The sequence below is a fragment of the Conger conger genome, chromosome 11, assembly GCF_963514075.1.
Source record: "Conger conger chromosome 11, fConCon1.1, whole genome shotgun sequence".
Taxonomy (NCBI): Eukaryota; Metazoa; Chordata; class Actinopteri; order Anguilliformes; family Congridae; genus Conger; species Conger conger.
In genome coordinates this window covers 13,194,346-13,255,293 of record NC_083770.1, presented here as the reverse complement: position 1 = coordinate 13,255,293, position 60,948 = coordinate 13,194,346, and the positions used below count along the sequence as shown (strand labels likewise).

At 43.6% G+C, this 60,948-nt stretch overlaps 1 long non-coding RNA gene and 1 pseudogene across 1 annotated transcript; both read right to left on the bottom strand.

Moving 5' to 3' along the window:
• Positions 1–1,742: 1,742 nt before the first annotated feature.
• LOC133140567 (von Willebrand factor A domain-containing protein 7-like) lies at positions 1,743–41,126 on the bottom strand (annotated as a pseudogene).
• An 8,752-nt stretch (positions 41,127–49,878) lies between these two features.
• Positions 49,879–50,570, bottom strand: LOC133140157 (uncharacterized). Its single transcript, XR_009709992.1, has 3 exons — positions 50,454–50,570; positions 50,256–50,324; positions 49,879–49,946 (listed from the first exon to the last, which is right to left on the bottom strand). It is a non-coding gene; the product is annotated as an uncharacterized LOC133140157 (long non-coding RNA).
• Positions 50,571–60,948: the final 10,378 nt, after the last annotated feature.

The following is a 60,948-nucleotide window of genomic DNA, read 5'->3' as shown; positions in this document are numbered from 1 at the left end:
TTATTGAAGTGACAACTGAAAAGCATTTTCGTTCATGATATTACCTTTCCAATGGCGTATAGTTTGTTAGTTTGCATAAAACAAGAGAGCCTGCATAGCGAATACAGTGAAAATACCTTTATAATACCATCCATCCATTATCTTAACCCACCTTTCCTGAACAGGGTTGCAGGGGGGCTGGACCCTATCCCAGCATACATTGGGCGAAAGGCAGGAATACACCTGGAAAGGTCACCAGTCCATTGCAGGGCCCACACCATTCACTCATACTCATACCCATGGGCAATTTAGACTCTCCAATCAGTCTATCAGATATGTCTTTGGACTTTGGAAGGAAAGTGGAGTGCCCGGAGGAAACCCACGTGAACACGGGGAGAACATGCAACTCCACACAGAGAGGCTCCAGCCGACCGGGATTTGAACCCAGGACTTCCTTGCTGTGAGGCGGTAGTGCTACCCACAGCACCATCCGTGCCGCCTACCTTTATAATACCTAGTCCATAATAAGAGTTTTCAGTGACGTGACCCCATTTTAAATAGCGTGAGCATCTGAATACATTCTCAAAATATTTTATTATGATTCAGTAAATAGCATGTAAATAGCATGCCTGCTTTTGAATAATAAATAGCATGTTAAATTGTGGAATGTGTTTGACTTGTTAATGGGGGTTAGGTATTTGACCAAAAACTTCATGTTAGGTTTCATGTTTTTCATGTTCTGTATTCTGCCTATGTTGTTAGCATCTTTGTGTTTTTGTTACCTTCGTGCACACCGTAGTCTCCCTGTCACTTCATTCATTCGTTTCACCTGTTTCACTTCCTGATTGCTTCCCCACCTGATTCCCATTCCCTCACGTTACCTGTGTATAAAAACCCCTCTGTGTGTGCAGTTAGTTGCCAGATTGTTCTTTGTTTATTCCATACTCTCCAGCATTTTCGTATTGATACCTGTTTTGACCTGTTTCGTCCCCGACCATCGAGATTAGCTTATTCCTTCTGTCTTGTTCTGACCCGTAGTTTCTATACCTGTTTCTGTTTATCGACCTGTTGTGTCTGAGGAGAGTGCAAGGAGAGGCAGGTTGAGACAGAGAGATAGGAGGAGGGTGACAGGCGGGGGGAAGTGCAAACTTTTTTTCAGCATAAAAAGGGAGGGGTTCCACCAAACTCAGCAGCCTTAAAGCACATCATAAGTCTCATATAGGAGTGACCCCACATTTCTTACTTTGAAATGCAACTTGAAAAGACATCAGAGATTTCACACTGGATACAGACATTTCAGTTGTAAATAGCTGCTTCCTCTTTATAAGTTCAGGGCAGGGAACAGTTTTCTGTTTTTGAAAGAAAAAATACTTGGACGTCTACAAACTGAAGGTAGGATTAAACTTGATAATCTAATTAAGATGCTGGTCTTCTTGATGTATTACATAATGTATTCTTTTTTGTTCAATTATTTTTTTTAAACGGTTTAATTCTTGAAGGAACAAGTGCTATTTTTACATGCATTTTACAGTTTTATTACAGTTTTATTGAATCAGGGTCTGAATGACTGATTTTAAGTTGCCTCTTGAAGACAAAGAATACTTTGTCAGGGACACCTCATGCTGCAAAAATAAAAAATATTATTTTATTAAAGTATATTGATATAATGTACAATTTGGTTTCACCATGTACAAATAAGCATGCATTAAGCATTTGGCAGTGAAAGTGGATAGTGAAGTTGAATGCAAGCAGTAATTCTCAGATGTTTTGAACAGATTATTGACATGGGGGAGTACGGCTGAGTGGAGTCCAGTCAGATGGAGTACAGTGTTGGGGAGTGTGGTCTAGGGGATTGCAGTCTGAATGCGGTCTAGTGGAGTGTGGCCATGTCTGGTGTCTGGTGTATTCTTAAAGAAGGACAAATTGAAGGGCAATTTATGAAAAATAATTTCCAAGCAAAGAAGATATGAAGATAATTTGTAGCTGCAACATGCACAACTTGCCATCTAAGGAGTGCCCACAGGTTACTAGCCTCATTGTTAGAGCTCCTGAGTGTGTGGTTCAGGCCTGAAGGCCAGCCAGGAGGGCAGTGGAAATGAGGAGTAGCACCCTGAGGGCAGTAGCACTGCTGGTGGGTCTGGGGGCAGGGCTTGGTACGGCTCTGATGGAATGGAAGCATGTGCCCACATTGCCCACGGCATCCACCGCCACTAACTCTACATTTGGCGAGCAGCAGGAGGCATTATATGTTGCAAAGGTGATGTTGACGCCCCCCTCCCCCAGGGAGGTGGTGGTGTCAAGGGTGCCATCCCCCAAGCGGAATGACACTCTTTGGATGCCTGTCCCGTTCCCGTCCGTCAGGTTGACAGAAAGCTCCCACCACGATTCACTGCAGTTCATGGAGCAGTTGCTGCTCACGCTCTCTACCTGGCACACAGGTCGGCTGAAGTCTGTCACCTTCCGGAAACAGGAACAAAGTTACCAATGTCTGCAACCCCTACACTGCAGTTACCAATGTTTTGAACCTTTAAAAACGAGAATGAATGATTTGGAGAGCGTTCCATCCGTCTTGACCTCTGTCCTGTATTAAGCCTTTCCACAACCTTTGTGTATCAAAGTGATGAATATCACTTTGGCCCCCAAGAAGGCAATTGCTACTATTCCTATAGAAGTTTCAATATCTCAAAAACGACACTCATCGAGAACTTTATTATTTATTTTTACTTTATTACACCTACTTATTCATGAGATTATCTTGTCAGCCAATTGTGTGGCAGCAGTGCAATGCACACAATCATGTAGATATGGGTCAGGAGCTTCAGGAGCTTCCATAATGGGGAAACCCAGATTTATTTTATGCCAAATGTAAAGAAAATGAATGTGCTTTATTCACATATATGAGAGTATGTTTTATAAAGCATGCCCAAGGTGTCGAAAAGGATTACTCACCCTAACAAACCTGCATCACTTTTAAAATGGAACTTTATTTAAAAATTAACCGAAGCCCCCTTAGCCCCGTTAGTGAGTAAAATCTATAGGAAGTCCGACACAAATGCTCACTTGATGTTTTACGCACATCTGGATATTGAATCTGCTATGTGAGCACAGCGACATTCCTAAACTGTCCATCGTCAGAATATGACAGATTATACCTTGTTGGAAAGGGTATGAAACCCCCTAAAAGAAGCGTGCCATGTTTTACATTAGTTCAGGATAGAAATTACCTACCAATGCAAATAGTTCAAGATGGCATTTGCATACAGTTCCGGCAAAAACATAAGTCTTCTCGGAAACGGCTGAATGGATTACGAAATAAACTTCAGCCTTAGTCAGAAAAAAGCCAGGTGGTATATTTGGTTCCATAAATATGCCTGTATCGAATAATTTGCAAAACAATGTATTCATGCAACTTCTGAATTGTTTATGATTTTTTGACGTAGAGAAATGGTATCAAGGATTGTTAGAATATGCCTCTGATTGTCTGAGTGTGATGAGGTTGTGGTTGTAAATCCGTGAGCCTGGCATGGGGGAGCCTGCAGTTTTATAGGCGTGCATTGCAAACAAGAGGATGATACGAATTTAAACATTTGAGATGTCAACATCTCAATGACACAGGGCCAGAGCGGATGAGGTTAAGCCAGTAGACATGCTATTTCACCAAACTGTTTTGTCCTCTTCATGGTAGTAAATGCTATTTTAATAGCTGCAGTGGACATAGGAAGGACCAACACAGACTCATACAATTGGCAGCAGTGATAATGGCATGAATAAGTAGGTGTGATGTTCGGCGAGTGTATTTGGGTGGTAGGTATTTTGAGCATGTGAAAAACAGCTGAATCTCTTGACCACTTCTGCATGCTTTTATACATTTAGTTGCTGCCACCTGATTGGCCGATTAAATAGTTGCATTAACAAGCTGGTGTACAGGTCTTCCTAATAAAGTATATTAGCCCAGCACTAAGACACCTGTTTGTACTTAAACGACTGATAGAAGACCATGATTAGTTGAATCTTTTTTTAAATTATTATTATTAGTTTTTACTTTTGCTATATAGCTGCTCTCATTTTTAATGTGGGAATTTCCCACTGCTTTATTTATTTTTATATTATTGTTTTTCACTTTTTCTCCCAATTTGGTAACCAATTGCACCCTATCTAATCCAATTAGCATTAGCTGGGGATACACCGCTTACGACCCCGTCCCTTCGGCAGCACAGATGGAGAGCAACACGCCTTCTTCAACCTCTCGTCTCACAGCCCGTGACCGTAATTCCGAGGCGCACTCGGGTGCATGCACGCGGCGATCCCCACTAGTCCCTGTTGAGTCCCTCCCTCGGAGCAGCGAGCCAATTATGCCACCCGGGAATTCAACCCCGGGCCTCGGTGTGCAACTGTAACGTTCCCACTGCTTCTAACTAAATGCATCATGCCCCTGTACAACATTTAAAAATACTGCAGTATGTTCAGGTAGTAAGTGATCAACGTATATTTAACATAACGTGACTGTTGCTTGTGCACATTGCTCTCAATCATCGCCTGTGCTCAATTACAATTACTTTATGAAATTAGATTATCAAGGTGGTGCAAATTGGATCATTTTTACTCATTCATTTTGGTATTCAGCTTACTGTATGAAATATAATTGTTACCTTGTTGAGGACAGTGAGGCGGAGCACCGCATAGTTGGAGTCGCCGCCACTGGGGGACTCAGCCACAATGGTGAGTGTGACGTCTGTGCCTGAGGGTGTACTGCCAGGAGCCTCCAGCTGTACTGACCCCTGAGCACTTCCCCCGCTATCCAAAAGCAGGCTGTGGCACAGAGGAAACCATTATCTCACAGAACAGATAGCCCCTGCTGCTCCCTCACACAGCACAGAGAATGTTTTTCACGATTTTGTGATTGCATAATTCAACACAGAGTCTAATAGGCCTAAAACTACAGAAAAAAAGTTTGTCATGTTATGTCATGTTATTTGTCAAAACTTGGCACATAATTCTGCAAAATACAGCCAAAAATGTGCAAAAATCACAGAATTATGTTTTGAAAAATCTTGGGGGGACTGCTTACTGCTCCCTCACAAAGCACAGAGCAGAGAGACCAAACTACTGCTTCCCACATTACAGAGTAGGGCAACCTTATGGTCTTTTCAGTCTGTATTGATAGATCGACCATGCCCTGTATCAGTCAATGCTTTCCACTCAAAACTCACTCGTACCTGGATGGTGCAGAGGAAATGAATCCCCTGTTGTCTCGGGAGCGGATGGTGTAATTTCCCGCCGTCCCATTAGACCGCACAGTGAAAGGAACAGTGAATTGCACCCCAGGCTCCATGGTGCCATTAGTCAAGGCCTGACGTGACACCATAAACAAAACACCCACTGCGATATCACACAGACAAATTAAATCAGTCACTGTCACAGGAGCTGGATGTTAACTTGGATATTTAAGGCTGTGATCACACTGCACACGCTTTGTAGGCTCGGAAACACGTGGCACACTACCTGTCTTGAGCTTATGAAGCCTACTCTGCTGCAAGCATCTTTACTGTCAATCACTTGGCTGAAGTTCTAATGCTATTAAAAGCATTAGCAAAGTACTTTCACCAGAAGGTTTCAGACCTCTCAACTTCCAATGTGTGAGATTTTTCAAAAAAGAATATAAACGGATACCAAAACTCTTACGCGCACACACACACATGCACAATATTAAAAAAAAAACATTAACTGACCACTTTATTAGGTATTTATTTAACTTATTTTAACATTTTATTTTTTTAATTGGTCTCCTGCTGCTGCATGTCTCACCTTGCTCTTTTGCATACCACTGTGGTAGCATGTGGTTATTTGAGTTACTGTCATCTTCCTGTCAGCTTGAACCACTCGGGCCATTCTCCCCTGACCTCTCTCATTAGCAAGGCATTTTTGCCCACAGAAGTACCGCTCAGTTTTTAACACCATTCTCTGGCTAATCGCAGTAACAGAACTAGAGCCCCCCGCCAATTAGATTTGTTACTACCAGCAACAAATCAAATACAGTGCATCCGGAAAGTATTCACAGCGCTTCACTTTTCCCACATTTTGTTATGTTACAGCCTTATTCCAAAATGGAATAAATTCATTTTTTTCCTCAAAATTCTACACACAACACCCCATAATGATAACATGAAAGAATTTTTTATTTTTATTTTGGCAAATTTATTAAAAATAAAAAAACGAAGAAATCACATGTACGTAAGTATTCACAGCCTTTGCCATGAAGCTCCAAATTGAGCTCAGGTGCATCCTGTTTCCAGTGATCAACCTTGAGATGTTTCTACAGCTTAATTGGAGTCCACCTGTGGTAAATTCAGTTGATTGGACATGATTTGGAAAGGCACACACCTGTCTATATAAGGTCCCACAGTTGACAGTGCATGTCGGAGCACAAACCAAGCAGGAAGTCAAAGGAATTGTCTGTAGACCTCCGAGACAGGATTGTCTCGAGGCACAAATCTGGGGAAGGGTACAGGAAAATTTCTGCTGCTTTGAAGGTCCCAATGAGCACAGTGGCCTCCATCATCCGTAAATGGAAAAAGTTCGGAACCACCAGGACTCTTCCTAGAGCTGGCCGCCCATCTAAACTGAGCAATCAGGGGAGAAGGGCCTTAGTCAGGGAGGTGACCAAGAACCCGATGGTCACTCTGTCAGAGCTCCAGCGTTCCTCTGTGGAGAGAGGAGAACGTTCCAGAAGGACAACCATCTCTGCAGCAATCCACCAATCAGGCCTGTATGGTAGAGTGGCCGGACGGAAGCCACTCCTTTGTAAAAGGCACATGGCAGCCTGCCTGGAGTTTGCCAAAAGGCACCTAAAGGACTCTCAGACCATGAGAAACAAAATTCTCTGGTCTGATGAGACAAAGATTGAACTCTTTGGCGTGAATGCCAGGCGTCATGTTTGGAGGAAACCAGGCACCGCTCATCACCTGGCCAATACCATCCCTACAGTGAAGCAAGGTGGTGGCAGCATCATGCTGTGGGGATGTTTTTCAGCGGCAGGAACTGGGAGACTAGTCAGGATTGAGGGAAAGATGAATGTAGCAATGTAGACATCCTGGATGAAAACCTGCTCCAGAGTGCTCTTGACCTCAGACTGGGGCGATGGTTCATCTTTCAGCAGGACAACGACCCTAAGCACACAGCCAAGATATCAAAGGAGTGGCTTCAGGACAACTCTGTGAATGTCCTTGAGTGGCCCAGCCCGAGCCCAGACTTGAATCCGATTGAACATCTCTGGAGAGATCTGAAAATGGCTGTACACCGACGCTCCCCATCCAACCTGATGGAGCTTGAGAGGTGCTGCAAAGAGGAATGGGCGAAACTGCCCAAAGATAGGTGTGCCAAGCTTGTGGCATCATATTCAAAAAGACTTGAGGCTGTAATTGCTGCCAAAGGTGCATCAACAAAGTATTGAGCAAAGGCTGTGAATACTTATGTACATGTGATTTCTTAGTTTTTTTATTTTTAATAAATTTGCAAAAAAAAAAAAAAAAGATTATTTCGTGTTGTGTGTAGAATTCTGAGGAAAAAAATGCATTTATTCCATTTTGGAATAAGGCTGTAACATAACAAAATGTGGGAAAAGTGAAGCGCTGTGAATACTTTCCGGATGCACTGTATGTGATAAAATAAACACAGATATACACTCACCGAGCACTTTATTAGGTATTTATTAGACTTATTTTTTGGACTTCTACTGCTGTAGCCTATCCACTTAAGAGTTATGATGTGTTGTGTGTTCAGAGACACTCTTATGCATACCACTGTTGTAATATGTGGTTATTTGTGTTACTGTCACCTTCCTGTCAGTTTTGACCAGTTTGGCCATTCTCCTCTGACGTCTCTAATTAACAAGGAGTTTCGGTGTGCAGTTTTTTGCACCATTCTTTGCAAACTCTAGAGACTAGTGTGCGTGAAAATCCCAGGAGATCAGCAGTTTCTGAGATACTCAGACCACCCTGTCTGCCACAATCATTCCATGGTCAAAGTCAGCAAGATTTTTTTCACATTGTTTCCCCATTCTGATGGTTGATGTGAACATTAACTGAAGCTCCTGACTCGTATCTACACTGCTGGCACACAATTGGCTGACTAGATAATCTCATGAATAAGTAGCTGTAATGTTCGGTGAGTGTATTTGGACCCAATCCATGAGTCTCATGCCAAATGTGTGAGACTTTATTCTTATGAAGTTTGGTTTGTTACTCTTTTTGTTTTACAAAAATAATGGTTAAGTAGGATAATAGATAAACTGTTAAGGCCCGGACACACCAAACCGACGGTCGGCCGTCGGACGTCGGTGGCGCCCTGTCGGCCGAGTCTTTCCGGTGTTTCCCGCACGCCGACACTCCGCCGGCGTGTTTTGGAGCCGTCGATGAGAGAGAGCTCTCTGATTGGCTGTCCAGCTAGCGAATCGGTGCACGAGAAGAGAAACGGAAGCGACGAAAGCAAGCCATTCCAAAGTTACTATCACTACCAGACATAATTTTCGATTAGTATTACTAAATAGCGAGAGAACGGAAGGAAATTGCTGCAAACTGTTTGTTGTGAGCGAGACAATGGCTGCTTCTAGGTCCAACGCAATGCAAACGCATTCCCCGGTCTTCCGGTTTCCATTTTTTGAAAGACAAATACAGACTACCGCCACCTGCTGGTGTGGAGAGTTATTACCTCTCACGCAGGCACAGAACGTACGTGCAACTCGGCCGTTGGCGGACCGTCGTTGCGGTGTGTTCGGCACAGCCAACATTAACGACGTGTATCGACGCAAGGCGATCTTTGTCGGCGCTCCGCGGCTGACCGTCAGTTTGGTGTGTCCGGGCCTTTAAAGTCCAGTGTCTGTTTACTTACTGTGAGAGTCAGGCTGGAAGCCTTCAGCTGGGTGTTCGACTGCCTCTGGAAGCTGTTTTGGGGGGACCGGTGCATCCCATCCACCCCCTTCAACAGAATAACAAAACTTTAATCCGGGACCTTCTCCACAGACACCAGATAATCCCCTTCCCCCAATGGCTTCAAGGTGCTGTTTTCCACCCTCAAACCAGATACCTCCACCAGGGACACCTCTGTCACTGTGAGGGAATCCCCACCCACCACAGACAGCAACAAGGTGCCATTCCCACCTAAGTGACAATGAGAAACAAACAGCAGTTTGGTGTGGATCTTTTAATAGCAGTTCATACAGTATACTGTTGCTTACACGGGTGCAGCACCAGAGGCAATCTTATTTTAAATTCAAATGGGATGTGATCTAATAAGGAAGTAAAATTTGAGTGGTGCAAGTCACTTTGGAGGAAATCTTAATGAGCCAAAAGTCAGCTCAGAAATACTGAAATGATGAAGGTGAGCCAGGTGCTGATGATGAATCTGATGGTGACTATTGGTTAAACAGAATTGTTGCTTACCTGCTCGGAGACGACCCTCTTTCAAGGTGAAATCACTTCCCGACCCCTCAAGGTCCTCTACAATGTTGTAGACAAAATCTATGCTGCTTCGCCCTGGAAACAGGACACAAGTCCAGAATGTGTTTAATCTTACATAGCATTTCACCTCATGTGCTCTAACCTGCACTGAGCTCACCTAATACACTCACCTGCAAGTGCACTTACCTGAAACACACATTTGCAGTATACCAACCAGCAGTGGCTAAGCTCTGCTTTATCAGTTTACCCACATTGATTCTCTGAGGAGATTTATTGCACATAGCCAGACTACAGATGCCTTCTATTAGTACGGCCCAGAAGCTCTTCTGTCAGAACTGTCATACACTTTTCATACATTTCATACACATTCAAATAATGGTTTCATACATATGCAAAACACACACCTCGTACTTCCGCAAAAATCTCACATGTCCATACTGTACATCCCTCCACACCAGTGGTCTCCAACCCTGGTCCTGGAGAGCTACTGGGTCTGCTGGTTTTCGTTCTTACCCTGCAATTAACTATAATCAACTGCTCTAATTTAATTCATTAACTCACCTCACCTGGTTACCTGGGTCTCAACAGGTGCTGATTTTAAGGTGAAAACAAAAACCAGCAGACCCAGTAGCTCTCCAGGACCAGGGTTGGAGACCCCTGCTCCACACACACACACACACACACACACACACACACACACAGTGGGCTGACCTGTGACCTTCAGAGTGTATGGTTCTGCTGAGGTGACTCTGATTTCCCATAATCCGGTTTGGGTGTCCAAGCGAATCGTGTGCAGATTCCCTACTACCTTTATTGTACCCAGGGGCCCGTCTGAAGAATAACTGCTCTGAGACACACCTGAGGGAGGGAGGAACACCAACTGATCACCAGCTGAGAACATTTACCTGGCGGCCTAGAGATACTATATATCACATATCTTCCTGAGACCCAGCAGGTATGTATATTGATATAAAACAAATGTCTTGGCTGTTGCCTGTGTGTGCTACAGCTACTTTGTAACTTGTCTTTGTAAACATGTAAAAATATATGAAACCTTATTTAGGACTATATAATATATAGTACATATTATATATAATATAATAAACTTGAACTTTAATTTATTGTCCGTTGTTTATTCTGTTGAAAGATGAATGATTGTTCTGGTGGAGAAACATAAAGTGATGTGCCAAAAGAACCACTGGGATCAAAAAGGTGTCTACAATAAAGGTGTGTAAGGAGTATATCAGTGTGCAGCCTTCCTTCTTTTCATCCAAACTAACATCTAAATATTAGTAATTAGCCTACTTTTCATATATGTTCATATAGGCTACATAAACTACATATGCGCCACATAGGACTGGAATAAAAACAGCGTAAAATGTGGAACAGGTAAAACAAAAATGGTTTGGCATAAAACTGGAGGCAAAGTTATACAATTATAGGAGACACGTTACTGTTCAGGATTATCAAGGAGCTAAATATTTTCACTATCCTGTGGAATTCCGGAAGAAGCTGAGGACGGAAAGCACTTGACCATGTTCTGGGTGTAAGCCAGACTTTAATCTTCTATTAAAGCAATACATTTAACAGTAATGTAAAAACAGTCTAATGCTGCCTTCACGTCATATCGTAACAACCGAATTACCACCTTCCGATTGGGAAAAGCAGTTCACCTAAAACGCGAGGCAAAAAACAAATCTCATGAACAAATGAAGCGCCCACATACCATGCCACTTCTATATATGGTTGCCACACGTTCTGGTTTTCCTGGGATTGTTCTCTTTTTTGAGCGACTGCCTCAGAAAATGAGTATTCTTTCCCGGGACACGAATTGTCCCGGTTTTTTGTACTTCTAAATGTTCCAAATAAAACCGGATTTTTCTACTGCTATTCTGCTTCCTATTCTGGACGGACGAGGAGGACGAGAGCACAAAATCAGACAAGCAACCAGCAGCAAAAAAAATAAATAAATAAATAAACAATATACAACATACAACTCAGACTTGAAAAAAAGAGAGCACTTTTCTGAATGGATAAAGCCATCCTAAGGAGACCTGTTCAGGGTCAGGGTCAGACAAGGAACCCCATGGGGCTGGTGACTGCACATAGGTGCCTTAATACCCTCAGAAGGGGAAGAGCCTATGTGTTTCTCCTTTTTGAGAATAAACACACCCTTAAGTGATTAAAACTGCAATGGTCTTGCGTCTCACTATAAATTAGATGCACATCTCCCTGATTCCCCCTCTGGTTGCCACAGAGAGCATCTATGTCAGGACAAATAGAGGTAAGAGAGGCAATAGGGAGTCCTGTTAACATATTTGCAAATATGGTTTCACGCCCCGCGTCGCGTGTCAAATGTCCCAGTGGCAACCCTACTTCTATATCATTATATTTGAACGTCAACTCGCCGTTCTTGTTCGTCGTTTCTTCTGTGAGCCTTACCAATGAGCTCGGAATTTGAATTTTCCAAGGAGGCCACACCATGCCCCAAATTTTCTAATAGGCTAAAGTAATGTAAAGAGAGGCCAGACATATAAACGACGGTCTAAGCAGGCTACGCCCTATTTAAACTTTTAACGTGCTTTATGGAATTTATATTAAACATGAATTAATCAGGATTACCGGCATGAAACATCACCCATTATGTTGAATCCTGTTGCATTTTTATATGATATGAGTAATTACAACATTCAATTGGCTTATTAAACTAATTTAGCCACTCAAAATCAGAATAAAATATTCTTCCATTTCCGTGCACAATACGAACAGCTGAGACCATTTGTGAAGTTCTTTCTCCGTTTTTTTAGTTGGAGAAAACTTACATAAGTCCCTCATTATTTGTGGAAATGCATTTCCATTGGATTTACGGTGAATTTTATTCGGTTCACGTTTGATAAATGGGGCCCAGTGTGTGCACAGGGATGTATACATTATTATCTGACTGCACGGATATTTTTTCAATTGCGGGTCAAAAGCATAGTTTGGTGGCTGGGGTTAGTACTTCCGCTGATTCTAGGACATGTTTGGTCAGGGTTGCTGAGGTGAAGCTGATGGGGTGGGGATGTTTATTGTCCTTTTGCCACAGCCAGGGAGTGAGGTGGTCACCGATTACGGAGATCCAGGGGAGTTCCGGGTGAGACAGAAATAACACACGGACACTCAGGATGAAACGCTGAGTCGAGTTGCTGACTGATGATTAAGATTGATGGCCACTCGACCAGCAGAGGGCAGTGTCATATAGGGTAAGTTGGGATCCACATACAGGTGAAAACAGCACACAACTTTTAGTACTAAAAGCCAGCGAAAAATGGTTTTTCAGGCGGCTCAGAACAATTCAATGGCAGGTCATTTGGTGCAGGATAAGACACTTTATAATTATCCAATTTTATCCGATTGTATGGAGTGCGCGAATGTCAAAAAGTAACCTTTAATTGAGATGGACCTCGTCAGGCCATTATATTACATTCCATAATAGGCACTCTTATCCTGAGCGATGTACAACAAAGTGGAGCACAAAAGGTTATCACTTTGTGTTAGTCCTGTGGATACAATACCACCCCCTGCCTGAGTAATAGACCACTGCACTCCACCACACCAGGGGAACTGTGCCCTTACCTGAGGGGCTGGTGAAACTGAAGGTGAGAGAGCTGCCAGTGAGGTATGTGGTAATGGTCCTCAAGGATGCATCTACTGTAAAGCTGAAATAATCTGTTCCTCCTGGATTCCTCACCACCTGGAGAACTGTCACCTGGAGAAGCAGGGAATCAGAGAAGAAAGGAAAATAGACAAAGATACCAAGGAAGTGGAGGAAGCATGATAGCAATGTTACATTGATGGACAAGTGCACCAAGACAGAGGTGGAGGGTGTAAGCGTATCAGGGCAGAGGTGAAGGGGATGAGTGTACCAGGGCAGAGGTGAAGGGGATGAGTGTACCAGGGCAGAGGTGAAGGGGATGAGTGTACCAGGGCAGAGGTGAAGGGGATGAGTGTACCAGGGCAGAGGTGGAGGGGATGAGTGTACCAGGGCAGAGGTGAAGGGGATGAATGTGCCAGGGCAGATGGGGGGGGTGGGGGTGGGGGGGTGGTAAGTGATAAGTATACCAGGCCTGTGGTAGAGGAGTCCACAATGATGTCAGTGGCTTGGGGCAGCATGTCCTTGGTGACCACTATGGCCTGCCCCCCAGATGCCTCGGCCACTTCCTGGTACAGGCGACTGTAGCCATTAGTGTCCCTTCGACGCCGAGCTAAGCGAGGATTCGTCAACAAGAAGGTCACCTACAAGAGGATGGAGTGAGGGGGAGAGAGAGATAAGAGAGAGACCTAAATTTTGCACAGATGAAAAGGGGGGAGCTCAACACAAAGACATACTGGTTACAGTGTAACTATGTTTCTCTGAATGAAGAGACTATCTCTCCACCTTATTATATATTCCACATGTACAGGAAGATCCAGCAATAAGACATGGCTACTTTTTATGACAAATCAGCTTTGCCGGCCATTGCCCTGGTCAGTGCTCTACAAAGCATCTAAGTTGGTGTGGTATCACAGAAAATGTGATTGACCGTGTCTCCGAGAAGCCTTGACTCAAACCCCTTTCTCACAGGAATCCCGGGATATACACAGGATATTAAACCCCAAATCGACCCACATTTGACCCATTCACACCCCAAAATGGTCCCAAGAATGTCCCGAGTCCTTGCCATTCACACCAGACCCTGGTCTTTCCCAGGTCTGCAAGTGGGCTGTCCCATCTCTAAATCATTAAAAGTGGACATTATGTTCCAGTGAATTGGTCTGTAGGCTATTTTTATTTTGCAATAAAAATAAATATATAAAATAATCATGGACAGTTTTGTTTATTGCCCATTCAATGTGGCAGACGGTGAGCATGATCTATTATTCTTCTGAAGCTATCTTAAAATTTATAGGATTTCCTTCCTTTATGCAGTCGCCTAATGTAAGCAAAATGCAAATAATTACGGGAATACAATCATGTTCAAGCGTCTGCGATTGAGAAGTACTGAGGCAGAGGGACAAGAGACTTTTGGTTGTATTTGGTGTTGTTTACTAAAGAGGAATGAAACTGACATTAAGCTAAATCCTGATGTAGTTGCTGCTTGTTTCATTTTGCATGGTAAATATTTGTGAAATACAGAAAGAGTTTTTCTTGTCTCAGTGGAACATTGATAACATCTCAACCAGACAATAACATGCAACATCCATTGTCGACATCCAGTTCCTTTGAGGGACAGAAACATAACCAGTGTTGCCAGATGAGAAATATAAAATTAGTGTTAAAATGACGGTTTTTAGAGAAAAATACATAGTCAAGCAAAGATATAGTATGTAATATGCACTTGCCTAAATCTAGCATCTTTCCAAGCTTTCATTTTATAATGTTTTGACAACATACAGGCTACTTTCTCCAAGAATGAATATTTGCAGCACACTGAGAGAAAAACAAATATTTTGCACACCAATCTACAACAAAAAGCAGTTCTGCTGTTCAATGTGCTCAATTAAATGAGACGACTCTCTGATGTCAATAGAAAATGAATACACCCCCCTTCAATATTTTTATGTCTTGTTGTGTCACGGAATGTAAATTTAATGGATTAAAATGGGACTTGTTTTTCCCTGACCTAAAGAACACAACATACCATATGAATGCAGTGAAATTATTTTAATTTGAAAAAAAAAAAAGAGTGCATTTAATGGACAAAACTGAAATTTCCTAATTTTTTAAGTATACACCCCCCTGAGTCAATATTTGGTGGAACCGCCTTTGGCAGCAATTACAGCTACCAGTCTTTTTGGGTAGCTCTGCACAAGGTTGGCGCACCTGGACTTGGAGATCTACCCCCACTCCTCTTTGCAGAACTGTTCAAGCTGGGAGAGGTTTGTTCGTTTGCGCTGATGGACAAGTCACCTTCAAGTCATTCCACAAGTTTTCAATTGGATTTAGGTCAGGGCTTTGGCTTGGCCATTCCAGCACATCCACCTTGTTCTTTACAAGCCACTCAGTGGTAGCTTTGGCCTTGTGCTTTGGGTGATTGTCGTGCTGGAATATGAATTTTGGACCCATTCTCAGTCTCCTTGCAGACTTTTTCAGGTTCTTCTCCAGAATATCCCTGTATTTCGCCCCATCCATCCTCCCTTCAATGTTGACAAGTTCCCCAGTCCCTTTAGATGAGAAACATCCCCATAACATTATGCTGCCACCACCATGCTTCACTGTCGGGATGGCGTTTTTTTTGGTGATGAGCGGTGTTGGGTTTTCGCCAAACATAGCGTTTGGCATTCATGCCAAAAAGTTATATTTTGGTTTCATCAGACCACAAAACGTTCTGCCAGTTTTTTGCAGGTTCCCCAAGGTGTTCTTTTGCAAATTTCAAGCGGACCTCCTGGTGGACCTTTTTGAGAAATTGCTTTTTTCTTGCCACCCTTCCATACAGGCCAGATGTGTGCAATATCTTTGATATAGTTGTATGATTTACAAGTTTCCCTCTGTTGGCCATAAAATCCTGGAGCTCTTTCAATGTTGCCATTGGATTCTTGGTAGCCTCTCTGAGTTGTCTTCTCTCCCGGTCATCCAGTTTAGACGGAAGCCCTGATTTTGGCAGACTGTGAGTGGTGCCATGCACTTTCCATTTCTTAATTATGGTTTTAAAAGTGCTCCAAGGTATCTTCAAAGCCTTAGAAATCTTCTTATATCCCTCATGTGTACCTTTCCACAACTTTGTCACAGACTTCTTTTGCGAGATCTTTGGAGCCCATGATTCTGCCTTTCAGTGAGACTGCTCTTGCATACTAAGGGATCATGGTAAACAGCTGTTTTGATTCATGTCATCAAGTTAATTGCTGTGATTTCACACAGGTGTGGGGCAATTAGCTATTGTTTGGTCTTGAAGGCAATTTGCCATTTCCTGAGATAGTTTATGGGATGATTCAGTAAAGGGGGTGGATACTTATCAAACCAATTTATTGCAATTGTTCATTTTTAATTGATGTTAAAACAATTTTTTAATTGGTTGGTTAATTGGTTTATCACTTTGAAAAGGTTAAGTACTGTATGTAGATTTGTAGAAAAAACACATAGATTAATTACACTTTAATTACAGGCTATAAGTCAAATAAATCTGAAAAAATCTTAATTGTGTCACTTATTGTGTAATTATAATTCATTAATTCATTATCCTAACCTGCTTATCCTGAACAGGGTTGCAGGGGGCTGGAGCATACAATGGGCAAAAGGCAGGAATACACCCTGGACAGGTCACCAGTCCATTGCAGGGCACACACACCATTTACTCACACACTCATACCCATGGGCAATTTAGACTCTCCAATCAGCCTAACCTGCATGTCTTTGGACTGTGGGAGGAAACCAGAGTACCCGGAGGAAACCCACACAAACACGGGGAGAACATGCAAACTCCACACAGAGAGGCCCCAGCCAACGGGGATTCGAACCCAGGACCTCCTTACTGTGAGGCGGCAGTGCTACCCACTGCACCATCCGTGCCGCCCTGTAATTATAATTCTACTTTCAATATATGTCACTAAATATGGAATACATATACACTGCAGTCCATAATTATTTGAACAGTGGTATAATTTATATTCTCTTGGCACTCTTCTCCAGCACATTGAATGTGAAAAGAAACAATGGATATGAGGTTAAGGCACATAATGTTACCTTTAATTTTAGGGTATTTACATCCTTATTGGGCGATCCGTGTAGGAATTACCGCCATTTTCATACACAGTCCTCCATTTTAGAAAAATAAAAAGTTGGCTTCTAAGTTGTTTCCGGTTAGTCAGATGTATTCAATCACTTCCTTAGTACAGGTATAAGAAAGCTTTCAGTATGTAATCTTGATTCTAGGCTTCTGACAACATATTATTTTATTTCAACTGTTTGCTTGCTGGATTAAAGTGAAAACCAAATGCTTATGGAATGCACTGTATATTGACTCTGAAGTGAGTGTATGTCAGTGAGTGAGTGCAATTAAATTAAAGTGTGCTTAAATGACTGCGTGTGCAAGTGAGTGTGTGACTGAATGAAAAAGGTGGTTGATCATAGTGGGTCTGTACTCACAACTGACTTGGTGCTCTCAATCAGAGCAATGACTGTGCTCCTCAGGTGAACATCTTTGGCCGAGGCATCGGTGAACACAAAAATCTCAGAGAATGCAGGGGCACTGGTGAGAGCCAGCTAAATAGATAGAGAGAGACTTGACTTTGATGCCCATTTATTGAAACATCACAAAATAAAAAATAAAAAAAACCCTTTGGTACACCCAGTATCAAACAAAAGCACAAATTTCAGAAATGAAAAAAGTACCTAGACACAAAATCAGGATAAACAAATAGAAGTGGAAGAGTGTGCTTAGACTGGGATTTCAAAATAATGCTTTTCACAGACACACACATGCATGCATGCACACACAAACAAACACTTACCAGCAGTCCTGATAGACACATCTCTGGCTCGTCACCCCCACCATGTGCACTTAGAGCATTAATCCTCTGCTTAAAGATGTTGGATTTTCTTGTCCGAGTCAGAGGTCCAACTCCTATGCACAAAACATGTATGAACACACATGTATTCACACACACACACACACACACACTGATGCTGCTAGCAGCTGCGATTGTACATCCTGCCTGATGATTCCTCCTCTGCACTTAGCGATGGGTTCTCATGTGGCTGTATAGTCAAGCGGCTGTACATGATCAGCACTGCTTCCCACAATCTGTGCAGGTGTAATCCAACTTTGGTGAAGCACACAAAGTCTGAGCTGCGTGCCTTCTGTCCCGCTTCTTATGCCGCAGAGATGCCCTTTTTTCCCTGAAAGCTCGCAGTCCTTCGCAGCAGAGCCGTTGCTAGTGTCAGTCAGGGGTCAGGTCCTCCAGATGAGATGGATTTATGTTGCACTTTTTTATTTTGATTTTGAGTTGGTCTTTGTACCTTTGGACTTGTACATTTGGTTCTCTGGAGAACCAATAATATGATATTCTCGTTATTTGACCTAGTTTATAAGCTGTCCGTCAAGCATACCAGAGATTGTTGGCTCAAATCCGGCTGCAAATATTTTCTTTTTTCAACTCTTAAATTGTAAATTGCCTAGTTAATTTCCCACAATGGGGAATTAAAATACATCAAATAACTTGCCATGTGATTCTTTAAAAGTAATTATATATTTAAATACTCTGCCCATATTAATGATGTAGTCTATTGGCTATTAGGCCTCATTTCCATTCTAACACATTTAGGGCTATAAAGGACAGCTATCGTGGTACTGCAGTACTGGTAAACAAATGTATCCATTCATTAAGCTTTTGGAATATCACAGTCTATTATGATTTAAATCACTGTAAATGAGGCCCAGTATACCATAACATAATACCATGCCCACATTAATTATTTATTTTATTTTATGTAAAAGTCCCTAAAGGGACATTGCAGAAAGAAAAGTATAAGGCGTTCACCTAGCAAACTAGAGATCTTCGGTTAAAATCCGGCAGTGGACGTTTTCATTTTTCAACTCTTAAATCGCAATTGACCTAGTTCAGTTACTACAACCGGGCATTAAATTACATAAAATAAAATAACATTATACTCTGCCCACATGAATTATGTATGGCATATTGGGCCTCATTTACAGTCTTAAATGTGTGAGAATAGAACTGAGGCCTAATAGCCCATAGACTACATAATTTATGTGGGCATAGTATTTAAATTAAAATTACTTTCATTTTACTTTTAATGCCCCGTTGTATATTTTAATGATATAATGCTAAATACTGCCTTGATTCGAAGATCGGAGTCTTCTATCATCTTCTGTAGAATAGGAACAAACACCAAACTGCTTAGCTAGCTGAGTGTTTATGCAACTAGGTGATTTAAAATGAATAGTCTTCATCATACATTCCTGTTATTTCAACAAGTTGATATTGTATCAGGGTATTGTACCAATGTCTGAAATACCATTAGCTATGCTGATAGCAACATCAGCTAACGTTACTGATGCACATAACGTTATGAATCCGAGGTGTGATTAATCTATGATCGTCTATAGAATAGGAATAAACTGCTTAAATGTAATTGATGTTAATATTTACATAGCAAATAAAGCATGTTTATATTTTGATGTATAACCTAAATATTTGGCTTTGCTTTTATGTCGTAAACACTGTTAACCCACACCTAAATGAAGGTTTGGGGGTTGTTGGAGGAGGCGGGGGTGTCCTCAATCACAGAAAAGACTGTACAATATTATTGTCTATAGAGTAAATATCTACCCCATTTCCTTTGGTAACAATTTATAGTTTTGGAGTTCTTACCTATGCAAATGAGTTGCTCCTGAACTGATAATCAATAGCAATGCATGCCCATACCACATTGTAAATACAGCAGTTTTGCATATGGGCGGGTTGCCAATTGAATTAACATATGGCCACCCCACACCTGACCCACAGCAACAATTGCTGGGGACATGGTTTCACAGAAAAGACCGTGCAATGCTAAATATATGGCTATATAGAGTACATGTATACCCCTTTACTTTGGTAACAATGTATAGGTTTGGAGTTATTAGCTATAAAAAATGAGCTGTTTGGCAACTGACAGTCCATAGCAACGTATGGCCACTCCACACTGGAAACACAGCAACAATTGATGGGGACATGATTTCAATGATAAAGATATGGGATTGCTGGGAACATTATTTTAGATAATTAAATATATAATATTATAGGTATTATACATAGATTTAATGTATGCCCCCTTTTTATTTGATAGTTGTTACTGAACCAACAGTGTTCGTAATGCGCAATTCTCGTACATGGTGCACTGTATTGAACATGTTGAGTATTATAGCCCCGATGAATGACGTCATCGAATACTATGAATTAAAAGTGTTTTCTGATTAAGAATGTCATTACAAGAATAATTTACAAGAAAATAGTTCACTGCTAATCTAGATAGTGTCGGAAGGTTGCTTTTTTAACGTTGTTCTGCCAAACTCGCTAGCTAGCTAGTTAGCTTACAAGCTAGCGTGAGCAGTTTATGCATTTTTGATGTTTATTTGTATGTTCCCATTGTGCAAACACTGAAAAACTGCCCAACATCAGTGGGATCATGTTGTGTACGCCTACTCATTTTATTATTTGGAGAAGGTGCTTTGCTCAGCAGGGTGAGCGCAACTATGCTTTCTCTGGTCCACAAGTTTCCTTCACCCAACAGAACTCTTGTACTTCTGCCCACTTACGGACACAAATCTCTCTTGAAAATCAAGACCTGCATCAGGTATTTTCTGAATTATGTGGAAGTCTGTTGCTCTGTGTCCCTGCTCCCTTACAAATCCTGGGCAACATTGTTCCAAGGTGATTGACGTGCATAGGCTTAGATGTAGCCTAGCAGTTTTTCAGTTATTTGAATGACTGCTTTGCCACAGAGTGATAATTGACTGTAACTGTAAACATTCATTAGAACTCATAGCAGTAACTTTATTTTATCACTGCTATTAACCAATGCTCTTATCGAGGGTGATATACAGTAATTAAGAATATTAGCTTTACTCTCAGGAATACAAAAAGGTGCCATCACCAAGTGGGTCCACATATGGTAATATTAAGGTAATAATATGTTGTGTTGAACATGAAACCAAGATTGGGTGACCCACCTGGGTCACTAAAGGGCACCAGGATGTAGGAGGATGGCTTAACCTGAGTGCCTTTCTTACTGTCGGTGATTGAAAATGACACCCTCTTTGCCGCCTCAATGTCATCAGACATGCTGCCCGTGGTGTCAATCACAAAACATAGCACAGAGGAATGAGTAATACCCATGAGCCTGTGAGAGAGAGAGAGAGAGAGAGAGAGAGAGAGAGACTCTTTAATACAAATCTAATTGCATACTAATAAAAAAAGCAAACCAAAGGCAAACAAAGACCCTAAAACAACACACTGTTATGGGTGCACCAATACGAATACTTAATAAAAGTATCAATTGATACAGAGTACCAATACCAAATATTATTAATAAAAGGCACAGGGAGGGTAAAATGGCATTACGTTGATAAACTCCTATGACCACTTCAACGTGTTTCCCTAGAATCGCATGCAAATCATGTTTAAAAAAATAAATAAATGTTTTAAACATCACTTGTTTTTATTCTAAAATATAGAATAAAATCAGCAATAGCTAGAATGTTTTTTTACAGAGTAGTGTGGTGGCCCGATCGGAAATCGGTACACCACTGGAGTGGAACGGCCCGTGCGCCGGCGGCAAGTGCTAGGAAAAGTTATTAACCACGTGTATTTCCCCAGGTCGTATCTAACAGAGCCGCACCGGAGAGAGAGCCGGCGAGGAGAGTCAGAACCATGGCCAGCGACACGGGGAAAGACGCGTGGGGAATGTGAGGAAGAGACAATTAACCCTTCTCATTGGACAGGCGCAGCCGGACCGACTCCGAGAGAGAGAGGAGCCGTACAAAAGACGAGGCGCAACCACAGAGCGGGGCTGAGTACGGAGGGAGACGGAGGCGAAGCCCAGTGAGGGGGAAACAGCCACGGGAAAGCAAATAACGACACCACGGTGGAAGCGGGTCTTCGGAGGCCCTACCAAAAGGCGCGGCCGGCACGGACCACCCAGAACCACCGACGGACCGGGAAACCTAATTTTTTGGCCGGTGACTTTTTTTTCGTTTTTCTGAGAAAGAAAGTTTATTTTTGGGACGTTGTAAAAGTGCCCTGAAGGCACACCAGAACCTCATTAAAATACCAGTTTGAGGAACTACTCTTGCTCTCTCTGTCTCTCTCTCCCCACGGGGCGCCACATATGGTGGAGGATGCGGGCATAGAGACCCCAGCTATAGAGAGAGAGAGCAATTAAAAAAAAAAATAAAAAAAAAAATAAATGGAGGACGCCATCAACGCTCTACTGCGGTCACAAGGCGCCCTGCAGACCCCGGACGATGAAATTGAGGCCTACCTCCAGACCTTCGAACGGGCGGCTTACCTGGAGAAGTGGCCTCAAGGCGCCTGGGGCTCCCTCCTGGCCCCATTCCTCAGCGGGGAGGCCCAGAAGGCGTACCGGGGACTGCCTCCGGCCGAAGCCCACGACTACCCCACCCTAAAAGCTACCATCTTAGCCCAGTATGGCTACAGCCTCCCCGCCAGGGCACAGCGGTTCCACCAATGGGCCTATGACCCCGCCCTCCCGGCGCGAGGACAGGTGATGAGCCTGGGGAGGCTAACCAAAAGTTGGCTAGTCGAGGGCGACGGGCCGCCCCTGCTCGACCGGGTGGTGTTGGATCGCTGTGTCCGAGCCCTGGCCCCGGACGTCAAGAAATATGTGGCCCAGCAGGGGCCCCGCTCCATTGATGCCCTGGTCAACCTCCTGGAGAACCACCAGGTGGCCCAAGAGATGGTCAGGGGAACCAAAACGGAAAGCCCACGAAGAACCCCAAGCGCGGTCCGACCGGAGCCACAAACCAGGCCACGGTGGAGAGCGGACGACAGGGACGAGGGACTCCGACGGAGAGAGACCAGACGGTCCTTCGCCGGTGGCCGGGAGGGCCACCTGAGCCGGGATTGCCCAGGGAGGGAGGAGTCCATGGCCACTGCACCTGAGACGGGCCGACCCTGCCACTACCTCACCACGTGCTGGGCCCACAAGGGCACTGCCGCCCCTAGGCTACCCGTCCGGATCGGGGGTCAAGACGCGGAGGCCTTGCTGGACTCGGGGAGTGCTATTACCCTGGTGAGACCAACCCTAGCAGGGGGGAGACGGGGAGAGGACATCGCCGTCACCTGCATCCACGGCGGCGTACGAAGCTACCCCACCGCCGAGGTGACCATCATCACCCCTAGAGGCCAATTCACGGGAAGGGTGGGGGTAGTCGAGAGCCTCCCAGTGGAGGTGCTGCTGGGAAGAGACTGCCCCCTCTTTCTCAGCTACTGGAATGAGAGGGCGACCTCGGAGAGGCCAAGTCACACACCCCGACCCCGCCGGAAGGGCCACCGGGAACCACACCCGGTTTGGGTGGCCCCTGCCGGGGATAGTGAGGAGGAGGAGATCTCGCCCCAAGGGGGGAGGGGACCGACCACGCAACCCCCTACCGAGAGCACGGATACAGCCCCGGAGCGACCGGACCCACCACCACCCCTGGAGGCGGAAGGGGGTAGCGCGGGGGGGTTTTCGGAGTTTCAACCCGAACTAGAGAGGGCCCCAACGGACTTCGGCTCCGCCCAGCTGCAAGATCCCCTCCTCGCCCAGGCCTGGAGAGCCGCTGCGTACATTGAGGGCGTCCCACAAGGCGGGGTGAGTAGACCGGCCTACCCGTATTTTAAAATCCAGAATAACTTGCTGTATCGAACCTGCAACAGTGACCCGGGAGAGCTGGACCAACTTCTGGTACCCCAGAGCCACACCTCCAAGGTGCTCTACCTCGCCCACACCCACCTGTTGGGGGCCCACCTGGGAAGGGAGAAGACGTATGAACGAATCCTATCTCGCTTTTACTGGCCTGGCATCAAACGGGCAGTGGAGGACTACTGCCGACAGTGTGCGGAGTGTCAACTTCACAGCCCCCGGGTGACGTATCGCAATCCACTAATCCCTCTCCCCATTATAGATGTGCCCTTCCGCCGAATTGCTATGGACATAGTGGGACCCCTGCCCAAGTCCAGCCGGGGTCACCGTTACATCCTGGTAATCGTTGATTACGCCACCCGTTACCCGGAGGCCGTACCCTTACGGGCCGCGACGGGGAAGAGCATCGCGAGGGAGCTGTTCCTCCTCTTCAGCCGGGTGGGGATCGCGGAAGAGGTCCTGACAGACCAGGGGACCTGTTTCATGTCGGGCGTGATGAGGGAGATGTGCCGCCTACTCCGGGTCCGACAAGTGAGGACGTCCGTCTACCACCCCCAGACCGACGGGCTGGTAGAGCGGTTTAACAAAACCCTCAAGTCAATGCTGAGGAAAATGATCACAACGGACGGTAAGGACTGGGATCATTTATTACCGTACCTATTATTTTCGATACGTGAGGTCCCACAGGCATCCACGGGGTACGCGCCCTTCGAGTTGCTGTATGGGAGACGTCCCCGAGGGCTACTGGACCTCGCGAAGGAGGCCTGGGAGCAGCAGCCGTCCCGACAACGCACCCTCCTGGAACATGTGGAAGCTATGGACCAGCGGATGGCAAAAATCTGGCCCATGGTCCGGGAGCACATGCAACAGGCCCAGAAGGAGCAGGCTAGACTGTACAACCGAACAGCCCAGGTGAGAGAATTTCAACCGGGGGATAAGGTCATGGTGCTGATCCCCACCAATGAGTGCAAATTTCTGGCCAAATGGCATGGGCCCTACGAAGTAGTAGCCAAGGTGGGGCCAGTGAACTACATGGTAAGACAGGTGGGCCGGAGACACCAGCTCCAAAAGTACCATATTAACCTGCTAAAGAGGTGGCACGAACCCGTGCACGACCCTGCTCCCCTCTGCTTAACCACAGGCGGCGCCACCGGAACACCAGAAGTGGCCACTGGAGACCTGCTGACCGACCGGCAACGACAAGACCTCCGCGAGCTGGTGAGTCAACACCGGATGTGCTCTCCCACCTCCCGGGCCGGACTACAAAGGTCCACCACGACATCGTCACGGAGCGAGGAAGGAGGGTTCGACTGCGGCCCTACCGGATCCCGGAGGCGAGAAGGCAGACCATCCGGGAGGAGGTGGCGAGGATGCTGGACCTGGGGGTCATAGAAGAATCCCAAAGCGCCTGGTCCAGCCCGATAGTGTTGGTCCCAAAACCGGACGGCAGTTGGAGGTTCTGCAACGACTTCCGGAGGTTGAACGAAATCTCCCGGTACGACGCCTACCCCATGCCCCGGGTGGACGAGCTGATCGAGCGGCTGGGACCCGCTCGCTACCTCAGCACCCTGGACCTCACCCGGGGGTACTGGCAGGTACCGCTGACCCCCCAGGCGAGGGAGAAGACGGCTTTCGCCACCCCGGATTGGCCTGTTCCAGTACCGCGTCTTACCCTTCGGAGTGCATGGAGCCCCCGCCACCTTCCAGAGGCTCATGGACAACCTGCTGAGGCCCCACAGGGAGTATGCTGCTGCCTACCTCGACGATATCGTCATTCACAGCGCTGATTGGGGAAGCCACCTCAGGAGGCTGGAGGCGGTGCTCGGGGCGCTCCGGGAAGCCGGCCTGACAGCTAACCCGGCTAAGTGTTGCCTGGGCCTGGAGGAGGCCGACTACCTGGGCCACACCGTGGGACGAGGGTGCGTCCGACCCCAGAGTCAAAAGGTGGACGGGATCACCAACTGGCCACGACCCACCACCAAAAGGCAAGTGCGCACATTCCTGGGCCTAGTGGGGTACTATAGGCAGTTTATACCTGACTTTGCCACCAGAGCGGCCCCCTTGCACGAGCTGACCAAGAAGGACCACCGGCACACGGTGATATGGACCGAAGCCGCCGACCGCGCCTTCCTAGACCTGAGGGCCGCCCTGGGGAATGAACCAGTACTGACCACCCCTAACTTCTCACAAAAGTTTGTTTTGCCGACCGACGCCTCTGAAACCGGACTTGGTGCGGTCCTATCCCAAATCCAGGACGCCACCGAGCACCCGATCACCTATATCAGCAGGAAATAGCTGAAGCATGAAAGGAATTATAGCGCGGTGGAGAAGGAGTGCCTGGCCATAAGGTGGGCAGTCGGAAAGCTCAAATACTATCTGGTAGGAAGGGAATTTATCCTTATAACCGACCATGCCCCATTGCAATGGATGTATCGGTGTAAGGACACTAACGCCCGGGTGACCCGATGGTTTTTAGAACTACAAAGTTTTAAATTCACGGTGGAACACCGAGCCGGGAGACTCCAAGGGAACGCGGATGCCCTGTCCCGGATGAACGAGGGCCTCTTTGGTGACGCTCCCGCCGAGGGCGTGGAGCTGAGGGGGAGGAAATGTGGTGGCCCGATCGGAAATCGGTACACCACTGGAGTGGAACGGCCCGTGCGCCGGCGGCAAGTGCTAGGAAAAGTTATTAACCACGTGTATTTCCCCAGGTCGTATCTAACAGAGCCGCACCGGAGAGAGAGCCGGCGAGGAGAGTCAGAACCATGGCCAGCAACACGGGGAAAGACGCGTGGGGAATGTGAGGAAGAGACAATTAACCCTTCTCATTGGACAGGCGCAGCCGGACCGACTCCGAGAGAGAGAGGAGCCGTACAAAAGACGAGGCGCAACCACAGAGCGGGGCTGAGTACGGAGGGAGATGGAGGCGAAGCCCAGTGAGGGGGAAACAGCCACGGGAAAGCAAATAACGACACCACGGTGGAAGCGGGTCTTCGGAGGCCCTACCAAAAGGCGCGGCCGGCACGGACCACCCAGAACCACCGACGGACCGGGAAACCTAATTTTTTGGCCGGTGACTTTTTTTTCAATTTTTTTTTGAAAGAAAGTTTATTTTTGGGACGTTGTAAAAGTGCCCTGAAGGCACACCAGAACCTCATTAAAATACCAGTTTGAGGAACTACTCTTGCTCTCTCTGTCTCTCTCTCCCCACGGGGCGCCACAGTAGCATGCAATAGCAACAGTAGACTAGTCTGTTGTTTAGCCACTGGCTGACTCTGCTATGTTTGTCGGGATGGCAAATCTAGACATTCTTCATTAAGTTACTTGTGTTTGTGTCTCATTATTATTATTATTATTATTATTATTATTATTATTATTATTATTATTATAATTATCAACATGCGAGTATTTTGACATAGCTGGCAATTATCCTGCAAAAGAAAAACAAATATTTCAACGAAAAACTTAAAATGACAGGTCCAATAGCATGATGAAACAAACATTTACTTTTCTACTATCCATGTGTTTTACCTCCTCTCCTCAAATCGCTAGCTCACGTAAACACAAATACTTAAATCGGTACAAAACTCAGGAGCAGCTTTTAGAATAATGAGGGCGCATTACATTTTAAAATAATCTGTGGTGAATTTTGTTGACAACTAACTTGATAGCTGTGTTGCAGTGTGATTTCTGCCAGGTGGAACAAGACCTTTTTTTACCATTTCAAATGTACATCAATCTCAGAGAGGTTCAGTATGATGGAAATCTATCATGGTGACAGAACATTTTAATCCATGTGTTTTGACATCTCTGCCATTTGTAAAAAACTGCCACACTACCGACATGATTGCACTGTACACATCTGTTATTACTCATGCTTGTTGATAGTGTGCACTACACACAACAGGCCTACAGTACAGTAGGCATTCAGTAGGCTTATTAGTACTTGTAAAACTGTAAATACTAGTGCCAACGAGTAGTATTGGTGCACCCCTGTGCTATGTTTAATCAGCACCTAAGCACAGAAAAATCTGAACACTGCTTCAGCACAGCCTCAGGGAGTGCAGCATTGCTCCAGAGCAGCAGAAGTGCCACATCAGAAGATGAGTGATATACAGAAGCGTTCCTCAGTATATGCATATGTAACAGGCTGAGCTGGTACCGGAGGAAGTTGGTCTCCCCGGCAGCACCCCGGATGTCCTCCAACAGCTCCATGGTGGCATCCACAGCCATTGCAGCGGCAGCACGATGCAGGTGTCCATCGTCATCCTTGTTGATCCCGCCAATTGGGTCTGGCTGACTAGTACAGTCAAAAAACCCACCATGACTGCACTTCCCTGCACCAGAGACAACGGATTATTGATAGAGGACTACAGTACGTGCAGGATTGGAGGTTGATAGAGGACTATAGTAACTCCAGGTTTGATAGAGGCAGTGGCGGCCGCTAGCAAAGTCATCTTGCCGCATATAACAATCCAGTCGCTAAAAAAGGAACATCTTGTATGCCTATGTAGGCTAGTAGTTTATTTCACATCTGACATGACCCATTACCTTTATTTAGCAGACAGTCCTAAAGAACGTTGTGCTGTATTAAATCTAGCTGGCTCATTCAGGAACTGATACACAGTGGCAGCCACTCAATGGGGGCACTGCCCCATCCCCGATCTGTCAGTGTGGAAAAAATGTATTCATGAAAATATTTGTAATTTCTAACATTAGTTTAGTTGTCAGGTACATCAATGATTTTCTGTCTGGTAAATCGCAATAATAAAAACAGAATATATCATGTCGTCAAACGTTTTCTTCCATTTCTCTCATATCTGTCTGTTTTGGCTGGGCATGCCTCTTTCTTCCAGCCCTCATGGCTGTTCAATTGGAGGGGCGTGTTTTCTCTTTCTCTTTCTCTGAGCAGTGGAAACGGTCTTCACAATGAGATGTTGAAAGACTGTGGTCACGCCTTCTATTACATCACATTACAAGGCATGTAGCAGAAGCTCTTATCCAGATCAAGGTACAACAAAGAGCACAGGAACAAGTGTGAAGAGGACGGACCCTAGAGTCCTAGCGTGATCATACAGATACAGTTGGAACCCTTGAAGAATACATCAACCAAAATACCATACCACGGTTGGCAGTTAGAATAACCTGAGTACAACAATACAATACAACAATATCTATATAATTAGCCTATATATAAATATACAAGGCTAATCATGGTGGTGAGGTAGGGGGGGAAGGTGCAGCCTGAAGAGATGAGTTTTCAATCTGCGTTTGAAAGTGGTCAGAGACTCTGCTGTTATGACATATATGTCTTGATAAGTGATTGAATATATACAGGGTGCCATCCACACTTTAAAAACAGTCGGTCACGCTATCTGCACTTGAAATCTCTGTGCACATCTACATTGCATTTCACGGTAACTCATGTTTTGACGACAATATACAGCTGAAATCTCCACAACTCACTCGTTCAATTCTCCAAATGATACCGTTTGGTTATTTTAAACATTCAATAATAAAAATAATAACATTGAGTACTCAAATAGAAATTCTTTTTAATGCATGCCGATTTCATTAAATCTATAAAAATCAAAGGTCAACTCGAACTGTTTTCAAAATTCCACAATAATCACAAAAACCACCTTTGCATGTATCCACGCATATCGAGTATGTGTGTTTTTACAGTGGGTATTTATAATTATGGAATAGCAAACTCGTCAGCAAAATATTCACAATTCGATTCGATACATGACATAATTTAAAAATCCATGAAAAAATTTTATCAAACCATGTTATTCTTATCACTAACCATTGTATATATGACATTGATTATGTGAATTTTCATCATAGCAATTTGAAATTATGGGAAGTTGTATTCAATACATGGTTCTCTTTAAAAATCTATAAAAGAAATGAATCAAATTGTTTACAGGAAATGGCAAGTAGACCTTGAAGAGTACCATGTCAGGTATACATGCTATTGGGTTCGCAATTAATGGCAATTGTATTCAAAAAATGCCACTAATTTAAATCTAACTGTTTTTAGAGAATTCTACATACAACGTGAAGGGCACCATGCCAGGTATACATGCTATTGAATGTGTGACTTTTTACTGTAGGAATATGGAATTATGGGATTGCAAACTCCAGGATGGTAATTGCATTCAATACATGGCAGTTTTCAAGAAATTTTACATACACCTTGAAATTCATTTTCAGGAAGAAAATTAATAAAAGACCACTATGGTCTTTTAGAACACCATCCCAGGTATAGGTCCTATCAACTATGTGAAATCTCACTCAAGGAATTTGGCAAACTCCCAACATGAACACTAGTCAATTCAATACATGGTACTATTTACCATGAGTTTCTAGAAGTACAGCATCCCAGGTATGCAGACCATTGATTCGGTGAATTTTTACTGTACAAATTTGGAATTATGGGATGGTAAACTGTCCCATAATCGCCATTCAATTCAATACATAGCATTTGAAGAGCCATGCCAGGTATAGACTGGCTTCATAACGTATCGAGACCCCCCACACTTTATTGTGTTTTAGGTTTAATTTTAAATTACATTTTTGGTCATCTACACTCAGTAACCCATAAAGACAAATTGAAAATACGTTTCTCAGATTTTTTCAAATTTATTTAAAATCAAAAACTGAAATCTCTCATTGATTAAAAAAAAGTATTCAGACCCTTTGCTTCAAGAATCTACTGGATTTCCAAACAGTTTCATAAAATTTTTAAATACATTTTTGAAAAGCAGCATATAGCGAATACAATTGCCATTTCGGATGAATTTTCAATCCTGAAATTCCAAATTCCTACAGTGAAATTTTACATATTTGATAGGACCTATACCTGGGATGGAGAAAGATGGAAAGACGAAGCCGACGACAAGGAGGGTATTTATCTGCAATCACATGAGCCCGAGGTGCCAGCAGCCGAAGATAGCATCAAATCAAGGAGTGAGACCGTAGTGTTTGCCAGTGAAAAAAGAACAATGTTTGCCCAGGGAAGTTCATATGATGGCCCAGCAATACCACCAAAAGAGAACTACAAGCGGCAAATTTCTCAGCTGTCAAGAGCTATCCCAGCGATGTGTGCGATTCACCCATTGACATGCTTAGGTACATCAAAAGTTTTGGATTTGTAATGTTACCCAAACAGTTTGTTCGCGTCTCAAACTAGTACTATCTGCAATCGACAATGTTACAAGATCGTTTGAATGGATTGGCCGAAATTTCAATTGAACACCAAATCGGTCGCAAATTGGATTACTCCAAGATAATTAAAGAGTTTGCAGCAGTCAAAGTCCTCTTTCAAATGGTGAGTCAGCAGTATTAATTCATTACGCCTGTCTTAACTGAAAAATAGGGCTCAATCTGTGATAAATTGGCTTTTTTCTCTTTAAAACATAGGGGTCGCATATTCCTATTTTGCCCAGAGCGCTGAATTGTCTTCCCCCGGCCCCAACAGTAATGTGATAGTAACGCAAATAACCACACATTACAACAGTATGCGGAAGTGCATCTCTGAACACACAACTGTAAACCAGTAACATTAACATTTGGTGTTATGTGCTGGGCAGCTTGCTGACTTCCCCTCCCCGGAGCATGCATTGTTAGCCCCCACCTTTTGGCACCCATGCCTGTGGGGGAGGGCTAGAGAAGGGTTCCTGGAGGAGCCTTCCTGGGCCCCCTGGGGAGCCCCTCTTCTCTCACATTCCTGACAGGTTTTGAGCACAGGAATACTGGAGATGGCATAAAGATGTTTCATAATCCCAGGTCAGAATATAGTAATGTTTGATGTTATTCTGATTGGTTCAGTGCGACTGGTGTAATAGTCTAGTTTTTGTAACAGTCTACCTTTGATATCATAACCATCCAGGAGCCGAGGGAAAACTGGGCAAAAGCTGCCTCTGTAGAAGTAATTTGTTTTAGCTCCCTGACCAAGGTCTCATTGGTGGGAGTAAATTCCAGATGGGTGACTCATTTTTAGGGTCAAGAACTAAGGCCTGGATTTTGGAGATAAGGAGAAGAAACCAAGCAATCTGGGGTTTTGTCACCGTTCCTTTAATTCACCCAAATCAGGTTTATCCAAAAGGTATATTACCATGAGAGGTACAAATACAGTCAGGTCCATAAATATTGGGACATCGACACAATTCTCATCTTTTTGGCTCTATACACCACCACAATCGATTTTAAATTTTGTGTTTTTGCTATCTCTCTGATGGGTTTGTTTTGATTTTTCAGCCTAATGATGGCTTGCTTCACTGATAGTGACAGCTCTTTGGATCTCATATTGAGAGTTGACAGCAACAGATTCCAAATGCAAATAGCACACTTGAAATTAACTCTAGACCTTTTATCTGCTCCTTGTAAATGAGATAGAGGGAATAACACACACCTGGCCATGGAACAGCTGAGCAGCCAATTGTCCCATTACTTTTGGTCCCTTAAAAAGTGGGAGGCACATATAGAAACTGTTGTAATTCCTACACCGTTCACCTGATTTGGATGTAAATACCCTCAAATTAAAGCTGAAAGTCTGCAGTTAAAGCACATTTCATTTAAAAGTTCATTTCATTTCAAATCCATTGTGGTGGTGTATAGAGCCAAAAAGATGAGAATTGTGTCGATGTCCCAATATTTATGGACCTGACTGTACATATTTACAGCATAATGCAGTTATCATGAAAACTGCCAACTACATTCATAGATATAATATCTTGCAACCTTTTCCCCCCGACCATCCAACATCTGATCCGCTCCTTACAGAGAACACCTCAACCCACAGTCAGCCCTACGACCCTGGGTATCCAAAGGCAAAGTGGGACTCAGGAAGGGCTGCCTTGTGTGAGGAACCTGAGAGCTGGGGCTTATGGTATGTGTCAAAGGGACAGAGTACTGTTTGGACTACCTTTGGGGAGGTTCAGGCCATCAGTGCCGAAGGAGATAAGGGGAAGATGAATGATGGCTGTATGAAGTGATTTAAGGGCAGTTAGGTCACAGGGATCTTGGAAAAGAGTGCACTCCAGAACATTGGTGACCTCTCCCGTGACCCCATACCTGGTCACTTCCAAGGGGAAAGACTCTGGACAATGCCACGGTGCCCTCATTTGGGCACTGCTGTCATTACACCGGTGACTGCTCTCCTGGATTAAATATTCAAAACTGCTGTTGAGATAGTAAATAGACCCAGTAAAACCTTGAAAGCATGTCCCATGTGATCCTTGTATTGTTGCATTATGTCTTATGTAATGGTAACAGGAATTGCATGTAAAATGGATAATCAGGAGGGAAGTTTCATGATAACTGCAACATAATAAAACATAAGGGTAATCTGTTTGGTATGGATGTGATCCGGTAAAATCAAGGAATCGGATGAGATACATTTCATACCAAATGGAGTTTAATAAACCATAGTTTCAGTAACTCAAGGGAAAACCTGCATGTCCTCTCTTGGTAATCATTTAATTTTCCCAACTTAACAACCCCCAAGGTTGTTCAAACATATCATATCAAACATATGATTTTGCATAAAAGCAAGGGAGACAGACCAATCTGGGAAGATCGCATTCGACTTCCCACACAACATGTCTTGTGTATGTAAGTATCAGGAAGATCGCATTCAACTTCCTACACAGCATATTCTGCGCATGTATATGTGTATGTCACACTGTGTATACTCTGTGTTTGTGTGTAGCCAAAGCAGGCTAGGTATGATTATTTTGAGACGGGTGCGTGGGGGTTGGACCCAAAATGCACGACTCAGAAACAATAGTAAAATAAAGTCCCGTTAGGGCTTTATTCGGGACGAGTCCCAGGAGCGTAGTCAACACAAGCAAAGTCCATACACGAAGATCCAGCCAAACAAATACAAAACAAACAAAAAGCACGGTGCCGAGGGAAGAGGCAATCTCGTAGTCGGTAGGCGTGCAGGGAGGTCCGGTAGCAGGAGAGCTGTCAGCGGGGCAGATGAACAGGCGGACGGCAGGCAGAGGCGTAGTCGTGGGCGAAGCGGGAGTCGAAACCATGAAACAATCAGCGGGGCAAAAGTACAAAAACGGTAGGCGGGGACGTAGTCAAGAAACAAACGAAGGTCACAAAACAGAAATCAATAATCAATAGTCGATGACGGGCTTGGATCGTAACGTGTAATCAAAACAGTAAATGCTCAAGAGTTGCGTGGAAAACAGAGGCAGACAATTTCGCAGTGAACAGTTGCGCGACTGGGCTATAAATGCAGGTGTAGACAGGTGTAGACAATTAGTTAGAGCGTAGCAAGGAAATGGAAAACAGGTGCGATGGATGACAAGTTTAACAAGGAGATTAGTAATCGTTAGTAATAAACCTATCCTGCCCTAGCATTAGTAAATTAGTAAATGACATGCACGAGAAACGTAAGGTAACATGAACACATGATTAGTTTGTTAGTCTCTACCCAATCCTGATCTAGCGTTAGTAGTTTTAGTAAATAGACAAATAGAAACAATTAGGAAGTGAATGACAGAAGGAGAGAGAGAGAAAAGGCGGAACGCAAGGTTTGCGGAAAAACATGTAAAAGTGTATGCATAAACCGTGACCAGTTAACGAAACAATAAACATAAATCAAAACATGACACAACGCGAAAACTAAGACGATAATCACTCAACATAACCAGGTAATAAAATCGTACGAAAACATAACTAGACATGACAAGAAAAGAAATCGTAACGAGACACAACTAAACATGACAAGAAAATAAATCGTAACGAAACATAACTAAACAACATGACGAACCTAGACAACATAATACATGATGACACTACGTGACTAAGACAACATGAATAAACATAAAACATGGCGAGACAGACCTGAAATGTGACATATTTACTCTATCTCTATTCTTAATTTGTGTATTTTGTAATTGACTATTGGTATTCTAAAGCTAATAACCTACCTGTCTGCGAATAAATTATTTTGTTTGTAACTTGCGTGATCTCCATGACTGTAATTCATCTTGTACCTTTTTCAGCCTAAATTACGACTGAACACTCAGGGGGACAATATTGACCAAAGGCCGACTGATCAGCGGCTTGGTACTTTAGTGGTGTTTCCAAGCTGGGAAAGGCAGCCAAGTTCGGCCCAAAGGATTGGTGGTGCATGGCTCTTGTAATTTGATGCGAAGGGAACCCATGGGCGTTCCTACGCCGGTTCCTGTCAAGTTAACTCTAAGGAGCCCTCTAAATGCACGTCGACCTTGGCTTGCAACCATCATGTCAGTATAGTGCATGTATTGTGTTGGCTAGACCCTCAGCCTCTGAGTTCTCTGCCAAACTGAGATTTCAGCAATAATGCTAATCCCGGGAGCATATATTGAGTAATGGTGGCGCGAGTCGAGTGTAATCACTCCTGAGGTTCGCGTATGTTTCAAACCCAAATATCAAAATTATATCTTGAATGGAATCAGATAACTAAGGTAAATGTATTGGCCCTACTGTGGAGATTCTTGCTCAGCCCGGACCAGTAAAGAGCGGAAGGCAGTAGTGGTACTATTGTCTTTGTAACGTGGTTTATTCATTAGCTGATCTAGACTCTCCGCATAGCGGTCATTACTATTTAACCCTACTAATATTCTTCCAGCAACACCAGAAGGCAAGCATGCAAACCCCTTCGGCCCTTGCTAAATTCCGTCATTGGGTTAGCGTGGGGTTTTACACAACTCATAACTCTTAAGTAGATAGGCTACAGCAGTAGAAGACTAAACATTAAGTGTAATAAATACCTAATAAAGTGCTCGGTGAGTGTAGTACCTCCATCAGTGTGCTGCTAATATTCGTTCTTTGAGAAAGCAGCCTTTATGTTCCCAGAACGAAAATTGGTTGCAGCTTTATCTGCAATTTGCAAGTGACGAATGAAATGCAAGTGAAACGTGTTTTGCTAAGATATTGAGATCTGCGATCAGGGGCACTGCAGGGCTCACCAATCACAGTTTCTGCCTGTGCAGACCACATGAACGTTTGGATTAATGTGGTCTGGCTCTGAAACACACTCTGGGTTTGTATGAGAGGGCCTCCTCAGCAAAGGTCTACTGGAGGAAATGTGAGGCCCTACAGGTAGAGGAGTGGATGGGGGGGGGGGGGGGCACCACCTAGTTTGGTTGGGGTGGAGGAGGGATCAGATGGAGGTTTTAGGTGTGTTGATGCGTACTTAGATGAACTGCAGGAGGGCACGCTGGACATGGCTGTATCTAAATGGTGGTGCTTCCTCCCACTAATGTCCTTTCGGGGGAGGGACTTGGTCACAAATAACCTGTCTGCCTCAGTGCCATGGCTGGAGCCCCCAAGAGGCCTACTCAAGGAACTGCAGAGAAGACTGGTGGACTTTTTTTGGTTGGGGCAGCATTGGGCAGCGGTGCTACATCTCCCACTACAGGAGGGTGGACAGGGCCTGGTGGCCTTGCAGAGCCGGGTTACAGCTTTCCATGTACATACTGCCTGGTGGCTGCTGTACCACCCTAATCTCAGCTGGAGGGGTCTGGCCTGAACTCTCCTGTGGAGGGCTGCAGCGATGGGCTATGACCAGAAGTTCATTTTGATGTGCCCAGGTCTTTTCAGCACTCATGCCTTTTTATAATTCAGTTTTGAGGGTGTGGTTTCAGACCTTTACTGTCAGACGGAGCATCACCTGCCCTGCAGAAGTCACATCTACATAACCCTCTGCTGCCGGTGAGGATGCTGCAGTCCATCAGCAAAGTACTAAATGTTGTGTTTTCAATGTATTGTATTCGGTCTATGTTGTGAGCGTGTCAGTTCCTTTCACTTCATTCATTCATTTCACTTGTTTCACTTCCTGATTGTTTCCCCACCTGATTCCCATTCCCTCTCATTACCTGTGTTTTTTAAACCCCTTTGTTTGTTCAGTTCCCTGCCAGCGGTTTCTGATATCTGTTAAGAAGTGTTTTGTCCCCGACCTCTGAGTTTAACTTATTCTGCCTGTCTGATTCTGACCCGTAGTTTTGTTTCTGGATTGTGTTTTTGTCTGATAAGCCCGTTTGTTTTCGACCCATCGCCTGTGACCACTACTACTCTTTGGATTATTTTTTTGCATGTTTGTCACACTTAAATGTTTCAGATCATCAAACAAATTTAAATATTAGTCAAAGACAACACAAGTGAACACAAAATGCAGTTTTTAAATTAAGGTTTTTATTATTAAGGGAGAAAAAAAAATCCAAACCTACATGGCCCTGTGTGAAAAAGTGATTGCCCCCCCCCTGTTAAAACATAACTTAACTGTGGTTTATCAAACCTGAGTTCAATTTCTCTAGCCACACCCAGGCCTGATTACTGCCATGCCTGTTCTCAATCAAGAAATCACTTAAATAGGACCTGCCTGACAAAGTGAAGTAGACCAAATGATCCTCAAAAGCTAGACATCATGCCGAGATCAAATGAGAAACAAAGTAATTGAGATCTATCAGTCTGGAAAAGGTTATAAAGCCATTTCTAAAGCTTTGGGACTCCAGCAAACCACAGTGAGAGCCATTATCCACAAATGGCGAAAACATGGAACAGTGGTGAACCTGGAGTGGCCGGCCGACCAAAATTACCCCAAGAGCGCAGCGACGACTCATCCAAGAGGTCACAAAAGACCCCACAACAACATCCAAAGAACTGCAGGCCTCACTTGCCTCAGTTAAGGTCAGTGTTCATGACTCCACCATGAGAAAGAGACTGGGCAAAAATGGCCAAGACGAAAACCACTGCTGAGCAAAAAGAACATTAAGGCTCGTCTCAATTTTGCCAGAAAACATCTTGATGTTCCCCAAGACTTTTGGAAAAATACTCTGTGGTCTGACGAGACAAAAGTTGAACTTTTTGGAAGGTGTGTGTCCCATTACATCTGGCGTAAAAGTAACACTGCATTTCAGAAAAAGAACATCATACCAACAGTAAAATATGGTGGTGGTAGTGTGATGGTCTGCTTCAGGACCTGGAAGACTTGCTGTGATAAATGGAACCATGAATTCTGCTGTCTACGAAAAACTCCTGAAGGAGAATGTCCGGCCATCTGTTCGTGACCTCAAGCTGAAACGAACTTGGGTTCTGCAGCAGGACAATGATCCAAAACACACCAGCAAGTCCACCTCTGAATGGCTGAAGAAAAACAGAATGAAGACTTTGGAGTGGCCTAGTTAAAGTCCTGACCTGAATCCTATTGAGATGCTGTGGTATGACCTTAAAAAGGCGGTTCATGCTCGAAAACCCTCCAATGTGGCTGAATTACAACAATTCTGCAAAGATGAGTGGGCCAAAATTCTTCCACAGCGCTGTAAGAGACTCATTGCAAGTTATCGCAAACACTTGATTGCAGTTGTTGCTGCTAAGGGTGGCCCAACCAGTTATTAGGTTTAGGGGGCAATCACTTTTTCACACAGGGCCATGTAGGTTTGGATTTTTTTTTCTCCCTTAATAACAAAAACCTTCATTTAAAAACTGCATTTTGTGTTTACTTGTGTTGTCTTTGACTAATATTTAAATTTGTTTGATCTGAAACATTTAAGTGTGACAAACATGCAAAAAAAATAAGAAATCAGGAAGGGGGCAAACACTTTTTCACACCACTGTATCTGTTTGCTGGAAACCTGACCTATTACCAGGACTATCTATTACAAACTGCTTTATCACTGCTGTATCTGTTTGCCGGCTTCTGACCTTCGCTTGTTCAAGCTGCATTGAGAAAATAAAGACTTTATTAACTAAAGAACTTATGTTATTTTTTTTAATTTATGATGTTTTAACCCCTTCCCCGGTGGAAGCGAGTATACGTTTTTACCGAATGTGTTTTTTTCAGTCACGGACGAGTAAACACGTCTAAACACTTTTATTTTCAAAATAAAATTTCAACCACAAAAATGGGAAAAAAATGAAATACAAGTTATTTTTCATAATCAGCATAAAAAATACTATATTAAATATTATTTTTTTAAATCGTCTGAAAATGACAGGTTTTTTCAAAAATAATTGGCAGGGAAGGGGTTAATAAAGTGGCATCAAAGTAAAAGGGGCATCTCTCTCCCTACCTCCTCCGTTTCCGATGCTTTCATCTGGTCGGATCAGGTTGGTGTTTGGATGCTTGTTTTCCAGTTCAATCCAGTTACTGTTACTATAAAAATCCTGCAAGGGAGAAGACACGCAGTGTTCTCATCTTTACAGCATATCTCTCACTCACATGCACACACTCACACACCTGCCTCTCACCTGCAGGGTGTGGCAGATCTTCCCCAGAGTAAATCTTGCTGAGATAAAATTCTCCTGCCGGATATTGGCCTTTATGCTGGCCATGCCATCTGTGATGAGGGCCCGGCTGCCTGTGAAGTCCTCCCCTTTGAAGTGGTGCTGATCACTCAGATGGTAAATGACATCCACGTCTGCTTTGCTCAAGTACATTGTCATGATGGAGGCCTTGAAATTGACAGCAGACCACAGGGAGCCGTCGTTGCGTGAGCAGGCTCTCTGCACTTTAGATGCAGACAGTCTTCTACCGGTCTGTTACAGAGAGAATACCACAAGCTAAACAATGTTAAGCTAGCAATTAAATGTTATAGTTTCTGATAACATGCAGTACTGTGCAAACGTTTAGGTACGTGTGAAAAAATGCTTTACAGTAAGAATGCCTTCAAAAATAGAAATGTTAAGTTTAATTTTATCAATTAACAAAATGCAGAGTGAATGAATAGAAGAAAGATCTAAATCAAATCAATATTTGGTGCGACCACCCTTTGCCTTCAAACCAGCATCAATTCTTCTAGGTACACTTGCACAAAGTCAGGGATTTTGTAGGCATATAGTCAGGTGTGTGATTAACCAATTATATCAGACAGGAGCTAATGATCATCAATTTAATATGTAGGTTGAAACACAATCATTAACTGAAACAGAAACAGCTGTGTAGGAGGGTTAAAACTGGGTGAGGAACAGAAACTCAGCTTCCAAGGTGAGGTGGCAGAAGTCATACACCATGGCAAGACTGAGCACAGCAACAAGACACAAGGTAGTTATACTGCATCAGCAAGGTCTCTCCCAGGCAGAAATTTCAAGGCAGACAGGGGTTTCCAGTTGTGCTGTCCAAGCTCTGTTGAAGACGCACACGGGCAACGTTGAGGACCATAGACGCAATGGTCGGCACATCATGCTTACTTCCCTTCGCAATCGGAAGGTGTCCAGCAGTGCCATCAGCTCAGAATTGGCAAAAACCAGTGGGAACCAGGTACACACATCTACTGTGGGGAGAAGTCTGGTCAGAAGTGGTCTTCATGGAAGAATTTTGGCCTAAAAGGCATACCTCCGACGTGGAAACAAGGCCAAGCGACTCAACTATGCACAAAAACAGGGGGAACTGGGGTGCAGAAAAATGGCAGCAGGTTCTCTGAACTGTTGAGTCAAATATTTGGCTGTAGCAGAAGGTAATTTGTTCACCAAAGGGCTGGAGAGCGGTACAAGAATGATTGTCTGCAGGCACCAGTGAAGCATGGTGGAGGTTCCTTGCAAGTTTGGGGCTGCATTTCTGCAAATGGAGTTGGGGATTTGGTCAGAATTAATAGTCTCCTCAATGCTGTGAAGTACAGGCAGATACTTATCCATCATGCAAGACCATCAGAGAGGCATCTGATTGGCCCCAAACTTGAATCTGCAACAGGACAACAACCCAAAACATACAGCCAATTTCATTAAGAACTATCTTCAGCCTAAAGAAGAACAAGGAGTCCTGGAAGTGATGGTATGGCCCCCACAGATCCCTGATCTCAAAATCACTGAGTCTGTCTGGGATTAAATGAAGAGAGAAGCATTTGAGGCTGCCTAAATCCACTGAAGAACTGTGGCTAGTTCTCTAAGATGTTCGGAACAACCTACCTGCCGAGTTCCATCAAAAACTGAGTGCAAGTATACCTGGAAGAATTGATGCTGGTGGTCACACCAAATATTGATTTGATTTACAATTTTCTTCTGTTCATTCACTTCTTCTCTTCATGCATTTAGTTTTCCATAACATTTCTATTTTTTATTTTACAGAATTTCACACTTGCCTAAAACTCTTGCATAGTGCTGTAACTAGATAGATAGTCTCTTACAGGAATGGGGAAATCTCTCCACTCGGTGATGGCCAATGCTCGGCAGACCTCTGCGGTTTTGCGCAGGATGGCCATCTCAGTTATCTCCCGGTGGGTGATGGAGTTTCCCAGTAAAGGCTTAAAGGCCTGCAACCCTGGCAGTAGCAGGCCCAGCAGGAGTACATGCAGAGTCCAGCCCATCAGTGTGCTGCCATAGAATAACACAACCACATCACTACATAACCACTGCATAATCATGTTATCCATGATGGATGATTCAATGCATCCGGAAAGTATTCACAGCACTTCACTTTTCCCACATTTTGTTATGTTACAGCCTTATTCCAAAATGGAATAAATTCATTTTTTTCCTCAAAATTCTACACACAACACCCCATAATGACAACATGAAATAAGTTTTGACATTTTTGCAAATTTATAAAAAAGAAAAAAAAAGAAATCACATGTACATAAGTATTCACAGCCTTTGCCATGAAGCTCAAAATTGAGCCCAGGTGCATTCTGTTTCCACTGATCAACCTTGACATGTTTCTACAGCTTAATTGGAGTCCACCTGTGGTAAATTCAGTTGATTGGACATGATTTGGAAAGGCACACACCTGTCTATATAAGGTCCCACAGTTGACAGTGCATGTCGGAGCACAAACATGAAGTCAAAGGAATTGCCTGTAGACCTCCGAGACAGGATTGTCCCAAGGCACCAATCTGGGGAAGGGTACAGAAAAATGTCTGCTGCTTTGAAGGTCCCAATGAGCACAGTGGCCTCCATCATCCGCAAATGGAAGAAGTTCGGAACCACCACGACTCTTCCTAGAGCTGGCCGCCCGTCTAAACTGAGCAATTGGGGGAGAAGGGCCTTAGTCAGGGAGGTGACCAAGAACCCGATGGGTTCTGTCAGAGCTCCAGCGTTCCTCTGTGAAGAGAGGAGAACCTTCCAGAAGGACAACCATCTCTGCAGCAATCCACCAATCAGGCCTGTATGGTAGGGTGGCCAGACGGAAGCAACTCCTTAGTAAAAGGCACATGGCAGCCGGCCTGGAGTTTGCCAAAAGGCACCTGAAGGACTGTTACGGGTGGTGGGGTTTTTGTACATGTTCATAGTTAGATCTGTGTACATGTAGTTCTGTTCTGTTTCGTTGTGTGTGTTTTCCCTCTGGTTTCATTTCAGTAATTCACTTTTGTCATCCCTTAGTAGATTCCTCTGTCAGCTAATCATCTGGATTGCCTGCAGCTGGAGTCACCAAATCAACCTATCATCACACACACCCTATTTAAGTTCTTTGTTTGCTCCCAGTCAGGGGATGTGGCAGGTCTCAGATTTCTCTGTTTATTTGTTTGATACTTTTGATTCTGTTTTGATTATGTAGTTTTTGATTCACTTTTTTTTACCTTTTTCAGTTTACCAGCTGTTTGGTAACTTTGTTCTCTTTTTGTCTTTTTTCTAGATTCAGCCGGACCGGGTTCGAGAGGTAGGGAACTTAGGTATCCGCCTGCAGGTCTACATCTTGTCCTGCACCACATGTAGACTTCTCTCTGTATTAGTACAACAGTTAGAGCGGCGACACTAACCCATGTCTTTGGGGTGCTAGCGCGCCTGTCAAGGGGGTTAGGCTAGGGGGATTAGACCTGGGGTTGTTTTTGTGTGTTTAGGTAGGGTTAGTTTGTTTTGGGCTTTTTCTTTTAGTAGTCGCTGCATAGCTCAGGGGGTTGGGTACATGTGTCTCGGCCCTGTGTTCCGGTTGTTTTTTTTTTGTTAATAAATTATTGTTACAACTATTTGGTGTCACTGCCTCCTCCATTTCCAGACCCTCACTGTCTGTTACGCCGGCGGCCTCCGACCATCAGAGGGGGGCGTAACAAGGACTCTCAGACCATGAGAAACAAAATTCTCTGGTCTGATGAGGCAAAGATTGAACTCTTTGGCGTGAATTTCAGGCGTCATGTTTGGAGGAAACCAGGCACCACTCATCACCTGGCCAATACTATCCTACAGTGAAACAAGGTGGTGGCAGCATCATGCTGTGGGGATGTTTTTCAGCGGCAGGAACTGGGAGACTGGTCAGGATTGAGGGAAAAATGAATGCAACAATGTACAGAGACATCCTGGTTGAAAACCTGCTCCAGAGCGCTCTTGACCTCAGACTGGGGCGAGGGTTCATCTTTCAGCAGGACAACGACCCTAAGCACACAGCCAAGATATCAAAGGAGTGGCTTCAGGACAACTGAAGTCAGGACAATGTCCTTGAGTGGCCCAGCCAGAGCCCAGACTTGAATCCGACTGAACATCTCTGGAGAGTTCTGAAAATGGCTGTGCACCGACGCTCCCCATCCAACCTGATGGAGCTTGAGAGGTGCTGCAAAGAGGAATGGGCGAAACTGCCCAAAGATAGGTGTGCCAAGCTTGTGGCATCATATTCAAAAAGACTTGAGGCTGTAATTGCTGCCAAAGGTGCATCAACAAAGTATTGAGCAAAGGCTGTGAATACTTATGTACATGTGATTTCATAGTTTTTTATTTTTAATAAATTTGCCAAAATTTCAAAAACTTCTTTCATGTTGTCATTATGGGGTGTTGTGTGTAGAATTGAGGGAAAAAATGAATTTATTCCATTTTGGAATAAGGCTGTAACATAACAAAATGTTGGAAAAGTGAAGCGCTGTGAATACTTTCCGGATGCACTGTATACACATGTATTTTCAGAAAGGGCACACATATGTCATAATAACCGATTTATTAGCCACCTATCACAGGATTGATATTATGATCCTCAATCTCCACACAAAGAGGGGCGATGTCCAGTCCTTAATTAAAGGGTTGGCTTTAAAATGGATTAGTTTGCAGAACAACATATGACATCACACATTAAGGGGCTCTTGCTCCTCACTGGGATTTCTCTAGATATAGAAGAATAAGCGATCACACTGAAACAGAATAATTTCTTTAACATTAGACAGTACTATTAGTAGAAATGCTTTTGCTAGTTTATATTGTCACCGCTAATGTTAATCAGGGGGCCTTTTTCCACTAAATAATTATATTGCTAGAACTTTAAGCACATCAGAACGTTATGGTAAGCAAGTTCATTCTATATGCAAGCTATGATGCGCTAGATTAATTTGAGTGTGTGAGTGAATGGTGTGTGTGCCCTGTGATGGACTGGCGACCTGTCCAGGGTGTATTCCAGCCTTTTGCCCAATGTATGCTGGGATAGGCTCCAGCCCCTCTGCGACCCTGTTCAGGATAAGCGGGTTCGGATAATGAATGAATTCATGAATGAATAGACTAATTTGACTGCTAGAGGTGGATTAGAGTAGATTGCACAATTTAGTGCAATGGAAAACGCTTGTAGTGATCTAAGTGTGGATGCTGCAATTATGGAGCTTCTGAACAATGTCACAGAGGTGTGCCTTAAACCCTGTCAGCATATTCATTATGGCAGAAGAAATGAATATAAAATGGCTGATAAAAGAATTGCTTTACATCTTACTGACAGCAACACGGTACTAGCTAAGCAATTTAGTGGTTCTCAACCTTTTAACATGGATCTAACAAATACAGTAACGTTTGTCATCTATTTTCATTTGTACTCTATGCAAGGTTACGCAGTTATCCTCGATGTAAGCATTAATTTGTTTATGTGGTCATTCACACTTGCTCATTACATTACATTAATGGCATTTGGCAGACGCTCTTGTCCAGAGCGACGTACAGTTGATTAGACTAAGCAGGAGACAATCCTCCCCTGGAGCAATGCTCAAGGGCCCAACAGCTGCACACGTCCTTCACTATTATCAACTGTAATTTTCATTCTAGGATATATGAGTTTAACATAAATAGGCCAAGAATTGACCGAGTGCAATGTTACTTTCATCCCTGCCGAGCGGGATGAAAGTAATTCAGGAGTGGGTCGAAAGTAACGGTAACTAAGGGTGCGCAATGTGTTCTCTGTTTTTCGGGTTTGTAGGGGAGATTGGGGTGTGGTTTAACACGGGGTTGATTGTAAGTTTTCACCCGATCAGAAACTACTGAGTGTAGTACAAGTTTAAAAAATCGCATTGAGTTGTAGCATTTCTTCTTTTTATTGATTTTGCTCAGAGCTGACGGAAATCCGCAGGTCAGCCGAGACGGGATCCAGTATGACTGGATGACAAACCGATCTGCTCCTGTGAGCTCAATTACAATGTAAAGTCATTTAAATAAAAACAACCAGTTACATCTCGTATTAACCCAATCTTTAACAATAGAATGAGGAAACAAGTACCTCAATACATGCAATTAATTTAAAAAAGAATGAATTCATTTCCCAAACATTTTAATTTACATTTTTAAACAAGTGTAACAACTGACCTCACCCGTGGTAACAATTGTTGCAATTTACGAGTTCTGTTTTTTGTCAGACAGTACCGATCAAGTTTAATAAACATCATGTAGTGTCGAGGATTGGCGGAGGGCCAGGGGCGACCAAGGGTGATACCTTATAAGTATTAATAATATTAATACCACAAAATCCCGGGACATAAGGGAACCGGGAAAGGAACAGAAATGAATACGGAGACACTCTCCGATCAAACAAAAAGAAGCGCCCAAAACGGCTATAAGAAAATAAAGCGACCCTTCAAAAACAGGGCAAACAACCCAACAGAAATAAGTGCTGTAATGCGAGCACTGAACACCCCAGTCCAGGGAAACAAAATAAAAGTACAACCTAGCAAAAACACCAGGCACGAAAACAAATAACCATGAGACGCAGCTTAGGAAAAAACGCAAAACCAAAATACATTTACCGGGGACAACGTCCCTCACCCAAGAGCTCACACGAGCACGAAAATAAAAGTAGAAACAAAGAACCTTGAGAAGGGCGTCAGCTGTGCACACTGCACCCTTCTTACCCTTTTCTTTAAACAGAGAATAGAAACCCAACCAGCACAATACCTGACTCATAAGTACCGAGTCTACCCTGTGCTTTTACCAGCTTTGCGCCAGAGCGAACAGTGGACACCAAAGCGTCGACCGATTGTCCGCGAGTGCTTTATATACACCTTCAGGAAGTAGGTACCCTTGGCACTAATGAGGGCCAGGTGAAAATATAATAATAAAACGACCGGTACTACCTCCCAATCCTGACAGGACCCCCCTACTAAGGAGCGGCCCCAGACGATCCTTCAGCCCCCCACCAGCGGAATTCGCGGATGAGCTCTGGGTCCGAAATATCCCTAGAGGGGACCCAAGAGCGCTCCTCGGGACCATAGCCCTCCCAATCCGCGAGGAACTGTTTACCAGAGTCTGGTTAGTACGTTATGTCTGCCCATTGGTCTCTGAAAACCCGATGAGAGACTCACCGAGGCGCCTAACAGGGAGCAGAACGCACGCCAGAAACGAGACGCGAACTGCAGACACCACGTCCTGGGGAAGACCGTGTAATCTAAAAACGTGGTCGACTACCAACCGAGCGGTTTCTGCTGCCGACAGTAATTTGGGTAGTGCCACAAAATGAGCCGCCTTGGAAAACCGGTCGACCACTGCCAGGATAACTGTTTTGCCTTCAGATGACGGCAACCCCGTAATAAAATCCAGGGCCACGTGGCTCCAAGGATGCCTCGGAATGGGTGGCGGCCGTAATAGCCCTGAGGGGGGCGGTGTGAGCCCTTGCTGCGGGCACAGACTGAACAGGCGGCCACAAACTCCCGGACGTCCTTCTCCATCCTGGGCCACCAGAACCGCCTGGACAAAAAATCCCTGGTGCGGTGAACCCCGGGATGCCCTGCCAACCATGAGGCGTGTCCCCACTGCAGCACCTGGGACCGAACCCCAGCGGGCACGAAGAGGCAGTGAGGCGACCCCCTCCTGGATCTGGCTCTCAGTGTAGTGCTCTCCGCACCGCCGACTCAACCTCCCAGATCACAGGCGCCACGATCTGATCACCAGAGAGAATAGGTTGAGGAACTTGTTCCCTGTCGGTCTTATCAAACACCCGGGAGAGGGCGTCGGGTTTCGTGTTTTTAGAACCTGGACGGTATGTCAAAATAAAAGAAAAGCGCGCAAAAAACAACACCTGACGCCTGACGTGAGTGGCGTGTTTTTGCAGTTTGGACATACTCCAGCCAGTGGCGCCACTCCTCCAAGGCTAGTTTGACTGCCAGCAGCTCCCTATCAACAACATCATAATTGCTCTCAGCCTGGGACAGTGACCGAGAGAAGAATGCACTGGGATGCACTTTCTGGTCCTGGGGGGACCATTGTGAGAGAATGGCTCCCACCCCCAGCTCGGAGGCATCGACCTCCACAATGAATGGGATGAGACGGGTTTGGAGTTATTAAGATAGGTTCAGAACAGAACCTTTTCTTTAACTCGACGAACGCCGCCTCTGCGCAAGGAGTCCAAACAAAGTGCGCTGGAGCAGTCTTTTTGGTGAGCGCCGTGATGGGCGCGACCACAGTGCTAAAGTTGCGAATAAAGCGCCGATAAAAATTGGCGAACCCTAAGAATCTCTGCATATGTTTAACAGATTCAGGGGTGGGCCAGTTCCTCACAGCAGTTATTTTAGCTGGGTCCATCTCGGTTTTTCCAGCTGACACAACCGAGAAACGAAACTGAATTTGCGTGAAAAACGCATTTCTCCGCCTTAACAAAAAGGAGAGCTTCTAAGAGGCGCGTTAGAACCAGTGTCAAAAAGTGTCGCAACGGAACTCGATATTACACATAATTTAATGTTTGTATCGATTCAATTAATGCTATAGGTTCGAAATCCATGAAAATTAACAGTGCGTCGCAGTGTTGCGCAACCAATTAAATGTTGCCTATATTGTGAGCTTGTGATGTTTGTACACTTTTTCAAAAATTATTTCAGTTGATTTTGGCAATAGTGACCCTCAAATCGTAGCCTAACGTTTTATTAAACCTGTAGATAAATGTTTGTCGTGAAAAATGTTTGACTCAAAGCTTATCAAAGCTTATCAAGCAGTCACAATTTCAATGATGCCATATTTGTAGACTAATTTTCAAACATTAGGTAGTAGATTTTGGCAACACAGAATGAACTAGTGGAGACAACACTTTTTTTTTTTTTACAGCAGGCTTAAATAAGTAGCCTGAACAACAGGGAAGAGTAAACGTAAGAAAGTGCAAGAAGGAAACATCAGGAATTTAAAACGATTAGTTCACGACTGGAAAAACGGCTTTTATAGTAAATATATATTTCTATTGACTATAGAATTGGATTGCAATAGTTTCTTTATTTTTGTTTGAATATAAGAGTGAATACATTTAATTTAGTTTATATGGTCTGAAAGCACATGGTAAAATCTCTTGTTTTATCACATAATGATAAAAATCACAAAGTAATCACTTACCAGATTAATCTAACAGACCTGCACACAGTAATTTATACATCTAGCCCAGTAAAAGTACCTTACTAAATGACCCCATTTGCAATATAAATGAAAATAAATAGATAAATCTTAGCCTCATCATCTTCTTGATCATCATAGAACTCATCTCCTTATTATGAAACCATATATACATAACCATATGTTATGTATGTGTAGTATGTAGATATAACATTCGTATATAAGAAATATGTATTCAAATAGGTAATCTGGCAGTAAATATATTTACCTTGCAGTTGCGACTGAGTTGAGAGTGGTGTGAAAAGGCACATCCTTCCGAACTTATGTGGATGAGGGATGAGGAGGAGATGGGCGGGGAGTGAGCAATCAGGCGTTTCCTTATTCTGGGGCGGGTCAATGTCACAACAACGGACAAAATAAACAACGTACAAGGATTGTTCTCCTTTGTAGAGAATTTATAATCAAGGAATTGCCTGTGGAGTGGATTGGATTGGTCCTGGGGCCTCTGCATATGTTGCATTTCGTTCATCTCAATCCCAAATTTGAACACTTAATGAGCTGTATGTTATGTCGAGGATGGGCGGAGAGCCAGACGCGACTACAGGTAAACCCCTATAAGCGAACACGCCGCCACAAAATCCCGAAAGAGAAAGGAACTGGGATGTACAAATACAAATGGGGAATACTCCCGGAACAGAGGGAGGAAGAGAAAATAATACGGATGAAAACTCAGAATAAAATCAGAATATAAAGCCCAAAACGGCTATGAGAAAATAAAACGACCCTTAAAAAACAGGGCGACTACCCAACCAAAATAAGTGCTTAAATTGAGCACTGAAATCCCCGGACCGGGGATTAAATAAAAGTACAACCTAGCAAAAGACTAGGCACGAAAATAGAAAGGAGCTCAGGAGAAAAACACAAACCAAAAAACATATACTGGGGACACCGTCCCTCTACCACCGACTCACACGAGCACGAAAAATAAAAGAGAACGAAAACAAATAACCTATAGTAAGGCGCCAGCAGTGTACACACACAAGCAAACTGAGCACCTTCCTTACCTCTTTCTTTAACGAGTGTCAGAAACTCAAACCAGCACATTACTGGACTCAACCATCTTTGCGCCAGAGCGAACAGTGGACACCAAAGCGTCGACCTTAAATATTCTCAGGGGGAACGCTCTCCTGCCACTAATGAGCCTCCTGCCCCCTGGTGGCCCCAATTGGTCACTACACCATGACACTGTAAGCCGTAATCATCAAGATTAAAACAAAAAAAAGGCTTGAAATATTTCACTTCATGTGTAATGAATCTAGAATATATGAAAGTTTCACTTTTTTAATTATAATTACAGAAAAAAAGGAACTGTTCCATGATATTCAATTTTCTTTTCAGATGCACCAATATATAGGAGCCAGACATCATGGATCCTGTTAACGTCAGTGCGAACTCAAGGTAACTGGAAAACTGCTTAAAAACTTGTTCACTCGGGGTGTCTCGGTGGCGCAGCCTGTAGAGCACTGACCGCATGCTGATTGCGAGCCGCGACGTCAGCGATCCGAATCCGACCGTCTGACATTTGTCGCATGTCTTTCCCGCTCTCGCTCCTATTCTTCCTTTCTCTCTATACTATATACTGTCCAATAAAGCTGAAAAAAAGTAAATTAGTTATACAAGTGAATATTTCACCACAACCAAAACTGTAGTTTATAAGCAGTTTGTGATGGATTTGCCTGTTTGCCTGAACCCGTTTTTAATTGTAATCCAACACCAACTATAATTTTGAATTTTGAACATCATTTATGGGGTTATTATACTCCAGTATAATTCCAGTCATCTTCAATTAGAAAATAATGTAAAATGGAAGCATTTTCACTAGTGGTCTCAGACACCACTTTATATGGCATATTGTATGAGTACACAATAGTGCTGAGTGATTAAATCTTGTCCTTACTTACCCCTTCTCTCTCTCTGGCCTCCAAAGCTCCTCTTTTTTCTCTTACAGTTTCTGCCCTGCCAGCTGTCTCCTGCAGGAGTACAATACATTTCCAATATCACCACTCCTAAACCATGGACACATTCACAAACAAAATAAAAAGAACAATGCAGTGGCTGCAGACACAACCCTTTACAATAATTAGAACACTTCCTCTTACAGTCCCGTAAGTAATATGTCACGGCGGGGAGACAGAGCGTAGTAACAAAAGGACTCAGGAACAAGGGGGCTAGAACTGGGGGAAGGAAGCAAGGGCTCGGGAACAGAACAGGACAAGACGAACTAGCAGCGTGCAACTGAAAAGGACAGGTATAAATACACAGGGGAATGGGACAAACTAGGCGGGGCATGGGAGTGAGGGCGGTCTAACAAATAAACATCAGGTGAGACACATGAAAGGGTAATAGGACAATAACGAGGGGGAAATGAAAACGTGGACTGGATTCACAATGACACACATGTAATACAAACTAGAGAGTAGACAATTGCAGAGAATCAGGAGATGCAGCGATAGAGAGAGACAGGTGCGAATACTTCGCTGAAACTAAGCAAGTCATCAGTGATAGAATAGGGGGGCGGAGTTACAGAACAGAATTGAAACTGGAGATGCGTTAGTAAGTTAGTTAAGTGATTTAAATTACAAATACTCAAAACTAGTGAATGTTAGTTTGTTAGTTTGACAAACATATTAGTGTGTTAGTATAATTAGTACTGTTAGTTGGGATTAGTATATTAGTGCTATGTACAAACATGAAATGGAGAGAAAGCAAGAAGTAAGGAATGTAAGATTGGAAGGAAGACTGAAACCGGGAACTACCGTAAACACCCGAATAGTGGGGCACGCAGAGAAGGGAGTGACTGGGCTAGAAAACATTCAGACTCAGACATCACAGGGGAAGACGAGTGCAAAGACTAACGAATATAAACAGAACCAGACATGAAATATGAAAAATAATAAATTACAAGAATAAATAATACTAAACAATGATACACTAAGACACAGAACACAGGAATATAACAATAGGCTAATCATATTGTTTTGTGTAGCCTACATACAGTAAAATTAAATTTTGTTTTGGAAGAACAGGGGTTAAAGTTAAGCATTGAAGGTTGCATTTCCTTTGCAGTAACAACCAAACAATATGGGAAGCAGAAATATTATGTTTATTTTTCATGAATAAGCATGGCTTTGTTAGGCCTAAAGAATGAGTGTCATTGTTAGAAGTCCGAAACAACCTATTGTACCTTTAAGGTCAAGTGTATGCACTGATTGGAAGGTTGTAATGTAGGTTACTTTCTTTAAGATGTAAGACTTCCTGTTAACGCCAGTCTCACGTAAGTGCATATGAATGCAGACATAATCACTGTAACTCTTCCATTGTGCGACTCCCCATCGTGGCATGGAGCACTTCGGTTGCATCAACTGATTTTGCAGCATTTTGAATTAGCATTGTTTTTTTTATTTCCCATTATGTCTGTGCTTTCCCTTTTGAAGTGTGATAGTCTTATTTGTTTCTAAACATGCAGAATATTTCCCTTTTACATTCGCTTTGACATTTAGCAAAATGCTTCTTCTCTTGCAGCACATTTACGTGTTTCGTTTGCTTTAGCATTTAGCATTGGCATCTTTTCTTGATTTGGAGCATGTTTCCCTGAATGTTTTTGCTTTCGTTTTTGAAGTGCAAGAGTCTTGGAACACTGTAGAAAAGCATTTGGCCAAGCAAAGGAGAAGGGGGAGCACAGTGGTGCGGCTGTGTTAGTGACCTCCCTGTGAACCTTAATTGTTGTCTTTCTGTGATTTACTTTGTGTATCGGTATTTTTAGTTGGCTAGGTAAGCAGTGTTTGGATAGTAAAGTTTGGTCACTTTTGCTTTGTTGTTTGTTTGTTTGTTTGTTTGTTTACTTGTTTGTTTAAAAAAAAAAAAAAAAAAAATTCAAATAGGCCCTGGTCCTTATCTTTGTTGTACAGGTAGCAGTTGAAATTGTACTTCCCTCTAGGGTCTTTCAGCGCATTTATCCCTGGTTATGGGTATGCACTTTGTTGTACATCGCTCTGGATAAGAGCATCTGCCAAATGCCATTAATGTAATGTAATGTAATGTAACCAAAACATGGCTCTCACCAGAGAACACAGCCTGCCCTTTCCTCTGCCTTCTCTTTTTCCCACACACCCAGAACCTCTGGCAGAGGAGGTGGCACAGGTCTCCTAATCTCATCCTCATGGAGATCTAGTGTTTTCTCCTCATCCTTTGCCTTCTCCTCTTTTGAATTTCATGCGGTTTCTGTTACTTTGCCGTGCAAACTGTTCATTATTGTTGTTTATCGCCCCCCAGGTCCTCTGGGGAGCTTCTTGGATGAGATGGACATCCTCCTTAGCTCCTCACCAGTCAATGACACTCCCCTCATCCTCCTGGGTGATTTCAATCTCAACTCAGAGTCCACCCAGTCTACCTTTCTCTCCCTCCTTTCTTCTTTTGACCTTACCCTCACACTTTCCCCTCCCACCCACAAAGCAGGCAACCTTCTTGACCTGGTCTTCACAAGGAGCTGCACAACAATCAACATCTCTGTAACACCACTCCATATATCTGACCACTCCTTCATCTCTTTTTCTCTTCCACTCTCCTCTAACACCCATCCATCTCTCCCACCATCCACTGCAGTGGAGGCTGGTGACTTCCAGAATTGAGGAGGCCATTTTTTTCCGCTTGCTCACTTCACTCGCGATGGAATGTTCCCTGTTCTCTTATCTGTCTTTGTGCTGGCCAAAGGCATACTATTTGGAGTGTAAGCTACAGTCAGAAAGTTCTGGCTGATGAAATTCATTGTGCAGAGCTTAGCCTTGTGCCTTCCTGAAGAAATGACATTGCTGTAAGTCTATGAGCCTGCCTGATAATTAAGCTGAGAAATGACATTTGGATGTAATATAAATGCCAAGTGAACATGTGTAAAAGGCAGGAATTTTAATTATGTAGTTAAAAACTATTTTGTTTAGCTTACATTTTTCATTCTTCTACAGCTTCAACATGTAATCACCAATTTAATCAAGTTTAGCATATAAAAAAGATAAGATAACACTTTCTTTATCATATGTAGTTTTATTCAATATATTTAATATAAAATATGTAAAAATATGGTTCCAGTTGGCTTTATCTGCTGAGAAACACAGACAAAATGGAGTGTTATTACTACTGAGAACTAGTGGTTGTTCTTCACTTTTGAAGCATGGTCTAAAGTATGGAATGGCTGGGACAACAAATAGTCGACTAGATTTTCTTTCCCATCCCATGGCCTGCATCTAGGTTGAACTCCATCCTCCTCTTCCACTGGATTCGGACCCATGCCACCACCACAAGCACCTGTTCCATGTACATTTTCCTCTCTCACATCCATTTTGCCTGGCTAATCTAGGCTTACTCGAACACACACAGCTAACTGGATGGAAAACAATGAGCTAAACTTCAACTGTAAAAATGTCCAAACTACAGATATTCAGAGATAAATGTCAACGAGCGATTAGCAGCAGCAGCTTTTGCTTTCGAAATCTGTCTCAGAGATGTTGTCAACTCAAGGAGAAATGCCTAGAGTGAAGGGTTTAACGTTAACGCTATCCACTAGAGGGCAGCACTCTATTCGTATTTAGAGTGAATTTCCTCACAGAGCAACAATTCAGTAATTTGATATGGAAGATTATTAAATTGACTTGTAATAAAACGAAATGGACTACATTAAAAATAAAACTGTTCAATAAATCCCAAATGGTGTCTAACATGACCTATTGAATGTCATTCTCACTCCCTAGTATCTGGAATCTGCATATCTCCAGCCCAAGATCTCAAATTGCGCAAGAATCTCGCCGACTTCCGAGGTCGTTTTAAGCAAAGGTATTTGGCCAAATATAAACTTCAGGGATGGTAGCCAGGGGTGTTCTCTAGATTTCCTGAAAAGCACAAGTAGCCCTACACTCGTAGCCACTATGGCGAGTGTTTGTTTGACTGAAGTGACTGGCGAATTCTCAAAATGGCTTCTGTGTTGAATAGGAAAGGAAAGGATAGTTGATTCCAAATGAACCAGTAGCATGTGATTGGACGAACAAAATGTCAATCTTTCAGCCCTGGACACAATGCATGGTGAGGCCAGGCCTCCGTTGCCCACCCATTTTCAGTGATCTGGCCAATCACATATTGGCATGAAAAAAAAAGCATTACATTGACTTCTATGAGAAGCTAATTTCCTTGGGGAGGCCTGGCCTCCCTTAATACAAACTGATAGGGAAATCTGGCCTGTTGCTTTACAATTGCAATATTGGGTTTTAGCCATGGGAAAATTTAGATTTATCAACAAAACTAAAATAATATGAATATAAAAAATAAAAAATATGTTTTTTGTTAAAATAAATAAATAAAATAAATATATTTATTGTTTTTTTTAAATCTCTCTCTTCTCTCAAATTATTGGGGAGGCCAGGCCTCCTCCACCTCTATGGAGGAGCCTCCACTGATCCACTGTCACCTGTCGGCGGAACCTATGCCACCTCTCTACCTCCACCCTCTCATCTACAATCCTCTCCTCCCTGCCATCCGCGGAGTCTTTCTCTCGACTGTCTCCCAATGATGCTGCTACAACTTGCTGCTCATGTCCTCCCTCTCATCTTCTTATGACTCTCTGTGTCCCCTCAACACCAAATTAGCCCAGCCCCCCCCCCCCCCAGTCCTTGGCTTTCTGATGCTCTACGAGCTGTCCGAACCAAACTGCGGGCAGCGGAGAGAAAATGGAAAAGGACCTGTCTCCCCAGTGATATAGCTTCCTTCCATGCCCTCTTATCATCTTTCCACTCCTCTGTCTCTCTAGCTAAATCTTCCTTCTTTCACTCGAAAATTAACGCGGCTGCCTCTAATCCTCGCAAACTTCTCCTCTCTTCTGGCCCCCCCTCCCCCCCACCTCCCTCATCACTCACACCCGACGACTTTGTCTCCTTCTTTGAAAAGAAGGTTGATGCCATTCGCAATTCCTTCTCCCAACCCTCTCCCCCTGCTGACCCTCCTACCTTCCCCAACTCCCTAACCTCCTTTTCTCCCCTCTCTGACTCCTACACATTGAAACTCCTTACATCTCACTGCCCTACCACCTGCCCTCTTGATCCCATCCCCTCTCCCCTTCTACAATCTATATCTAATGACATTCTCCCTTTTCTCTCCTCTCTAATCAACACCTCCCTCTCTTCTGGCACCATGCCCTCTTCCCTAAAGAAGGCCAGAGTCATTCCCCTGCTCAAAAAACCTACTCTTGACCCCTCTGCTCTGAACAACTACCGGCCTGTCTCTCTTCTTCCCTTTCTTGCCAAGACTCTGGAACGGGCGGTCTGCTCCCAACTGTCCACTTATCTTCTTCACAATAATCTCCATGACCCCAACCAGTCCGGCTTCAAGAGTGGCCACTCCACTGAGACTGCCCTGCTCGCGGTCACTGAGGCACTCCACTCTGCTAAAGCCAAATCCCTCTCCTCTGTCCTCATCATCCTCGACCTGTCGGCCGCCTTCAATACAGTCAACCATGAGATTCTGCTCTCATCGCTGACTGGGATGGGTGTCACAGGATCTGCTCTCGCTTGGTTTTCCTCCTACCTCTCTGGTCGTTTCTACGAGGTGACTTGGAGGGGCTCAATCTCTGACCCTCACCCCCTATAAACTGGAGTCCCGCAGGGCTCAGTTCTTGGTCCTTGGTCTCTCTATACACCATGTCTCGTGGTTCTGTTATCTCTTCCCATGGCTTTTCTTACCACTTTTACGCCGATGACACCCAACTCTTTATTTCCTTTCCCCCCCGATACCCAGGTCACCACACAGATCTCTGCCTGCTTGGCTGATATCTCTGCGTGGATGACTTCCCACCATCTGAAGCTTAACCTTGCCAAAACTGAGCTTCTCTACATCCCTCATCTCCTGATGGAGAAAGCCACCCAGCTCCTAGTCCAGGTGCTCGTCATTTCCTGCCTGGATTACTGCAACTCCCTCCTAGCCGGTCTCCCAGCGTGTGCCATCAAGCCCCTCCAGCTGGTCCAGAATGCTGCAGCCCGCCTGATCACCAGTCAGCCCAGGTCGGCTCATGTCACCCTGCTCCTCATTGGCCTCCACTGGCTTCCTATTGCCACACGCATCCGCCCTAGTGTTGGCATTTCAGACTGCTAAGGGGACTGCCCCACTTTACATACAATCCTTGATCACTCCCTACTCCCCAGCTAGACCACTCCGGTCTGCCAGCTCTGGTCGCCTTATGGTTCCCTTATGGTTCCCAGCACCTGGCGGTCAAGCTGCACGTTCACGCCTGTTTTCCGTTCTGGTTCCTCAGTGGTGGAATGACTTGCCTACCACTGTCAGGACAGCAGAATCCCTCCCCCTATTTCGACGCAGACTAAAAACACACCTTTTCAAACTCTACCTTAGTCCTTCCTCCTGATTTCCCCCACCCCCCCTTTTTAAAAAAAAAAATCAAAATGATGACTATATGTGTAGAACAGCACTTCATATGTATTTTCCTAGTTATGGATGTGATGCTTTGACTTGTGGAAGAACCTATGCACTTGTAAGTCGCTTTGGAATAAAAGCGTCTGCCAAATCACAAAAATGTAAAAAAAAAAAAGGTTACACATACAGTCAGCTCCGGAATTATTGGCACCCTTGATGAAAATGAGCAAAAAAGGCTGTATAAAATAAACAACACAGATAATGAGCTATATTATGTCCAAACATATGGGTAAACTACATACTTTCATCCTAATACAATTATTCTAATTTTTATTTCATTTTTATTAAGTAATACTATTTTTTTCAAGAAAAGATTATTTTATTATTATTATTATTTTAAATAATCTGCAGTAAAATTCTACTTATTTAAGTTAATCTCAGTCTTAAGGAACTGTATTGTGGGCTTCCACCACTTCCTGTTTCCCTAGGGTATAAAAATAAGGTAACACACATGTAAAATCCCTTTGTCATCTATCACCATGGGGAAAGTCAAAGAACTGTCAAATCAAAAGAGACAGATGGTTGTTCACCTACACAAGTCAGGTAATTGGTACAAAAAAATACATAAATGGTTAAACATACTACTAACCACTGTTAGGGCAATAATCAAAAAGTTTCAAACATCTGGAACAGTTGCAAACTTGCCAGGAAGAGGACGCAAGTGCATGTTGCCCCCACGCACAGTGAGGAAGATGTTGAGGGAGGCAAAGAAGAACCCAAGGACCACAGTTCAAGAACTGCAGACTTTAATTGCGTTTTGGGGTCACAAAGTCTCAAAATCAACCATAAGACGGCATCGCCATACCAATAGGCTCTTTAGAAGCATTGCACGAAGAAAGCCCTTACTGAGAGCAACCAACAAATTCAAGCATCTGGAGTTTGCAAAATGTCATTGGAACTATGACTGGAACAGGATGCTATGGTCAGATGAGACCAAAATTGAACTGTTTGGCCAAGTACACCATCGGCATGTTTGGCGCCAAAAAAAGGATGAATACAAGGAAAAGTACCTCATACCAACCGTGAAATATGGTGGTGGATCATTGATGCTTTTGGGGCTGTTTTGCTGCCAGTGGTCCAGGGGCTCTTGTTAAGATCAATGGCATAATGAATTCCACCAAGTACCAGAACATTTTAGCCAAAAACTTGGTTGCCTGGAAGCTGAGACTTGGCAATAGGTTGACCTTCAAACAAGACAATGACCCCGAACATACTTAAAAATCAACACAGAAATGGTTCCGTGAAAGCAAACTCAATGTTTTGCAATGGCCATCTCAGTCTCTGGACTTAAACCCTATCGAAAACATGTGGTCTGAATTGAAGAGGGCAGTCCATAAGCGCAAACCTAAGGATATTAAGAATCTAGAAAGGTTCTGCATGGAGGAATGGTCCAAGATCCCTCCAAATGTGTTCTCCAACCTTATTAAACATTATATAAATAGGCTCAGTGCCGTTATCCTTGCCAGGGGAGGCTGCACCAAGTACTAAAAACAGGGGTGCCAGTAATTGTGAAACCTTTTATTTATTTTTTTTAAGAAATGTATAATTTGAAAAATGTGTAATTTTGGTTGATTCCATTGAATCATTAATAAAGTCAAATATTTTCCACATGTTGAGTCTGAGTAATGGTATTATTTGTTTTCTAGACTTTTTTGCTAATTTTCATCAAGGGTGCCAATAATTCTGGACCACTGTTGGGACCACATTTCCCACAATCCCACAGGACAATTCCGCCATATCCATTGTCTAGTTACGGTTTAGCCAATCCTGCAACGGAGGCAGCAATAAACCTTCCCAATATAAGAGCAAGGATTTCCTTTTTGGACACTCTCTTTGGCCCTTCTCGTCACCTCATCACCTCATCTCCTCTGAAACTCGGGCAGAGGCTGAATTCTGCATAGCGAACCCCCCGGCCTACGGACCTAGTTTACCTTGCAGGAACTTAAAGTGGCCTATAGTGAGTGGAAACTGGTGAACGCAAATCGCTAATCAGCTTACCAATTCAGCAAACAAACTTTTCCACACGAAAAACAAACTTTTCCACACAGAAAACGGACCAACAGACATTTTTCAGAACCAAACGGGACCGTTAGAAGTCCGAAATGATCTAGCGCACCTTTAATAACAGTAGTTACAGTCGTCGTGACAGTAGTTTAACTGATAGCTACCGTAGCGCTTTCTGGCACAAATTATGAATAGACTACATTTGTAATATGTAATAACAATGTATAGGTGAAAACATAATCACCATTTGTTTTAAATAAGCAATGTTCAAAACACCTACAATCTTGCTGTTAGGAGAACTAAACTGCAGTGTTTCCAATTTATCTTCTAGCACATCTTCCTCACTAATATCATCCGGTTGTGCTCAATGTCAAAGAGACCGATAAACAAGATGTGTCAGCATTTCTTTGTCTGGAGAGCCTGCCTCGATAGGTAGCCAGCAAATCAAATTCACGTTCAAATAACCAAGGAAATTGGCATAGGCAAAGTATGCATACCCTAAACACCGGTTTTCCACTCAAATGAAAATTGCTGAGTTCAGTTTACTAAGCCATATAATTTGTATAAATTAATTATTTAATTGTAGTACTTTATTTTTTTGTTTGAACAACATTCCCTGCTACAACAGCTTGGTAGCCTGTGTTACATTACATTAATGGCATTTGGCAGACACCCTTATTCAGAGCGACATACAGTTGATTAGACTACGCAGGAGACAACCCTCCCCTGGAGCAATGCAGGGTTAAGGGCCTTGCTCAAGGGCCCAACGGCTGTGCAGATCTTATTGTGGCTACACCGGGGATCTGACAGAAGAAAATATGTTGTATGGATTTTCAAACGGATTTGTCATATTTAGTGAATCTTTGAAGAAAAAGAAAATAATATGTGGAAGTCTGCACCTGCTGCAAAATAACTTTTTGGAAGAAAATATGGTCCTTGGTATCATTTTGCATTGTCATTTTCCCATTAAAATCCATCTCATGCATGTTTTTTGTTTCATTTAGTTTCAAAGGTAATACAAGTGACATTGGTCAGATTTTATCTTCCCAACTTTATTTTTGCTGTAGTCTGTTCCTTCTTAACCTTAATTGAGCTTAACAAAATTAAGACGCAACATGTCCTGAGTACTCATACAAGTGACATGCTGAGCAAATATGCTCTTTTCTGTATGAACTGTACTCGCACTTAGTTGGTGAACCTAAGTTTGATGCAACATATTTTATACTGACATTTTTTACCGATTATCTTCAAAATTTTGCTATAGGGAAGTAAAGTTGAATTCCCAGTGAATGCCATTTCCAGGATACTGCTCATAAGTGCTACGCTAGTGGATTTCATCGTAGATGGCAACAACAACAACTTCATATAAGCATTCTACAAACACAAAATTACAAGGCTCCAGATCATGTACAAATTATTGCTATGCAGCTGTTTGTTGCTTTTAAAAAATGTTCTTAGTTACGAGCATATGGTTGGATTTTTGTGTTTGAGGACGTTACCTATCCTGGGATGGCCAGTCTCATGGGGCGTACCAAGACATTCACACCCATGGGGTTTTTTCCCCAATTGCGCTTCACATCGGTTGTAGGTTGCCATCGATACACAAATGTATCCTATTTGTAACTGAGTTCATAAGCTGGAATCTTGCCAGCTAAGTCAGGTGATCTAAAAATGCAGAAGACTACTTTTTACAAACTGAAATCCCATCGTATTCAGTATATAGCTATGTATTTAAACCATGAAAAACATACTTTCAATCCAGACTTCAACATTACTTAGTTTGTTTATACTTATACTAGTTTTCACCGCTCTACTTGATAGGGAGCAGTATGCCAGAAGTATCACTCCCAATACATCTGCTTTACCTCCCTATACCTCTGCTGTGCTTTCTAGTCAGTGGGACCTCAACACTGTCTATTTGGCTACTTTGAAATTCTACAACCCCACTGCTGTAGGTTGGTGCCTTGCATGGGAGTCACTATTGATGTGATTGAGTGTGTGTGAGTGTGTTTGAATGGGTGAATGAGAAGCAAAAATTGTACAGCGCTTTGGATAAAGTCGCTCTATAAATGCCTTTACCATTTACCATTTACCCACAACTCTAATCAAAATATAGTCTTAAAAACG